The sequence below is a fragment of the Urocitellus parryii genome, chromosome 1 (genome assembly GCF_045843805.1).
Source record: "Urocitellus parryii isolate mUroPar1 chromosome 1, mUroPar1.hap1, whole genome shotgun sequence".
In the NCBI taxonomy this organism is placed as follows: domain Eukaryota; kingdom Metazoa; phylum Chordata; class Mammalia; order Rodentia; family Sciuridae; genus Urocitellus; species Urocitellus parryii.
Window position 1 is genome coordinate 133,195,835 of NC_135531.1, and position 71,774 is coordinate 133,267,608.

The 71,774-nt window shown below is 41.1% G+C and overlaps 1 protein-coding gene and 7 non-coding genes across 14 annotated transcripts; 5 read left to right on the forward strand and 3 right to left on the reverse strand.

Moving 5' to 3' along the window:
- Positions 1–2,509: 2,509 nt before the first annotated feature.
- On the forward strand, positions 2,510–2,582 carry Trnav-aac (transfer RNA valine (anticodon AAC)). Its single transcript has one exon. It is a non-coding gene; the product is annotated as a tRNA-Val (tRNA).
- A 6,814-nt stretch (positions 2,583–9,396) lies between these two features.
- Trnak-cuu (transfer RNA lysine (anticodon CUU)) lies at positions 9,397–9,469 on the reverse strand. Its single transcript has one exon. It is a non-coding gene; the product is annotated as a tRNA-Lys (tRNA).
- A 455-nt stretch (positions 9,470–9,924) lies between these two features.
- On the reverse strand, positions 9,925–9,996 carry Trnaa-ugc (transfer RNA alanine (anticodon UGC)). The gene has a single exon. It is a non-coding gene; the product is annotated as a tRNA-Ala (tRNA).
- A 2,873-nt stretch (positions 9,997–12,869) lies between these two features.
- Trim7 (tripartite motif containing 7) lies at positions 12,870–23,068 on the forward strand. 7 transcript variants are annotated; one of them, XM_026380668.2, is made up of 8 exons: positions 12,870–12,935; positions 13,586–13,711; positions 14,623–14,718; positions 17,533–17,763; positions 18,548–18,570; positions 19,028–19,143; positions 19,631–19,666; positions 20,513–23,067. In XM_026380668.2, exons 4-8 carry the CDS (start codon positions 17,539–17,541, stop codon positions 21,022–21,024), a joined length of 912 nt encoding a protein of 303 aa, XP_026236453.1. In that variant the 5' UTR covers positions 12,870–12,935; positions 13,586–13,711; positions 14,623–14,718; positions 17,533–17,538; the 3' UTR covers positions 21,025–23,067. The 7 variants fall into 7 exon arrangements, with proteins under 7 accessions (XP_026236453.1, XP_077657644.1, XP_026236450.2 ...); XM_026380665.2 differs by lacking the exon at positions 12,870–12,935 and adding an exon at positions 12,944–13,071; XM_077801518.1 differs by lacking the exon at positions 13,586–13,711 and having other exon boundaries at positions 12,875–12,935.
- A 1,672-nt stretch (positions 23,069–24,740) lies between these two features.
- Positions 24,741–24,813, forward strand: Trnat-ugu (transfer RNA threonine (anticodon UGU)). The gene has a single exon. It is a non-coding gene; the product is annotated as a tRNA-Thr (tRNA).
- A 4,403-nt stretch (positions 24,814–29,216) lies between these two features.
- Positions 29,217–29,288, forward strand: Trnap-ugg (transfer RNA proline (anticodon UGG)). Its single transcript has one exon. It is a non-coding gene; the product is annotated as a tRNA-Pro (tRNA).
- A 268-nt stretch (positions 29,289–29,556) lies between these two features.
- Positions 29,557–29,629, forward strand: Trnav-aac (transfer RNA valine (anticodon AAC)). Its single transcript has one exon. It is a non-coding gene; the product is annotated as a tRNA-Val (tRNA).
- Positions 29,630–29,866: 237 nt separating this feature from the next.
- Trnal-aag (transfer RNA leucine (anticodon AAG)) lies at positions 29,867–29,948 on the reverse strand. The gene has a single exon. It is a non-coding gene; the product is annotated as a tRNA-Leu (tRNA).
- Between the last annotated feature and the right edge of the window lie 41,826 nt (positions 29,949–71,774).

Genomic DNA, 71,774 nt, shown 5'->3' on the forward strand with positions numbered 1-71,774 from the left:
GAAGACATGAGTGAATAAATGTGTGCTTCGTCATTCCCCCTTCTTTATTATACGAAAGTTGACACAGTATAGATACTCCATTGTACTTTTTTGTCTTTTTATTTAAAAATACAAAATAAATTGTCTGTTATCAACTGAAACTAGTAATGGTTATAATGATTTTCTTAAACATCAGCCAGTCTTTCCATTATTTTCTTCAACTGACTTCTCTGAAACTATGAATGAAATTATGAATTGAGTTTCCCGTCCAATTCATTGCAATGGTAAAGGACTATTTTAGAGTCAAAACATGCCACTCTATTTCTTCTGCCACAAATGCTTGCAGATTGTGGTTTTCAATGTCATTTCTTACCACCTTTACTGAGACTGGAAAACAGTCATAAAAGATTCTGGCATTTTCATTAAGGGGAAGTCAAAGTAGACCGGTTTCTTTTCCCTGACCCTGAACAAGCCTAGTACATGCAGGTCAGAACTTTTTGCTACAAGTCCTTCTTTCTCTCCTCTTCACCTCTTTCACTGCTGCCTCTGGGGCCAGGTTGGATTTGAGATGAACCACTAGGTAAGTAACCCATGCCACTCTCAGCACAAAGGGGGCAAGCTTTCAACAATTCAGAGGAACTTACAAACACATGAGACCCTGGTGAAACCTTCGGTCTCTATCTTGGTAGTGCTGATGGCTGCTGAGGTAAATAAACCACTCTCTGATTTACATTTTAGTGAAATTCTTTCAGGGATGGTGTAAAGGAGGAGTGGGACTGCTCAGAGAGAGAAACTGTAAGAACACAGCCATGTGTTCAGAAAGGGGGCTGGAACCTAGCAGCAGCCAGAGGTACAAGTGAGTGAAGGGATGATACCATAGATTGTACCAGCTGCAAGATGAGGGGACTCCCAGATGTTTATTTTTAATCTAAGTGGTTTTATAATAGAGATCAGAGAATGAATATGGAGGAGAGGGACAAGGGTAGAGAAAAAATTGATGAGTTCAATATTGAACAGGCTGCTGGGGATGTGGCTCAAGCGGTAGCGCACTCGCCTGGCATGCGTGCGGCCCGGGTTCGATCCTCAGCATCACATACAAAGATGTTGTGTCCGCCAAAAACTGAAAAATAAACATTAAAAAGAGATAACATGTGAGACATCTAAGAATGTGTCCAGGACACCCACGGATCTGAGACTTGGGAACATGATCACTGCTGCAGCCACAGATGAGGAGATATAATTGAGTCATGCTTTCATGTCTTCTGGTAATTTAGAGGAGGAGTTGGGATAGGAGGGAGTCCAAATGTGCCAAAAGGAGGGAGAGATCATCTGAGTCAAATTCAGCACATGGTCTAATAAAAGAAGATTTTACAAGTACATAGATTGGGCCACCTAGGGACCCATGGTGCCCTTGACCAGAGAAGCAAGACTGGGAACTGGATGGGCTCCCACTCTACACCTTGGTGGAGAGGAGATCTGGTTCCCAAGGTATTCCAGAATCAGCTTGGATATAGAAAATCATTTGAACAAAAGATAATGTTCCTAAACTTGAGACCTATACTTAACATACATTAAGCCTCATCCCACTCTGTATATTGAATGCGAGGATTGACGAGTTCTATTTTATTTTTCAGCCATAAAGAGAGATTGAACCTAGGGCCTCGCACATGTTAGGTAAACTCTCGCTCATTATTAATGACTATCTAACAGCACATACATGTATATACGTGTATATTGACTGCTTTTTCATCCTGCAAATAGAGTCTGGAGCCATATCTCCAGCCTTTGGATTTTATTTTTATAAAATACTTAAGAATGTCATTAGGTTTTCGAAATTTAATAAAAATTACAGCTTCATTTAAATAACATTGACTTAAAATTGGATAATCTTTAATTTCAATTTCCCTTTATTTTTAATACTTTTAATTTTTTTTTTTTAGTTGTAGATGAACACAATATTTTTAGGACCTCATGCATGCAAGGCAAGCACAACCCTATGTTGGAGCTACAGCCCAGCCCCCATTTTTAATACTTTTGCATATTAGAAGAAATAAACTTTTTGAAAGCATATATACAAATAATTTATTTTTACTTTATATTCACATTAATTAAACATTTTGACGAATCATTAAAATGTCATAAACTTTGCATTTTTCATTTAAAAAAAAAACCCTATCGATCTTTACTGTCAATAAAGTACAAATTATGTGAATATTTTAACCCATCTGTTCTCTTCCTTGGAACAAAAACTACCAACAGGGAGGATTATCCAGTTTTAGCAACATTCACTTTTTCAGCCACATTTACCTTTCCCGCTGCAAGGTTAGTCAGTTTCATTTTTCTCCTTTTTATTATTTATTTATTTATTTATTTAAAAAATTATTGGATATAGCTAACTTCTCTACCTGCTGACGGGTTGCTCTGTAGTTTGGTAAATACTATTTGACCTGACTAAGTGGGATTTGGGAACCTGGGCGGTAACTCTAAACATACCTTATAAACTTAAGGGAAATGCCCCTCGCAGCCGCCAGTTTCCGTAGTGTAGTGGTTATCACATTCGCCTAACACGCGAAAGGTCCCCGGTTCGAAGCCGGGCGGAAACAAGTGTTCTTCCTTCTTACCTGGCTGACGCAAAATTTAATTTTTTTAATTTATTGTTGTTCTGATTGGTAAACTCTTTTACTCATTCGTCGTTGGAATGTATCCATACTTCACCACAGTTTTATCTATGCTCCTGTCTTTCAATTCATTACGAGTTTAATATAGGTCTAGCTCTGTGAGTGCAAAGAGGGTGGTCTAACGTCATTCCAGTTTACGTTCCGAGTCGTAGAGGATCAAATATAGCCAGCCTCCCAGGAATGCCATGTAACGACAATGAAATATTAAGAAGCGCAAGAAATAAGAGTTTGGAAATGTATGTGGGAAGTTCAAGCTGGTGGAAAGTGTTTACAGGGAGGACAATAGTGGTAGTTACTAGTAACTACGACGTCCTCCACGCATCCCGTTTCCCTCTGTGGAACCTAACAACCTATGAGATGTGTAATATTACTGCTTCCGCTTACACGGGCAACGAAAGGGTTAATCCGTCACGAAAGGTGAGGAGCCTAGAGGACCGAGAAGACGGAACTCAGGGACAGAGAAAGGGAAAAGAAGCAGGGTACAGAGAGAAATTCAAGTGAAACATCCAGAAAGTAGCGCACGTTGGCCACAGACTGCTTAGTGGCTGGGTGGAAAGAGGAAAATTAGCGAGTTCCAAAAAGAGCCCCGTGTGTAAAAACTAGCCGCTGCTACACCGCACAGGTGGCGATCGCGACAACCGCCTTAAAGGAGCCTGAGGTCTGTCTGTCTTTTCTTATCTTGTCTTATTTATTTTTTGAGGTACATGCCCCCACTCCAGGCTCTGGGCAGCCAGTGTGACTTCGGGGCACCCTCTCCAAAGTGACCTCCTTAGCTCATCGCAGAACCCCGCCCGGGAGGCCAGGACCATAATTCGTTCTTTTGTCACTCTTACCCAAGTGGATTTTGATCAATGTCTCAGTCAACACAATGCAGTTCTCATTGGTTTTCCTTCCTAGAGGAAAGTAACACAATTAACACCAACTGACTAGCTAGGCTGAGCAACATGGTGTCCTGGAAGCAGCCTCTTTTGAACCATATTTCATTTGGATACACTTAAATGCTAACTTTTTATTATAGCTTCACAGCTTTCCTAGACTTATCTTGTTTTAATTAACTGACTCAGTTAATTCTTTTTGACTGCTTGTCAGTGCAAGCCATTTTATACTAGCCTCATTGCCTTTTTAGCATTGCCCTGACAGGCTGAAAGCCACACATACTCAGTGCCTTTGTAATTTTTTCTTACCTATAAAGGGGAATGTTTAGGGAGGTTTTTTTTTTTTTTTTCTAAAGTAATGACTAACAGAGCCAGGGCAAGGTTTGTAGCTCAGTGGTAGAGCTCTTACCTAGCATGTATGAGGCACTGGGGTTGATCCTCAGCACCACATAAAATAACACAATAAATAAAATGAAGTATTGTATCTATGTACAACTAAAACTTAAAAACAAACCAACAAAAAACAGTAACAGAGCCAAACCTAGGTGGCAGGGCAGTGCATAGAGATGAAAATTCCTGGCTTCCCCACTTGCAAGTACCTAGGGAAATAGTTAAAACACTTGAATTCACATTTAATTGCAGCTTTGCTGGATCTCTATGGGTTTTAATCAATTTATTTATTTTTGAGGCAGGGGTCTCACTATGTTGCCCAGGCTCATAGTGTTTTTCTTACCTTAGTGTGTGTTTGCTTGCCTTTAAAAACAAAACAAACAAACACAAACTTTCAACATTATTCCCTACAAAATTGTCTATCTAGATTGATAACCTCTCATTCAAAAGTAATCATATTTCCTTTTGCTTTGTTGCTAAAACTTTCTTAGAAAATTTAGAATGGTATAGTGAAACCCCAAGTATGTATCGCCCAGTTTCCTTCTTTCTCTTTTTTTTTTTTTTTGAATATTTATCTTTTAGCTTTAAGTGGACACAATATCTTTATTTTATATTTATGTGATGCTGAGGATCAAACCCAATGCCTCATGCATACTAGGCAAGCTCTCTACCACTGAGCCACAACCCCAGCCCTGCACCCAGTTTCAACAAATTTTACATTTCCACCATTCCTCTTTTATCTCTACCTCCCTTGACCTCTCACCACCCTCTAACCTATCTTGATCTTCTCTTTGTAATCCACATAGATCTTGTGAACTAAACTTTTATTGTCACTTCATTGACCATTGTCCTTTGACTCTGGTTGTTTTGTTACTCTGCAGCCCTTTGAGGTTTAGAAAAGAATATTAATAGCTACCAATTCCATAAATGAACAGTCCTTGTCCCTGTCCTTGGTTCTGGGAATATATTGATAAATTGCAACCTTGCGATAAACCTGTGTTATGCCACTGTTAAAAGGAAATTTCATTTACAATGCAGCGAAAAAGGTCTCTGACCTCCTCAAGTTCACCTTTTGATAGGCTATAAACAACTAAACAGATATAGAAATAATCTCAGAGTGATAGGACTGCAAGAAATTTAATGAATGTGATCTGATAGAGTAGCAAGTAAACAAAGGATAGAGAGAGGATCCAAGAAAGACAAATCAGAAGAGGAGACAATGAGCTAAATCAGGAAAACAAAGAGTCAATCTTCCAAAGATCTTGGAGAAAAAGCCTTCACAAGAGGAAACAAGGGGTTCAAAGGCCCTAAGGAAGAAGCATTTCAGAGGGTTTGAAAGCAGAGGGAAGAACAGGGGGGTCAGGAGGGTAAGAAGCCATACTTCCTTGAATCTATATTCTGATCATTCTACCCATGCCATTTACTGTTTTTGCTTTGCAAATGTATAAAAAAAAATGAGTGAAGGACATTAGATCTGCAGTTTTAGGGGATTCTCAGGACATCAAGGCATACACTAAAAGCCTCAGTATGGAATTTGTAAAGGCAGAGGCTTTACTCAAAAGATTGTATATAAACAATACGCCCAAGATTTCTAAAAGTGCTATGGATTAGTGGCTAGAGCAGAAATCTGACTTTCAGATATGGCTATTTACTTTCAGCTGAGTGATCTACTTTCATCTCAGTGACTCCATCTCCTCATCCAAAAAATGAAGGTTCAGAAATTCAGAAATATCAAGTTTGTAATTGTAGAATATGACCAATTGCTTATATATTCAGGATGACTCCTTTGGTAACATTAATACATTAATTTCATGGAAGAACCATTGAAAGGGATTGTTTCTCTCTCTCTCTCTCTCTCTCTCTCTCTCTCTCTCTCTCTCTCTCTCTCTCGGCTTGTTCTTGTTTCAAAAAGTACTAGGTTTATAGAAAAAGAATAGTAGAAGCTGGTCACCATGTGGCACAGCCCTATAATTCTAGCCTCTAGGCAGAGGGATTGTAAATTCTAGTTCAGCCTGGGCAATTTAGTGAGATTCTGTCTCAAAACCAAAAGTGAAAAGGGCTGGGGTCTAGCTCAGTGGTACAGTAATCCTGGATTCAATCCCTAATATCAAAAGCAAACAAACAAAAACACCCACCAATATTAGTAAGTTGAATTTAAAGCCTTAAGAAAAACTAGGCTTTAAAATTTACAGCTATAATAAATTGAATACTAAACACAAAGACAGTATGTATTCTTTTCAATGTTGACAAACATACTCCCTCCCCCTTAGAGACTAAATATCTCAAATGACAGCCATAAGCTGGGAGGTTTCCCAAAATATCCACTGATTTTAATCCAGTTGGTCCTAATACAGAGTGGAAGAGCAGGTCATTTGGGGTCATCTTTTTGGCTACATTTCCTGTTGCAGGCATTCCTCTAGAGTTATGTTGCTGTGGTTGAATTTCAGTTTCATTCTTGCCCCAAAAATCACATTCCTCAGTACACCAGTATATAAATGACACTTGCCTTTTATCTGGACACTAGTATCCTTAAATCCACGTGTTATATCAACATCAGTGAAATAATGAAGTCAGCATTTGATGATGGTTAATTTATCTCTCCTGATGAGATATAGACACTGGGAGAATGATTTTCTCAAGTTTAGTAAAGGGAAACCCGTGACTATTAAAGAGATACTGGCTGGGTACATGTCTGTAATCCCAGTTACTTGGCAAGCTGAGGCAGGAAAATTGCAAGTTCAAGGCCAGCCTGGGCAATTTAGCCAGCCCAGTTTCAAAATAAAATAATAAATAAGTAATAACAATAAAATAAATAATAATAAGTAAATGTTCATTAGAATGCTTTCATAGCATACCTGAGGTCCTGGTTCATTCCTTAGTACCATGGTGGGGGTAGGATACAATTACAGAATATCCATAGATAGGCTGATTGAAGTAATTTTCTTTTTTTTTAGAGAGAGAGAGAATTTTTAATATTTATTTTTTAGTTCTCGGCAGACACAACATCTTTGTTGGTATGTGGTGCTGAGGATCGAACCCGGGCCGCACGCATGCCAGGCGAGCGCACTACCGCTGAGCCACATCTCCAGCCCCTGAAGTAATTTTCAAATAATTTACCTATAAGTTATATATAAAATTATTGTTGTAGACACTTCACAAAATATATCTGTGATGAAATAATTTATGTATGCTGTATATGACACAAAGGCCAATAGAAAATCATATATTTGATTAATTAATTATAATTAATCTAATTTGATTTCTTATATGTAATTGGACTCTTCCTGCCCAAGGAAGAAAATTTGCAGAGTAAGAAGAAACTGAACAGGCCTTTTCAAGATGTCCTAGCTTTGCAAGTGAAGAAAGCATAATAGCCTCCACAGAAATGGGCCTCAGGAGAGAAAAACAATGGTGGATTAGAAACCACAAATGAAAGCAACACTGTAACTTTCAAAATCTTTTATCTGAGTACACCCCTGTTAGAGGCAAAAAAGGGATTATAGTTCTTGGTGTAGATAGGCCTCCCAGTGGGTATTATCTTGTAGAACAGTAGTGAAGGACACTGATAGTTTTAAGGGAGGGAGTCACATGCTTAGATTTGTTGGTAAAGTGGTGTTTTGCCCCCTGGATAGTTGAGAAACAGGCAATCTTATTTATGGCTAGTGGGAGGAAATATCATTGTTGGGCACTTTATACATTCCTATAAAATTATAATTATATATAAACATTGACCTAGCATATGTCCCTCTGGAAATTAAACCCATAGATATACAGTCCAAAGTGTAAAATAATAATTACTACAAGCTTATTAACTTCAGCATTAATCGTAATAACAAAATTGGAAACAATGTTCATCATTCATTAAATATCAGAGTAAGTGACTTAATAAATATAAAATTATTAAATATTCATTTATATTAGAATATTGTACAGTTGCAAAAAAGATTGAGGAAAATTTTAAAGCCTTGAATATCTCTTCAAGGGCTGGGGATGTGGCTCAAGCGGTAGCGCGCTCGTCTGGCATGCGTGCGGCCCGGGTTCGATCCTCAGCACCACATACAAACAAAGATGTTGTGTCTGCCGAGAACAAAAAAATAAATATTAAAAATTCTCTCTCTCTCCTCTCTCACTCTCTCTTTAAAAAAAAAAAAAAAAAAAGACACTGATTAGGTTGTGAGAATCTCTGCTCTCATGCCTGCTGTATTCTTCCTTTAAAAAAAAAAAAAAGAATAGCTCTTCAAAAACTAACAGAGCCACAATTACCTTTTTGTGTAAAATAGAGGAAAATAAAACTGAATTCGCATAAAAATTCTGGACGAGTATATATATATTCAAAGACCAAAATTTGTTACTTAAAGTGGAAGGAGAAGAGGAGTTAGGCCATATTCACTAAATATCTTTATAGATGTTCAATTTTTAAACTGCATAATGTGTTTTCTATTCAAAAGATTTTTAGAAAAACCCATTTTGTGATGCAGTCTCTGTGAAAAACAGTATGGTGGTTCCTCAAAAAATTTAACAAAAAATATCATATCCAGCAATTCCACTTCTGGATATATACCCCAAAGAAGTGAAACCAGGCATTCAAATGTATCTGCACACCCATGCTCCTAACAACATTCAAAATGGCGGAAAGGTGGAAGTAACCCAATTATCTATATGCAGATGGATGGATAAAGAAAATGAGACATAAACCTCTAATGAAATATCATTCAGCCCTAAAAGGAAATAAATTTGACAGATGCAACCCTATGAATGAACCTTGAAGATGTTATTCTAAGTCAAATAAGACAGTTAAAAAGAATAAATATTGTGTGCTTCCTCTTCTTAGAGTAATGGAATTTAGCGATAGAAAGTGAATGGTGGTTGCTTGGGGGAAGAAGGGAAGAGTTAGTGTTTGATTAGTACAGTTTCTGTTGGGAAGCAGGAAGAGACCTGGAAACGGAAGATGGCAATGGTGGCACAGCAATGTGTTTAAAACAACAGAATTGTACAATTACAAGTGGTTAAATAAGGGCTGCGGGTGTAGGTCAGCCGTAGAGTGCTTACCTAGCAAGCACAAGGCCCCGAGTTTGAGCTAACCCACCCCCCAAACCCTCCCAAAAGGGAAGCCTGGGGTGGTGGCGCTTGCCCGTGATCCCAGCAGTTAGGGAGGCTTGAAGCAGGAGTGTAAAAGTTTAAAGCAAGGCCATAAGCAACTTAGCAAGACCCTGTCTCAAATAAAATAGAAAAAGGCTGGGGCATAGGCACTTCTCGGTACAAAAAAAAAAAAAAAAAAAGATAAACTTTTAGTGTGTAGATTACAATAAAAACGCTCTTTTTGATGCCAGATAACAGGCAGACAATCAACAAACGGGGAAATAACCACAATATTCTTGTGTTAAACAGAGATAAAATCACAGGAATATTGTGTTTTAAAGTTTTCAGAAGAGGTTTTTTAGTGCAGTCAACTTGAGTTTGGGCGCTAAAACTTGCGCCCAACGTGGGGCTCGAACCCACGACCCTGAGATTAAGAGTCTCATGCTCTACCGACTGAGCTAGCCGGGCACTGGGAGAAAGCAGCTTGTTTCTTTATATTTGGGACGAAATTGTGATTCCAGATTTAAAGTTGGATTTACTTGGACTTTGATAGTCTTACTAAATGCCTTAATAGTCTGAAAAATTTATACTCTGCAGTTTGTGCCTAACCCTCTCAAACATTTGCGTCTGTTTTCTGTTTACTATTAAGGACGTGATCTATTTACATCCTCCACAAAGCACAGGACGCTGAGAAGGAAAAAAATAAAAGCATCAAGGTGTCTCTGAGTGCTCAACATGAGGATTTGTATTCAGGAAAGACAGGGAGTGCCTGAAGGTCAAAGTAGCTCTGGGGTCCCTGAGAACTCTTTCTAATCCCCGCGGATTCCAACTATAGGATTTTCTTCAGCGCTCTACAAACAGGCTGGATTTCTAAATTTCTTGAACGTAGGGGGGAAAAAAAAAAAGAGGAAGAAAAACAGAACTGGAGATGCCGGGGATCGAACCCGGGGCCTCATACATGCAAAGCATGCGCTCTACCACTGAGCTACATCCCCACTCACTACAATCCTCTTCTCACTACTTACTTAACTGTCACTTGGTGCAGGACTCAGAAAAGCAGATAGCTCGCTGACGCGAGGTTCCAGCAGCTGCAAAATCCAGATTCACCTAACTACGAGTAGTTCTGATAATTCTCAGCTGACCGTAGACAAACTGATCTTGAAGCGGGCGACCCAGAGGGTGAACCGAGCCTGGATATGAATCTGGGGGAGAATGGTGGTAAAAGAAGAGGGAATCGTCAAAACACCGTGAACTGTGACACGTAAAAGGGAATTTCGTTTTTTTAAAGGGGAGGATAATGTAGTAAAATATAGAATATTTGAATAAAACAATCTAGAGCAGTAAAATTAATTATTAATTACTTGTGTTGGAGGTGGGGAAGGGCACATTGTCCACTAATTTGGACGGATTTTCCATTACTTTATGTCATCGGAATTTTGAACCACGTTAAATCTGTTCAGGTCAACAAAAAGTTTACCAAATTACTCTGGAAACTGGAAGTTCAGCGGTGAACAAACACAGTCCACCCACTCTTAGATCTCCCATTCCCGGAGATATAGAGTGCTAGAGAGAAAATGGAGCCAGTTATAAGGAAGAAAGAGGTGGGAAGAGAGCTTCTAAACAAAGTGTGTGTGGTTGGGTTAAGCTCCAAGGACAACGTGACATTTGAAACAAGCCTTGAAGGTAAGAAATGAGATACACAGGCATTTGGAAGAAAATAGGTGTAAACAAAGGAAACAGCCCTTGCAAAAGCCGTGAAGTAGGAGTATTAATGACATATGGCTGAAATAAACATCAGAGAGTTGTAGAAAATGAGGACAGGGTCTCAGGTGTAGGAGTTGGTAACATAGAAAGGGTGAGGCCTTCAGGTTATTGTAAGGACCTCAACTTTTTTTTCTACATTTTTAATTGGTACATTAAAGTTGTACATAAAGGCAGGGTTTGTTGTTGCGTATTCGTGTATGCACACTATATAACAATATAATTTGGTCAACATTATTCCTCAGTATTTCCCCTTTCCCTCTCCTTCTCCTGGCCCCTTTCATCTATTCTACTGGGCTTCCTTCCATTTTCATGAGACTCCTCTCATCTTACTTTTTTTTTTTTCTTTTTCCTCTCTAGCTTCCACATATTATCGAAAACATATAACTCTCAACCTTCTGAGTTTGGCTTATTTCACTTAACATAATGGTCTCAAGTTTCATCCATTTTCCTGTAAATTATGTAATTTCATTTTTATTTATGGCTGAATAAAACTCTATTGTGTATTTATGCCACTTTTTCTTTATTCATCCATTGATGGACACCTAGACTAGTTCCATAGTTTGGCTATTGTGAATTGTGCTGCTATAAACAAGGGTATGCATGTATTACTATAATATGATGACTTTAATTCTTACGAGAAAATACCAAGGAGTGGTCATATAGTGGTTCCATGCCTAGTAGGTTGAGGAACCTGGATACTGATCTCTATAATTGTTATACTAATTTATAACCCACCAACAATATAAAAGTGTTCCTTTTTCTCTGTTTCCAGCATTTATATTGTTTGTATTCTTGATGACTGCCATTATGACTAGTGTGAGATGAAATCTCAATGTAGTTTTGATTTGCATTTCCCTAATTGATAAGGATGTTTAACATCTTTTTTCATATATTTGTTGTCCATTTGCATTTCTTCTTTTGAAAAGTATCTTTTTAATTCATTTGCCCATTTATTAATTGGTTTATTTGTGTTAAGTTTTTTTTGAGTTCTTCATATATTCTAGGTATTAATCCTATCAGAAGAGTAGCTATCCAAGACTTTCTCCCATTCTGTAGATTTTCTCTCCACATTCTTGTTTCCTTGCTGAGCAAAAGCTTTTTGATTTATGCCACCCCATTTATTAACTCTTGGCATTATTTCCTGAGCTTTAGGTGTTCTATTAAGAAAATCATTGCCTGTGCTTGTATGCTGAAATGTTGACCCTGCCTTTTCTTCTAGAAGTTGAAGTTTCCTAAGGACCTCAACTTTTACCAAGAGAGTTGGTAGCCATTGGAGGATTTTGAGCAGAAGAGGGCTGGGATGTATACTGTGAAGTCATTACCTCCAGAAAGGTCTTTCAAGTCAAACAGGAAGATCTCAATCTTCAAGTCAAGAAGAGATCATAAGGGAATGAGTGTAAACAGAGGCCCAAGACCAGAACATGCGCAGAGAGAGGAGCAGAAAACTACAAGGAGGCTAAAATGAAAGTAGGGAAAACCAAAGAAGGGAAGAAATTTCGGGAAATTTAGTACCCTGAAAGGCAGCGAGAAAAAGGTGTCAGCAAGGAGAGAGCATCCTGAGGTTAGGTCTTGGCCTTTGGGTTAGAATTGCACAGGTCGCTAATGACATCTACAAGACTGATTTCTGAGGAGAGTAGGGGTGAACACTTGATCCTAGTGGTTTCCAGAGGGAATAAGGAAAGAAGGTATGGAAGCAGATAATACTGGCTGCTCTGGAGGGTTCGAGGAGGCCTCCGGAGCAACAAAGAAGATGGGGGCTGGGGGAGGGCGGGAAAGGATAACAGTGAATAAAGTGAGAAAATGATTAAATTAATTACTTGTTCAAAAAAATGAAATAAAGAAATGGGATACCACAGTTATAGGAAATGTAGTTACAGAAACGGATACAAGGTTATGTTTGGCAGAAGGGGACAGGGCCAGGTTCTAGACCCTAAGTTTAGCTCAGCACAGGGTCGGGATGAACTAGCTCTCAGAGAACCTGATACCGTGGCTCCCGGCGCCAGGACTTTGCCCCGACCATGCAGAGTCGGCCTGGGTTGGCAACTGGGATGACGCCTAGCTGGGCAAGTGCGCTCACCTGTCCCGGCCTGTTTCCAGATGCTGATTAGGTCAGATTGGGCAGCCTGGAATCCGAGGGGAAAAGCGACAGAGAGGGAAGCCTCTGGCGAAGGTGGGGATTGCTGGAAACTAGAGCAGTGGGTGTGTGGCGCGGCCGAGCATATGCATTCTGTGGTTTCCTGCCAGCCACCCTCGTACACCCTCCTCTCCCAGCGGCTCCCAGCCGGGTACACGTCTCCGCCTGCTTGGTATGAGCCCCTCCCTTCCTCTCCCAGTGGGCATTCGGAGGCCAGCCTGGGCTGCTGAGCTCTGAGCCTGGTACAGAGGCCTCCGACAGGGTCGCCCGACTCAGGTGCACAAAGGGCGCCCATGGCCGCCGTAGGGCCCCGGACTGGCCCGGGCGCAGGGGCCGAGGCTCTGGCACTGGCTGCAGAGCTGCAGGGCGAGGCAACGTGCTCCATCTGCCTAGAGCTCTTTCGGGAGCCAGTGTCCGTCGAGTGTGGCCACAGTTTCTGCCGCGCTTGCATCGCGCGCTGCTGGGAGCGCCCCAACACTGGCACCGCAGCGGCGACCCGCACGCTGCCGGGTCCTCTGCCCTGCCCTCAGTGCCGAGAGCCCGCACGCCCTAGCCAGTTGCGTCCCAACCGGCAGCTGGCTGCTGTGGCTACGCTGCTTCGGCGCTTCAGCCTGCCAGCGGCTGCCACAGGGAAATGTGGGACCCCGGAAGCTGCGGCCTCAGCGACGCTTGTCCGGTGTACACAGCACGGAGAACCGCTGAAGCTCTACTGCCAAGACGATGGGCGCGCCATTTGTGTGGTGTGTGACCGCGCCCGCGAGCACCGCGCTCACGCTGTGTTGCCACTAGACGAGGCGGTTCAGGAGGCCAAGGTGAGCTCGGGTCCCACCCCTGAGGGTCCTCAGGACCTTCAACTTTGGTCCAGCTCTCCCGCCCAAGCGGTACAGACAGGCAAGATGGAGGCCCAGAAGAGCCCCTGTCTTTTTTCTCCTATCCCACGTTGCTCAGCACTGTTTCTTGGGCTGAGCTTGGTTCTCTCCGTGTTGTTCCTCACCACCCTCGGTGCCACCTCCCTCTCTCCAGTACACCGTGTTTCCTCAGAGCAGATACTGGGTAGCCTACGTAATGCTCCCAGATATTTGGCGATTCTTTTCCCTGTCTGCCCCCAGCCTAGCCAAGTCGGCTTTATGGTAGCTCTTCATTTCGGCCAGAAGGTCTCTGTCACACACATCTCCATTCTCATCCCTTTCCTTGAGCGTGGCTCTACTCAAATTCTTCACTTCATAGGGGATTTAGTGTGACGACCTTCCCAGGAGATCAGAGTGGAGTGTGAGGTTTCTGGGCTAAGTGGAGTGCCTAGAGACGTCTAGGCTGAGCTGTGGGGGTGAATTCTGGGTGCCTCCGCCTTGACTGCTTTCTTTCTGAGGCGGCATTATCAGGGGCGTGTGCGGGGTCCTCCGGGATTCCAGTCTTTGCTACCCTATCCATCTCCAACCTTCCCACGTGGGGTAGGGGACACAAGAGGGGTTGGGTATGTGTTGGGCTGGGGGTCTCGTGTTTTGGCCTAGACTGTGCAGCAGTTTCTCTTGGGGAATTGAAACTCTAATGCATTTGAAGTCACACTGCAGTAGCTCTGAACCCTTAGGTGTACCCTGCACAGGCTATATTCACCCCGACTTCCAGAAATGACTTCTACCCAACCTCCTCCTCCTTGAGCTGAGACTTACCTTTCTCCTGGATGGCTTCAGGAAAGCACATGTGGGGTCTCTGGTTTCACCCGCAGGAGCTCTTGTATTCCAGACTGAGGGCCTTGAAGAAGGAACTGGAGGACTATGAGGTGTTCCGGTCTACAGAAGAGAAGGAGAGCAAAGAGCTCCTGGTGAGCCCCATTGTGGGATAATACAGGGCTGACTACCACCAGGACTCAGGGTGCATGTGTGGTGTTGGAGTGTATGCTTATGAATTTCAGAAAGATAATAGGTTGCATATTACATAGGTTGACTGTATAATTTACTTTACAAACCAGAGCTTTTGAAAGTGAAACGGAGTGCTACAAAATTGTCATAGAAGAGCCAGCCTGAACTGGAACTTCCCCAGTGAATTAGGATGTACAGTCACTCTAATTTACATGATATGCCAATGAGGGCCTGTGGGAGGGTAATTGAACACATTAATATTTCTTCAGAGAAACATATAAAGATTCATATGAAGAATGTTAGTTCAACTGTCACATATTAGTTCAAGTCATGTTTTGCCACAAAAAGAGTGAAACGTTTTTCCATTTTCAGAATTATTATTATTATTATTATGAAATGGAGCCTAAGAGAGAAGGGGCTCTGGGATTATCAGAACTGTTCTGGACACTGACATAAGACAGGAGGTTTGGGGACTTGGGTATTGTATTGTGCAACTCAGGGTGCTCAGCACCTCTCCATCTCCCAATTAGGATGAAATTTTATTTTTCATAGAGTAGAACAGGAAAGTGGAGTGGGGTTCATTTTGGTTAAAGTGAGTCACTGACTATCATTTTCACCTTGAAAATTCAAGCTCAATAAGTAGGTATTGAAATAATTAAAGGATCTACCAGGGCCTGTAAATTATGGTGCTGGAAATTTGGAAGGAGAGGGTCTTTTTATCCTTAAGGTCAGGAGAGATGGAAGAAGACCCTCAAATTCATTTAGCCTAAGGTCCTCTCCTGATCTTTAACTGCATGTGTTATACCTTCTTCTGTTGTGCATACCAGACCTTCACAACTGATCATTCACTTCCCTCTGTAAGGAAGAACTCACCTTTCCAGATCTTCATCCCACACTATTCTGCTGAAAAAAAGAAAAAAAAAAAAAAAAAGGAGTGAGCATGTAGATCTTCAGCACTGTTTTACACCCATGATCCAGAGAGCATCCCCACAGTGTAGGCATTTTTTCAGTCTCACACCCAGCTGCCCATGATATTACTTAGTACACTTTCCACTTCTGTCTTCTCCCAACAATCCAACTACCTTCACTTCTGATTTACACATTCATTATCATTATAAAACATGTGATTAATGGAATAAAGAAATAGTGTACAACTATTGCTGCATGATTAAAAGGATAATGAGAATTTTTTTTTTCCAATTCTGGGGATGAAACAAAGGGCCTTCTACATGCTAGACAAGTATCACTGAACTACACCCCAGCCCTGAGAATGAATACTTTGAGAATTCCCTTATCCCAGGGACATTTGATAATCTGGAATTTTATATATATATATATATACACACACACACATATACATACATATATACATACACACATATACATACATACATACACATACACACACACACATACTTGTCAGTACTTGGAGATGGGTTACAGCAGAATTTAGAGGTAGAGGTCAGAGGTGCCATTAAACATCCTATAATACATAGGACATGGGCTGGGGGTGTAACTCAGTGAGTAGAGTGTCTGCCTAACAGGCCCAAGGCCCTAGGTTCCATTCCCAGCATTGGGGGAAAAATAAAAACAACCACAGAATGTACAGTACAATCCTAACATCAAAAAATAATCCCAAATCTAGCCCCAAATGTTAATATTGCCAAGGTTGGGAAATCCTGATGTGCAGTTCTTAGCCTGTTTTCTGATATTATAACACAATACTATAGACTAGATAATTTATAAAAAATAGAGGGTTATTTAACTCCCAATTCTGGAGGCTGGGAAGTCCAAGAGCATGGTATTAGAATTCACTTTGCATCTAGTAAGAGCCCTCTTGCTGCATGGCAACATGAAAGATGGTACCACATAATGAGACAGAACAAGAGTGCTATCTCATTTCTCTCTTCCTCTTTTTTAAAGTCACTAATGTCATTATAAGGGAGATCCTACCCTTATAAATTAATCTAATCCTAATTACCTCCAAAGGTCCTTCTTCCAAATACCACAGCATATGAATTTGGAGACTGTTTCCAACACAAGAAATTTTGGTAGACACATTCAAAACCAAGAGTATTTTGGTAAACACTTTAACTTGTGTTATTTCCTTGGGAGGCTGGAGAGGCTGAGGAGGCTGAGGCAGGAGGATTAAAGATAGCCTCAGCAACTTAGTGAGACCCTGTCTCTAAATAAAATGTTAAAAAGGTCTGGGAATGTGGCTCATTGATTAAGCACCCTGGCTTCAATCCCAGGAACCAAAAGAAAAAAAAAAAAGGTGTTTTTTTAAAAAGAAGTAAAATGAAGAGTGAATGTTTGAAATGTTTGAGAGTGATAACATAAATGAGGAAGGAAACACAACCTCAACTTAATACTTATGGTGGCCCCAACAAGCATTTTAATCTTCTCAAATGAAAAAGCTGTAGCTTGAGGTCGTTCTGGAGCAGGAGTTTGAAGTTGCCCTACTTTAGGGATAAAGCCCAGGTTCACAAGAGACATCTGGGCAATTCTGTGGCAGGGTAAGGAAAGAGCATATGTTGAGGCTGCAGCTTGCAGAGAGTTGGGATATTTAAACTAGAGGATGTGTACAACCTGTGTTTGTGAGTTTGCTTCTGATCCCCAAAGCAGTGAGGAAGATGGAACCTTGCCCTGTGTAATGACTCAGAGGCTCCTGTCCCAAGCTTATGTCTCAGTGCTCAATGCCCAAGTCTTTCTGACCACTGTGACCTATCCTGTCTCCCGATCCCTGTCCCACTCACCAACTCCTCCTTCTGGGACAGAAGCAGATGGCTGCTGAGAGAGAGAAGGTAGGAGCAGAGTTCCAGGCACTTCGGGCCTTCCTGGTGGAACAAGAGGGCCGGCTCCTGAGCCGCCTAGAAGAACTGTCCAGGGAAGTAACACAGAAGCAGAATGAGAACCTGGCCCAGCTAGGGGGTGAGATTGCTCAACTCTCCAAGCTCAGCAGCCAAATCCAGGAGACAGCTCAAAAGCCTGACCTTGACTTCCTCCAGGTGAGTCTGGAACTGAGGGTAGAGAACAGTTAGATCCTATTAGTTTAGTAGAATCACATATTCTGGAGCCAAAAGGGACTGAAACAAGGTGCCCTGATGCCCTGATTCTTCTGGAGTTAGAAATCTAAAGGGTTGTGATTTAAATACACAAACCAAAAATTCTTTTTCAGTGCTGGGGATCAAACCTAGTGACTCATGCATGTTAGGCAAGTGCATCCCCAGCCCCTTAAAAATTTCTTGACTCTGAGCTACAATAATATAGCTTACATTGTGTTCCAGTATTCACATATTGAAACAAAAGTCTTAGAAAGTTATATTTATCTTTACTGCCTATAATAAACCTTGATGGTTTTATTCTATTTTCTTTCTTTTATTTATTTATTTTTTCTTAGAAAATAGGTGTAATCTATTAGATAAACTTCACAAATTACAAATGGGTCAAGAACAGTCAGGTAAAAGATATTGGTCTGAGTGACCTGCTATTGCATAAAGGGCTGACTCATCTAAGGTGGTTTCAGGGCAGAAGCAAACACTGGGTCTCATGAGATGACTCCATTTGTGATTTTATAACAGAGAAAACCTTTGAAGAGATGTGGTAAGGTCCATCAAGTTGAGGAGACACCCAACAGCCATCCATAACTAGTTGCCACCTGGTATTCAAGGCATGGTATACCTGCTTATTGTTTATTTCCTTGGAGGCAGAGTAAGGGACAAGTTTTATTTTCTTAGAAGTGAGTGGAGGTTACCTGATGCTGATTTGGTTTTCTTCCATTTTTCCTTCCAGGAATTCAAAAACACACTAAGCAAGTGAGTGAATCTAACAGTTTCTTGAGTTTTTCTAAATTCATTTCCACTGAACCCTCTCTTTATCCTCCACCCCCTGCTTCATCTCTCACATCCTGATCCCCAGCCCCCACTTCCTTGCCTTACCTGGGGTCCTTTTTTTTTTTTTTTTTTTGTGTGTGTGTGTGTGTGTGTTGATGGGGATTGAACCCAGGGCCTTGTGCATGTGAAAAAGAGGAGGGAGAGGCAGGGGTCCCAATATCCCCTTCAAAGACATGTCCCCAATAACCTAACTTTCTTCTATTTGTTCCACCTCCTAAAGGTTCCACCACCTTCCAAAAGTGCCACTGGCTGGCAATCAAGCCTTCAATGTGTGGGCCTTTAGGGAACACTTATCCAAACTATATAGCACCATCTTAATTGTCATAGCCCATTAGGAGTGGGATGATGTTCTTGGGCCTTCAAGGTTCCTGTCCTATAGGTGCAGCAATGTGCCTGGCCCCAAGCCAACAACAGTCTCTTCTGAGATGAAGAACAAAGTCTGGAAAGTTTCCCTCAAGACCTTTGTCTTGAAAGGACTGCTGAAGAAGTTCAAAGGTAGGGCTTGGCCATGCAACATGGGTGCAGTAGTGTGTTTCTGATACTTTAGGGCTACTAAGCTCTGCCTTTTCGGAATTTATGTGAAAAAATGGAGCTGGGTTGTGTCAAGACCAGATTAGTGTGGGAAGACAATGGTGGCAAATCTATTTAGGATTTCCCCTAAATAGTGGCATGTGGCTTCTTATGGAACATACAGCCTGGAGGTGTATTGAAGGTGAAAAAAGGGTTGAGGAGAGAGAACTCAACTCAGATCAGTTCTGGGCAAAAGAGGGGAGAGTTGAGAAGAGGTGGAGCTAAAATGCTTAGAAGTCTGAAACCTATCCTGTCCCAGTCTCCCAAGCTTGCTGTGCCTGCATATCAGTTCTTGGCCTCCAGAGTATCTGGGTAATGAGTGAATCAGATGGGAATAAATGTTTGAAAAGAAGGTATCCTTGTCAATTTCCCAGGTTGTTCATACATGCTCTGTTTTGTCTCTTTTTCTCAGAGGATCTTCGGGAAGAACTGGAGAAAGAAGAAAAAGGTATGGATTGCTGTTGTGACAGTACAGATTATTTGGTCATATAAAGAACCCATTTGCTTATCTCTCTGGTCTTTGCACACAGTTGATTCCTTATATCCATGGACCTTAATGGCTTTCCCATTTATCATTTATTTCCTCACTGTTGCAGAAAGAAAGCTCCAGGAGGGCAGGGATGCTCAGATATCCTATAGTCTGTGGTATGCCAAGGACCTAAACAGTGCCTGGAATATAATCATGCTTACAACAAGGGAACATATTTTGACTTTTTATTATGGAAAATTAAAAACATATTCAAAAGTACAGAGAGGAGTGTATCAAATGTTATGGATCCATCATACACTTTCAACAATTATTTTTCATAAACTCTCCACTGCTTCCCCCTGGATAATTTTAAAGCAAATCACAGGTAACAAATCATTTCCATAAACAGTAAAGATAGGCTGAAAAGAGATTGGCTTTTATCCCTAACAAATGCAAAGGTCCTCTTCTGACCCTTAACTGCATCTGTTATACCTTCTTCTGTTGTGCATACCAGACCTTCACAACATCACTACACTTAAAAATTAATGATTCTTTCTAATATCTAATATTCTAATTTCCCCAATTGACTTTTAAGTTAATTGGGATCCAAATCTGTCAAATAAATTGCATTTATTTGATTTCAATAATTACTTATTGAATGAAAAAAAAAAAGTAAAATACCTGGGAGGGAAAAGAGTGAAGGATTGATTGGACATTGGCACTGTATGCTGGAAAGATTGCTCAAGGAAGAGGAGACGGGTTTGTAGAAGGGCTGTACTAAAGGAACCAGTATGCAGGATACTCTTCCTTGTCTCCGCCCTTCAGTGGAGCTCACCTTGGACCCGGACACTGCCAATCCTCGCCTCATCCTCTCTCTGGATCTTAAGAGTGTGCGCCTTGGACCGCGGGCTCAGGACCTGCCCAGCCACCCCAACCGTTTTGATACCAACACCCGTGTTCTGGCATCCTGCGGTTTCTCCTCCGGGAGGCATCACTGGGAGGTGGAAGTAGGCTCCACCGACGGCTGGGCCTTCGGTGTGGCCCGCGAGAGCGTGCGTCGAAAGGGCCTCACGCCCTTCACCCCTGAGGAGGGCGTCTGGGCGTTGCAGCTCAACGGTGGACAGTATTGGGCTGTTACGAGCCCCGAGCGGACGCCCCTCAGCTGTGGACACCTCTCGCGTGTGCGAGTAGCCCTGGACTTGGAGGTGGGGGCTGTGTCCTTCTATGCTGTGGAGGACATGCGCCACCTCTACACTTTCCGCGTCAACTTCCAGGAGCGTGTGTTTCCTCTGTTCTCTGTCTGTTCAACTGGTACCTTCTTGCGAATCTGGCCTTGAGGAGCATTGCCCTGCCTCCTCTCTTGCTCAGTCTGGGGCTTGCCCTCCACCCTCCCGCTCTAGTTAGCCCAAGAGAGGCTGTGGCAGAGCACAACACTGGGGGGCATGAAGAGTGATTGAGAAAAAGGTTCTGTAGTAAACCAGGAAGGGAAGAAATGCCTAGGGACTTGTTCCCTCTTGGTTGATGGGTATATGGTTTGGGCCTGAACTGTGAAATGGGAATGCCAGTGAGGACAAAAGCCTTACTCTTGACAGGGATGCTTCATATCACATGGGGCTTACTGCTCTGATCTAGAAGGGCCTCTGGTTCCGTGGAACGATTCAAACTCTTTAACTTTTTATTATGGAAAATTAAAAACATATTCAAAAGTACAAAGAGGAGTGTATCACCATATACTTTCAGCAATTATTTGTCATAAACAAAGTGGACAGGTTTGGCCCTGGGTCAGCCATGTTCATTATTATAGTAGCAGCTCTGCTTTTAGAGGTCATGAGTCCTATGAATCCCCCTGACCTGACGGGATTGTCTACTCAGCGAGGAGTATTATACTCCCGTACATGAACTGGAACAAGACAATTAACCCATGTATGAAGGAAAAAGCCAGGACAACAGCCTACACGCAATGCTACTCTCCAACTCCCCTTAACCTGATAATGCAGAGTGATATGTGCATCCTTGATCACAGTGGCTGTATTCTCACAGATACCTAACCTCCCATTTTCCAATGTACTCAAGTACTCATGTCCACTGTACTCATGTTCACTGTACTCCATACAGTCTCCTTTGGATAAGGAGAGCAAGGATTCTGGAATTTTGAAACACAAGTTGACACTAAGAATTTTAAGATGCAACTAGCACCAGCATAGAAATACACATGTAGCACCAACATTATCGTGACCACACTTTCTGGAACTTGCCAAATATATGCAACAGCAGATCATTCTGGTACCATAGCCTGCTCAGTCTGTGCCCTGGGAGAGTGTTCAGAAGACCAGCCTTGTTATCCTGTTGGCTGGATGTTCCCAGTTTTTGAATGGCTGGGCTTCTGGAAGGGTGTTTGTTGGGTGTTCCCTGCTTAGTGCTCCTATGGGAAGGGGAATAGGGACACGGAAATATAGATTGTGAGCTCATCTCTAGGGGTGGCTTGACTCTTTCTTGAGTTCCCTGGTCTAATTATGGGAGGACAAGTATGAGCAAGGGTTTCTGTTAGAATGAGTTAGCTTAAGTATAGAGGAGTGTCAGTATATGCATTTGTTGTACCTCAGATTTGAGGTGAAGAACATTTATATTTCGAAGAGGGCATTTATGAGCAGGTACATAGCCTTTAGGTGTTACAGACTTAGATCAATTTGGTCATAACTTATGATTTGTTGTTGGTGGTTGCTGTGGAGGCAGGCAAGACACTGTCCTAGAGGCAGACCCAGTTGACAGAACTAGATAATCAGAATTCTGCATCTTGGGGACAAGACCATTTAAGAGTTTAGCCTATAGCAGAACCCAGAGGGCGAATCCAATATATGGAGAATAGCTCTAGAACATAGTAGCTATTTTATGTATTTGAATGCCTTTGACTTCCACAAGGAAAACCCATTTCTAATGTTCAATTTCTAATTAAGTCACCTGATGTCCTTAAGCCCTAATGTTATCTGGGCTCATATGGCTCTTTCTTTTTTCTCTCCTTTTGCATTACCTTGAATTGAATCCAGAGTGCTCTACCACAGAGCTACATTCCCAGACCTTTTTATTTTTTCTTTTGAGATAGGGTCTTGTTGCCAAGGCTGGTCTCACACTTGTGATCCTCCTGCTTCAGCTTCCTGAGTTGTTGAGATTACAGATGTGTGCCACTACACCCCACTTATGTGGCTTTCTGATTATTACAGTTCCCTTTGTATCTTTTAACAACTGTTCTGAGAATCACAACACATTGCAGGCTACAGAAGGTGGAATATTTGATGGAAGTACCACGTGTACATGTGAGGCCAGGTCTGAGGACTCTGAGAATAGCTGTTTGCATATATATTTTCAGTTTTTGTGTTTGTAACTGTGACTGTTTTGTCTACCAGAATGTGTGTTTGCAGAATAACTACTGATATCTATATATTGGAAGAAATATTTACAGTTACTGTAACAATCACATTTGGAGGGGAAGAAATGTTTTTTCTTGAACACCAGGGCAGCTTGGTAGCTTGGATGATATAATTCTGGTATTTATACCCCCTGTTATCGATGAGGAGTTCTGCTCTCCCACATGTTGAAGTTTGAACATTGGAGAAACATATGGAGGCAAGCTTATAAAGCAGGGTTTATTTAAAAGGGGTAACATAGACTTCTCCTAGGAGGGAGAAGGGGGCCATAACTGGTATCCTGGTATCCCCAGAAGTGAGGTGTTCTGCCCTTTTTTATATGTCATAGGCTTCCTTTGCTCTTCTGTCCTCTTCCCCTTTCTCTCTCCTTCCTGTATCTGTGACTAGACCCAGGAATGCTCTTGGGATAGCCAAAAGGTGGGAAACAGGTGGGCTGAAGGGAGAAGGGCAGTATGGTACAGCCCAGGACACATTAATTGACAACTTTATAGCTCCCTGTAGGGAGGGTCAATTCCTGGGACAGCTTACCTTAGCAACAGGTTGGAGCAGGGGTAGGTTCTTGACGGGTGGAGGAAGGGCTCTGAAGGAATTAATATTTCAATCCCTCAGGGGACAGTCTCCAATTTCCCGGGACTCCCTCAAAATTGTCCTCCTTGATCCAACCTGACTCGATTTACCTATCTATACTGACTGCCTAATTCTGGCTTCAGTATGAGAGTATGTGTGCATTTCCTATTTCTATCCTTTGTGCATCATAAGATCTCTGGGTCTCTGAGACCAAAAATTGACCTAACAAGCATCTTAGCCTATCTGGATAGTTTCAGATCCACCAAGACTCTGCCACCAGATCCTAATAGGGGCAACATTCAGAAGGGTATCCAGGGACCTACTTCTGGTCTGACCACCAGTGACCCAAGTCACCAGGTTTTGCAGGAAGCTAGTGGAGCCTGAGCCACCAGAACGAGCTCTATAACCTATAGTCACTACTTTGTCCTTTCCTAGACTAGACCTCCTGTTCTTCAGAGTCAAAGGATGCCCCAAGAGTTGTCTTTTCCTAATTCTTCTCAAAGTGAGGCAGGGGTTAGGGACTCCAGGCCTTGGCCCTGTCTTTATCTTGGCACCTTGTAACACCAAGACTTTCTGATTCCCTCACTATTCACTCTCAGCCTAATCTTCCTCTGCTCCTCACTATCCAGCCCACTCCAGGTGGGCCACCTTAACAGTTCTGACCTAGATTCTCTGCAGAACCGGCCTATGCACACTTTTCCTACTTGTAACTTTGACTGCTGGACCACTGTCATCTTACAACAAGCCACAGACACCCTCCTTCACTCTTGCTTGCGCTCGCTCTGCCATAGGCCCCAGCTCTTCACAGCTCCGCCCATTGGAGAAACCGCCCCCGCCAGCGCGCATAGTTGGTCCTCTCTTCCCAGGGCTGTCTCAGGAACTGTGGCCGTCTGGCTTTCCAGACACTTACTGACGCCGAAGTAGGAAGGCTGCTACTACTGAGCCAAATATCATTGGTCCTGTTTTATTGTTTCATTTCTTAATACAGTGATCTGCTATTGCGACTGCGCAGCGGCGGTGATGATGGTGTCAATTGCTCGTGCGCAGAAGCTAGCACCGTGGCTGGCTCCATAGCTCAGGGGTTAGAGCACTGGTCTTGTAAACCAGGGGTCGCGAGTTCAAATCTCGCTGGGGCCTTAAAAGACAGTTTTACCTTCCTTATGTGAAACTTATATTTTCGCCTTCGCTGTGAGGCAACAATCACTTCCTCTTTGCCGCTCAGTACCCTCAATCCAGCAGCCCTCCTTATTGTCACCTTTTTCTTGAAAAGTCAGATCCACTGCGGACTCCACTATAGTAGGTTCTTCTGTTCCCGCACTTCTATCCCGCGGACACCCCCTAGCTTGTGTGTGAGAGAGCTCTCGACGAGTTCATTGTAGGTCTTTCCATATCCTTCTGTCGCCCTACTCCGTCCAGGGGCTTGCCCTCGTCTCTCATCCTTTCGTCTTTGCTAGGTCGGACCTCCTCTCGATTTCCGGAGTGGAGACGACTCCCCCTTCCCTATTTGGCTCCTCTTCCCTACCAAGCATTTGTCTTCCTCCACGCGCACTGGACGTTAAATCTGCTGCTCTGCTTGCTCCAGGCGGCGATGTGTCCTCCCTCTCTCAGTCCTTTCTGCTTTCGTGTTGTAGACATTTGCTTCTCTGTGAAATCACTGTATATAAAGAAAAATGCAAACAAACAGTTCACATTCCTGACACCCGAATCCAAAGACAATCACTTTGTCTTATTTGCGTCCAGCTTTTTTTTAAACCAAAAAAATTTTATACATCTGAAGAATGCTGACCTTTTGAATTTTATTGATTTATGTTATTGAAGGAAATGAAGAGTACCAAATGAGCCTAAAATGTGTCTCGGGAAACCCAACTGCGCTGGCGACGTCAGGTCCTGCCACTCCTACTCCCAGATCGCAGGCATCCTCTCTCCAACCAGAAGAGCGAGACGCCACCAGTGGCTGCGGCTCAGGGTTAGAAAACAGAATCCCGGCTCAGAGCTCCAGAGCGCAGAAAACTATTAGCAGACGTCTGGGTAGCGATTGGAGTAGCGGGAAGGGAAAGAGCCAGGTGCGTGGAGAAGGGAGCAGGTTTCGGAGACCTATTGACAGGAAGCACACTCTTTCCTCCTGCAGCCAAGCCAGCTCCTATTCAAAGAGCCAAGATTTGGGGTCAAGACTCATACTAACACGCTCGGGACAGGCCAGGAGCCCGCCCGCGGGCCTTGGACTCTTTTACCCGAAGGACTCGTACCGCAGAAAGGTCGCCTTATTGGAGAAGCTGGATTGCAGGGGCCAATGGAGAGAGCTATTCGGGAGCTTAAATAAAGCCATCCTCTGAAATAAAAGTAAATATCGAGGGAGGCGTGTGTTGGCAGGTTGTTGAACTAACTGGTGAATGAATCTCAGGCCTTCATTTCAGAGGTACTCAAGAGTCTGGTCGTGACCCACTGTCCAACCAAGGGCGACTGAATACACCAAGTCATCTGTTTCAGTCGGACCTAGTCCAGGCGGGGTACACAGGCTCACACCCCTGTCCTTTTGGCATTGAGGACGTATGGGCAGAAACTTGGAAGGAGGAAGGGGTAGCTAGTGTGGAACATCACTTGTAGGTGGGTCAGTTCACTTGGGAAGAGTTGAAGGCCAAGGACAGAACCCAAAGGGAATCCACATGCAGAGAGCCCTGTGTGGGAGAGGTGAGGTACGAGTGGAGCATCCACTATTAACGACAGTGGGAATAGAAAATGAATGGGAACAGAATTAGCATTTTTTACTTAAGAGCAAGGTAAACACCACCAGTCTCCCATACTGTTTTTCTTTTTTTTAAAAAAACGCTGTAGTTGTACATGGACACAATAGCTTTGTTTATCTTTATGTGGTGCTGAGGATAGAATCCAGTGCCTCACCCTTACTAGGTGAATGCTCTCCCACTGAGCCACAAATAGTAATTTTATATATTTATGGGGTACAGTGTGATTATTCAAAATATGTGTACATTATTTAATGATTAAAGCAGGATAATTAGCATATCCATCACCTCCTACATTTATCATTTCTTTGTGGTGAAGTGTTCAAGAACCTCTCTACTAGCTATTTTGGAATGTCTATATGCTATTGTCTATATGCTATTCACCCTACTGTGCTGTTGAACACTGGCACTTAATCTTCTTATCTACTTGTAACTTTGAACCCACGGGCCAACTTCTCTACCTTTCCTTCTCCTGTCTCTGGTAACCACTATTCTACTCTGTTATATCAGAGTAGAACTTTTTATATTCCAAACATGTGTAGATCATAAAGTATTAGTCATTCTCTGTCTTATTTCATTTAACACTGTCCTCTGGGTCCATTCATGTTGTCAAAAATGACAGGATTTCATTCTTTTCTTAATGGCTAAATAGTATCCCACTCTGAATATGCCACTGTTCTCCCTCTCATTGCTTTGGGTTGAATCCAGGGCATCCTACAAGTTCTCTACCACTGAACCATGTTCCCAGCACTCACGTTTTCTTTATTTTTATTTGTTTTCTTTCTTCTTTAGTTTCACAATTTCTTTATACATTCGTTCCTTGGATATTTTGGCATTGAGGGCGTTAATTCCAAATCTTCACTAATAGGATTGGTATTACAATAAATATAGATGTGCAGGTATCTCTTTGATGTGTTGATTTTATTTCCTTTGAATATATGACCAATAGTGTGATTGCTGGATTCTATGATAATTATATTTTATTTTTTTGAGGAATCTCTATTCTTTTTTCCATAATGGCTGTGCTAATTTACATTCCTACCAACATTGTGTGAGTTCCCCTTTCTCCACAACCTCACCTGCATTTAATATTATGTATCTGTTTGATGCTGCCCATTCTAACCAGAGTGAGAGATCTCATTGTGGTTTTGATTTGCATATCCTTGATGATCAGCTATGTTGAGCATTTTATCATATACCTTTGGCCATTTATTTATCTTCTTTGGAGAAGATAATTGAATTATTACTATTATTATTGCTTTTGAGATGTTTGAGTTCTTTATATATATTCAGGATACTAACCCCTTGTCAGATGCATAGTTTGCAAATATTTTCTCCCATTTTGTGTGTTGTGTGTCGGTTTTGATATTGTTTTCTTTGCAGTGCAGTAGACTTTTGGTTTGATGTAATTACACTAATTAAGTTTTGTTTTAGTTCCTTATTCTTCTGAGGTCCTATTTAAAAAAAAATCCTAAAAAAAAAAAAAAATCCTTGTCCAGATTAATGTTACAAAACCATTTCCCCTATGTTTTCTCCTAGTAGTTTCATAGTTTCCGGTCTTAAATTTATGCTTTTAATCTTTTTGAGTTTTAATAACTGGTGAGATAGGAATCAAATTTTGTTTTTCTGCATGTGGATATTTAGTTTTCCCATTATCTATTATTGAAGACACTGTCCTTTCTACAATATGTGCTTCTGTCGAAAATCTGTTGACTGCAAACGCGACCTACATTGTTTTATAACAGCCGTTAGTGTAGGAGATTTCTCTGCAGGTGACACAAAAATAAACCTGTGGCCCAACTCTGGGTGGATTATAGCGAATTTAACGGCAGGGAATCTGATTTACTGTCTTTTACTACTAACTAATCCAGCGCAATTAAGTTATTTGGGGTGAGATCAGGTCCAAAGCAAGGGTAGAGGACAGTGCCCGCACAGGTTGGATCTCCGTGCAGGAGGCAGCTTGCAGCAATCTCAGGGGAGTTGAGAGCTTGTTCAGGGCTGGGAGTCCAGCCGTTGGCCCTGCGTGGTGTGTGTGTGTGTGTGTGTGTGTGTGTGTGTGTGTGTGTGTGCGCGCGCGCTCGCGCGCTCCTTGAAACCGGTTCTCCGGTTCTCCGAGGCTTACTAACTGCAGTTGGCTAGTTACTCCAGTGAAAGTGGGATTCCGGATCGTCGGTTGTTTCTTCCTTACACTTCCCTACATTTTCTGAACATTTTGTAAATACTTACGTATTGTGTCTTATATTTTCAAAAACCAATAAACAGCCGATCCTCCCCTTTACCGGGCACCCCAGCCTAAACTCAGCCACAAGCTAAACTGGAGTAGTAAGTACTCCAGCTTCACTTTGTCTTTCGCGGCTCACCATACAGTTCGTCTGGGATCCCCTCCGAACTCTTCGTCCTTTCCTGGAGCCTTCGGGTTCTCCTTGCCTCTGTGCCCATCCCCTGATCCTCAAGATTTACGCCTTAATTAAGCTCCCTTAGGGGTGGTGGTGGTGGTGGTGCGCCCAGCCTCTAGAACGGATGCCTCTGCTAGCTGCTCGAGGGGTCTGAACAGAGAGGAGCTCATTCAGAATCCATGGCTTGTCACAGGGGCTCAAGAATACAGAGCTTTCACGCTGTGCTGAATTACCTTGTGGCTGAGTTAGCCGCAGATGGAAGTTGAACAAATATTGATTGGGTCGGAGACATTTTCAACAATGAAAATAGTTCCAAACCTCTATAAATAGAAATCACTTTTTTGACGTTGAAACCAGCTCTATAGAATAAGACCTTGTATTGAGAGCGCTTCGGACAGCGGGTGGCTCGTTGGTCTAGGGGTATGATTCTCGCTTTGGGTGCGAGAGGTCCCGGGTTCAAATCCCGGACGAGCCCGTTTCTTTTCACACTTAAATATTGTCTTTAACATTGGTAATTTTAACCCTGGACAGTGCCAGGGAATGTGCCTCCAAATTGAGAATAGTCTTGGAGGGAAGAGTGAATCTATAGTCGCTGTTAAAGGGATTGAGCCAGAGCCGCATGAGGCTGCCTCAGTCTCTGTGGATTGTGAATTTCTCGCTTTAAATAGAATTTGGTAATCTTTGAAACTAGGTGGTTGTTTGTTAACAGTCATTTAATGTTCCAGAGCAAGCTACCCCCACGGGTTTCCGTAGTGTAGTGGTTATCACGTTCGCCTAACACGCGAAAGGTCCCCGGTTCGAAACCGGGCGGAAACAACTTTCTTACATTCACCTTTTAAATAATTGCTCTCTGAAATTTATCATCTTGGGAGAAATTTGAGGAATTTCTTTGAACTTGTCGAAACTGTCTTCGCTACAGTGTTCTCTCCCCTCAACCTTCGGGTTCCTGTTGAGTGTGCCGCTTTGTGTCCTCTATTTTATCCAGCGGTTTTCGCCCGGTAATCGCGTTTGCAGAGTTGATGGTAAATTATAGATCAAAAAAGACACAAGGGATGGCAGCGGTGGGATTCGAACCCACGCCCCCGAAGAGACTGGAGCCTTAATCCAGCGCCTTAGACCGCTCGGCCACGCTACCCACCTCTCTGGTGCATCTTTTTGTGTCATTCTTCAATATAGTTAGAATCCCCAGGGTCTTTAGGCAAACACCGAGCTGTGATGCGTTTATATTCTGTACAACCACATTCGATCTGGCAGGATCTGATGGTGGGTTTTTTTTGTTTGTTTTTCGGGAAAGCACTCAATTCGCTTCTGTGGTTTCCTCTTTGAGGAGTGGACCTGACCACAGAGGAAGTCTACTACTTTCTCACTTTTTAAAAAGACCATGGACATGTGTGGTTTTACAAATTTAAAAGGGAGGAGAAAAACCTACACATTCACTTCCATTTTTTCAAAAATTCATACATTTTTATATATTTTGTCAGCGGCACTGATACAGGATATAGGGAAATGGTATTTCAGGTTTGAATAACTTGACCTTCCACTCATTGGGACCATCTTGGCCTGACATTGAGTGCCACTATGTGGATTAGGAATTGAATCTATAAAATCACACGGAATTGAAGTGACCACAGCCCCTGCCACAATAGGTTTCTTTGCATCTAGCCATTTCCCCAACGGTGAGCATTTACTACTTAAGAGAGAAGTCAGACTTGGAATCTAGGGTCATTAAAACTTAAAAACAAACAAAACGATGGCAACAAACAAAAATCCCTCATGATTTTCTTTTTGGTACTGGGGACTGAACTCAGGGCATTCCCGGCCCTATTTTGTATTTTGAGTCTCACTGAGTAAGGCTGGATATGAACTCGTGATTACACTGGGATTACAGATCTGCGCCACCGCCCCCAACTGACTCATGATTTTCTTTTTTTTCCTTATTTGCTGATGATCCTTTATTTTTGATTTATTCATTTATATGTGGTGTCGAAAATCGACTTAACGCCAGATAAGTGCACTTCCACTGAGCCCCAGCCCCATCTCCTAACTCATTAAATATTTTTTAGCTACACATGGACACAATATCTTTGTTTATTCATTTTTTTATATGGTGCTGAGGATAGAACTCAGCGCCTCATATGTCTGAGGCAAGGGCTCTGCCACTGAGCCACAACTCTAACCTCCATGATTTGATTTTTTTAAATCTTGAAATTATTATAGATTGACAGATCATGGCAAAGGAAGTTTGCCAGGAGGTCCCATGCACCCTTCACCTGTCCTCCCCAATAATAACTCAGATATCTAACTATAGTACAATAACAAAACCAGGAAGTTGATTTTGGAACAATCCACAAAGTTTATTCAGATTTTCTCCCATTGTACATATTGGGAGGTTGTGGAACCTTTAGAAGTAGGGCCTAGTGAGAGATTTTAGATTGTTGAGGAAATGCCCTTGAAAGGTATTGTGGTACCCTGGTCTCCTTCCTTCTCTTTTGCTCCATCATCACAGAGTCAAGCTGTTCCATCATCACAAGCCTCTCTTGGGCCACTTTTTCTTTAAGTACTGATATGTTTATTATGGTATAAAGCAGTATGTTGTACACCAAATCATTTTACAGTAAAAGCATTTTGTTGTTTTTAGATATACATGTATGTATAATATTTTGATATATCATACATATATGGAGTATAACTTATTCTAATTAAGATTCCATTCTTGTGGTTGAACATGATGTGTAGTTACACTGTTCGCATATTCATATATGTGCATAGGAAAGTTATGTCTGATTTGTTCTACTGTCTTTCATATTCCCATCCCCCACCTTCCTTTCATACCCCTTTGTCTAATCCAATGAACTTCTATACTTAACCTCCTTATCTTCCCTTGTTATGCGTTAGCATCCACATATCAGAGATAACATTTGCCTTTGGTTTTTGGCTTATTTCACTTAGCACGCTAGTCTTCAGTTCCATCCATTTACCAGCAAATGCCATAATTTCATTCTTCTTTGTGGCCAAGTAATATTCTATTACATATAAATATTACATTTTCTCTATTCATTCATCTGTTGAAGGGCATTTAGGTTGGTTCCATAGCTTGGCTATTGTGAATTGAACTGCTATAAACATTGATGTGGCTGCATCACTGTAGAATGCTGATTTTAATCCTTTGCATATAAGCCAAGGAAGTAAAAGCATTTTATATATGACTAGTATACAACATTTTATGTATTACCAAAGAAATCACTGCATAAATAGCTCCAACACAAAAGTGGGTTGTAATTTTTAAGTCCATTGAATTATTTGATACATAAATTATAAAATATTTTCTCTGTAGAAAATAGTAAAAATGGTAACCTTTTATAGCCACACACAATCTTTTTAATCTCCTCTGTCCCCTATCTCCTAACCCCTGACAACCACTAATCTGCTCTGACTCTATAATTTTATTACTTCAAGAATTTAATATAAAGGGAATAATATATTATATGGCCGGTGGAGTTTATTTTTTCATTCAGCATAATTTCCTTGGAATGAATATATATATACACATATATACATATATAAATACATATATGTGTATCTATCTATCTATCTATCTGTTTTATTGCCAAGTACTATCCAAAAGTGTAAATGTGACACAGTTTGTTTAGCCAATCACCTGTTGAAAGGTATTTGAGTTGTTTCCAGGCTTTAGCTATTACAATTAAAATTACTATGGATGAATATCTGTGTACAAGTTTTTGCATGAACATGGCTTTGATTTTCTCTGGGATAAGTGCTTGAGTGTAGTTGCTATATCATATGCTAAGTGCATTTTTAGTTTTAGAAGAAACTATCAAACTATTTTCCAGAGTGACTGTATCATTTTACATTTCTATCAGCAGTGTATGAGAAATTAATTCTCTGCATCCTTGCTAGCTTGGTGTTATTACTATTTTTATTTATACTTGTTAGAATTGGTATGTAATGATATTTCCCCTAAATCTCATTGCATTTCCTATATGGCTAGTGATGTTAATTTTTTGTTGTTGTTGTTGTTGCTCAGTACAAAGGATTCATTTTAAGGGTGCTCTAACTCTGAGCTACCTCCCCAGTGTTTTTTATTTTATTTTGAGACAGGGTCTCACTAAATTGACTTGAACTTGTGATTCTTCTGCCTCAACCTCCTAAGTAAGTGGGATTATAGGTATCCACTGCACCCAGTGAGTTTTAATACTTCTTTCTATATTCCAGTTATAAGTCCTTTGTCAAATGTATCATTACAATTATTTTCTTCCAAACTAGCTTTTGACAGAGGTGCAAATGCAATTCAATGAAGAAAGGATATCCTTTTCAACAAATGGTGATAAAGTATTCACAGGCAAAAGGATATACAGCTCTATGCAAAAGAATGAAACTTGGGCTGGAGTTGTAGCTCAGTAGTAGAGCGCTTGCTAGCACATGTGATACACTGGGTTAGATCTTCAGCACCACATAAAAATAAATAAATAAAATAAATGTATTATGTCCATCTACAACTAAAATAAAAAAGAACCTCAATTGTATTAGTGAGCCTTCTGTCACTGTAACTAAATACCTGAGATAATCAATTTAACAAGAGGAAAGTTTTGTGAGTTTTTCGGTCTAAGGTTGGTTGGCACCATTGTTTTTTGGCCTGCAACTAGACAGCACATTTTGATGGGAATACCCAATGGAGGAAGATTTACATGTGGCTTGGAGCAAAAGAGAAAGGAGACCAGGGTACGGCAATCCCTTTCAAGGGCATTTCCCCAATAATCTAAAATCTCTCACTAGGCCCTACCTCTAAAGATTCCACAACTTCCCAATAGTGCCATCCAGGGACGAAGCCTTTATATATGGATCTTTCGGAGGACATTTGAGGTCAAAGTATAGCATCAACTAAAACCTTATAGCTTATACAAAAATTAACTCAAAAGAGATCACAAACTTAATGTAAAATTTAAAATTATAAACCTTTTAGAAAAAAATAGGAGAAAATCTTCAAGACATATGGCTGAATACAGTGAAGGGAGAAGGAGGAGGAGGAGGAGGAGGAGGAGGAGGAGGAGGAGGAGGAGGAAGAGGAGAAGGACTTCACCACAATTAAAAACTGCCCATGTGTTCATGACTCTTGATAAAAGGATACAATGTTACTTCCTGGGGCTGGGATTGTGTCTCAGTGGCAGAGCACTTGTCTCATACATATGAGGCACTGGGTTTGATCCTCAGCACCACATGAAAATAAATAAATAAATAAAATGAAGGTATTGTGCCCATCTACAATTTAAATTTTTTTTAAAAAAAGGTAGTTCTTAATTATGTTTTTTGGTACCACTGATTAAACATAGAGGTGCTTAACCACTGAGCTACTTTCCCCACCCCTTTTTATTTTTCAAAACAGTGCTGTCTAGTTGCAGGCCAAAAAACAATGGTGCCAACCAACCTTAGGGCTTTGCTTAGGGCCTTGCTTAGGGCCTTGATAAATTGCTGAAGCTGGACTTGAACTCTGATTCTCCTGCCTCAGCCTTGCAAGCCATTTCAACAAATGGTGCTAAAGTATTCACAGGCAAAAGTATTCCTGATCACCACCTTGCTGGGCAACAAGTACTTTTTAAAAAGTAAAAACAAAAGGCCTATAAAATTATGGTTTATAAAAACTTTAAATTTTGTAAAAACAATAATTGTCAACCTGATCTTCTTAATACCTGAAGGAATCACCTGTCTTCATTCCCATGCTCCCTGTGGCGATGGAGATTGAACTCAAGGGCCTCACATATGGTAGTCAAGTACTATACCACTGAGCTACAAACCCAGTCCTTCCATCTCTTCATGTTGCAGCTTAAAATCTATGAAAGATACATCTCAAATTGGTTCTTCTGCATTTCCACCCCTCCAGCCTCATGTTTATATACAATGGAAGAAAGGCATTAGGTATGCCAAATCTTAGACTTAATGAAAGTGTATCTTGCCCTGTGACAGAGTGACTCTACAGAAACAAATACACAAAAGACAAGATGTGTGCAGAAATTTGCCTAGCAGCTTTACTCATAATAATTCACATCTGAAATGTCTACCACCATTATACTGGATAAATAAAATCATGTAGAGTTATATTTGGGATAATTGCAACAATGATAATGAGCAATGTGGGAGGATTTCATTACTATTGAGCAAACACAGCCAGACACAAGAGTCTTTATTCTGTACAAATGACACTGAAGCATCAGCAAAACTAATCTATCATGATAGAAGTTAAACATTGTTATTTGGAGGAAGGTGGTACAGGAACTGAGTTGGAAAGGACACAAAGAAACTTTGGAGTGCTGGACATGTTCCCTCTGCCTCCCCCTTGCCCCCATACTGGGGATTGAACCCGAGGGACTCTGCCCCTTAGCTACATCCCTAGGACTTTCTTATGTTCAGACAGGGTCTCAATTGGTTACTCTGGCTGGCCTTAAACTTTCAATCCTCTTGCCTCACTTTTCTAAGGAGCTGGGATTATAGATGTGTGCTACTGCATCTAGTGATTTTCTTTTTTTCTAAAGGCTGAATAATATTCCATGGTGTATATATACAACATTTTCTTTATCCCTTCACTTATTGATGGACAGTTCTCTTGACTATTCTGAGTAATGCGGTAAACACAGGAATGCTGATATCTCTTTGACATCTCTTGACTGGAAATATGATATGGATAGCTTCCTCTTCCTCTTCCATTTCCATTTCAATCTCTCAAGGCTTTCAAGCTCCTGAACTCTACACTTAAATTAATGGCTTCCTCATATCTCAATCCATTCTTTTCAGATGTCTCCTCTCTCAAAAAACAGTGCCAGCAGGTTCTGAGTTTTTCAACCCATATGCTCGATGGGAAACTCTAGAGAACTTCACTGCCACCATCATCTGTCTCCAGAATTGCTGCCACAATCTTGTCAGGACTCCTCACACTGACTTGTGTCAGTACATCAGAAAGGTATTCTTTTATATGTGCTCAAGCCCATTAGTGGAGCTCAAAGAGGTGCTTGGACAGGCCCAGAATTTACAAAAAAAATAAATAAATAAATAAATAAAACAAAATATATATTATTTGGGGAAGAGGTGTAGAGAACTAAGAGAAATCCTGAAGTTAATAAGTGAATGTGGAGACCTCATCTTCTACTGTCCTGAGTCTGGGTATTCCTTTGAGGAACTACACCCAATGCAGGGACCAGTCATTTTGTACCTTCTGCCCTTGTCTGTGTGTGGAATGGATGTGTATACAGACTCAATCCTTCCAAACCTTCTTTTAATAGATGCCTTGTAGATAATGTCCCATTTTAATGCACAATTTTCCACTTAAAATACAATCATTTACATGAAAGCACTCTTAGTTATGTCTTAATATAGTCATGTGCAAATCACACAAGCTCTTCAACCACATCAACAGTCTTAACCTCCTTGCTTATAACTTTTACCAAATTCTGCCAGCTCTACAAAACTCCATTTCAAGTCAGTGTGGTTATACACCTGTAGTCCCATCTACTTGAGAGGATGGGACAGGAGATTCATGTGAGTTCAGGAGTTCCTGCAAACTTGGACAATATAGTGAGACTGTCTCTAAAATTTGCATAAATAAATAACTTCTCTAATTCAGCAGTAAGAAACAACATCTTGTTTTTGGCACCACCTACTGCCAGTAAGTGTTGGCTGCAATGCTGGAGATGCAGACCTTGGAAGGAGGAATGGAGGAATTGGAGGTGGTGGTGGGGGGGATGGGGAGAGGGGCTGGGTGAGGATTCTCTTATCTCTGTGGCTGTGGGCTATGAATAACAGGTATGAGGAAAGATCTAGGTGAACTTGGATGGGGAAAAAGTAATAGAACACATTTTTTTCCTAGTCATTAACTGAAACAGAATCTTCTATTATGAATGAAAGTTACAAAACACATAAAATCAACAGGACCTTCATTACTAATAGAAATCACAAATGTTTTCATATCACATCAAATAGTTTGTTGTAGATACTTTAAAACATTATTATCTGAGTTGGTGATAAACATGCTTGTAATCTCAGTGACTCCAGGGGCTGAGGCAGGAGGATTGCAAGTTGGAAGGACAGCAGCCTGGGCAACATTGCAAGACCCTGTTTCAAAAAGAAAAAAAAAAAAGAAGAAGAAGAAGAAGAAGAAGAGGAAGAAGAAGGAAGAAGGAGGAGGAGGAGGAGGAGGAGGAGGAGGAGGAGGAGGAGGAGGAGGAGAAAGTTTGAGTATGCAGCTCAGTGGTAGAATTCCCCTGCATTAAATCTCTAGTACCACATATACCAAAGGGGAAAAAATCATTTATGACTCTTAGTAGTTAAAAATGATGTTGATTTTTAGATATGCTGCTAGATCTTGTTTATAGCTATATTACATGGTGGCTTAAGCAATATTTTTGGTAAAAATTTCAATATAATTGGGTTATTTTTTTAACCTATGTATTTTATGCACATAAAAACATTATTCTAAGAAGGGGTCCATAACTTTCACCAGATTACCCAAATAGTCCAAGAGGCCTCAGAAGGGTTGGAACTCTTCCAAATACAGCTGGCCCTATGTATCTGCAGGTTCCAAACCCTCAGTTTCAACCAGATTAAGATAAAAAAATTTGGAAAAAAAATTGCATCTGTACAGAACATGTACAGACTTTACAGTGCAACAGCTGTTTACATCACTGTTGGATTTGATTAGATATAACAACTAATCTAGGGATGATTTAAATTACATGGGAGGATGTAAGTAGGTCCTATGCAAATACTACCCCATTTTACTTAAGGACTTTAGCATCCTTGGAATTGGGTATCCATGATTGAGTGGGGGTTCTGAAATCAATCAATCTCCCATGGATACCAAGGAATGACTACAGTGCAAAAGAAGTGTGGGTCAAAGATATAGCCATCGGGCTTCCCTTTGATAAAGGGGCAAGTGATTTTCAGAGGAGTGCACCAGATCCAAGGGTGGTCAGGGAGGTCTGGACTGAGATGAGCCTCACATCTGTGAATTATGAAAGTGCTGGTGTGTTAGGAGCCACAGCAAAAATATTGATACAGGCACCTTTGGATTTTATTGACTGCCAGCCAGCAATTCACATTCATATGGTAATTGGACTCATGCTGTCCAGCTGGGCCCATTTTCAGGACTCAGGTTACTCATGTCACTCTTGTAATGGGAGAGTTCCCATTGGTTGGGAAAGGATGGTAGGAGGGTGTTCCGGGGGAAGGGGAAACCGCCCCGGCTCAGGTGGAACGCACACGTGTGGACCCACTTGTTAGGGGACGCACATGGCCTCTCTCTAAATAAAACTTTGTCTCAGTTTGACTGGCTTGTGTTTTTGTGCCCAACCGGGCTGTAAGATTGCAAGCCAGCGTGCACTGATAGCTCAGCAGGGGATCGCTCAGCAGGGGTGCTGCAGGCAGTGATCGGCGAGCGGCAGGAACGGGGCTCAGCTAGCTCGCTCGACCCGGCCCGGGCAGCCTGCGGCATTTTGGTGGCCCGTACGGGGAACGCCCAAAACTTAAAGGTGAGTAATATCACTCGCCCCTAAGGAAAGGCGACAGAATGGGTATTTCTGTTTTGATTTATTCTGCTCTTATTTCAGGCTCTCTAGCCTTACAATTTTTCCAGACGAGTTGGAATAAATGGCTGACTCAAGGTTTGAAGTTATTCGGCCCTGAGAGAGAGAAAATTGACATAATCATTTTCCTCCTCTCCGTTTCTGTTTCATTCTGTTTTGGCTTTCTTCTATCCTATCTTATTGGGTTACGTTACCTTTATAGTAGATTAGAATCTAGTAAAAAACAAACCGAAAAACTGTTAAGTAAATTGTTAGAGGTCCAAGCCATGGCAGAAAACATATTAGGTCAAGCAAAACAAAAGGTCTCTCAAGCTAGTCAGATAGAAGAAAATTTGAACAAGGCAAGCTCAGGGAAAAAACGGTCATCAGATAGGGAGGCTGCTACTAACTCCGTTCCACCACCAGAGGGCATAGTTCAACCAACAGCTTTACCTGCCTCCATAGATGATGAACGGAATCCTGAGGCGGGACCCCAAAAACTAGCATGCCCTGTAGTTGAGCAGGGAGAAAAAAAAGAACGAGTTTACCGTGCCTTAGATTTCAAAATAATAAAGCAATTAAAGGAAGCTGTAGCAGCCTACGGCCCGGCCGCTCCCTTCACAGTCAGTATGGTCGAATCTATTACCGGCTGGAACTTAACACCAGCAGATTGGGCTAACGTGTGTAATTCTGTGCTAAATAGAGGACAGTATTTATTATGGAAAATTGCCAATGAGGAATTTTGCAAGGAGACAGCTAGGCAAAATGCAGAAGCAGGTTACCCTGAACGAGGCCTGAAAATGTTACTGGGAAAAGAAGAATTTCAAGAACAGATGCAACAGCTCAGATATGATCCTGGCGTATACGCTCAAGTCGCTATAAATGCAATTAAGGCATGGAAAACTTTAAAGGGACAAGGGGATTTTCAAGGTCAACTATCTAAGATAATACAAGGAGTTAATGAGCCCTACGCTGACTTTGTAGCTAGACTTATTGAAGCAGCCTCTGAGACATTTGAAAATACAGAACAGGCAATGCCATTTATAAAACAGCTGGCTTACGATCAAGCAAATCGTTGCTGCAAAGAGGTCATTAGACCATGGAAACAGGAAGATTTAAACACATATATTAAATTATGTAGAGACATTAATGAACAAGGACAAGTCATGGCAGCTGAAGTAAAACAGGCTTTAAATACCAAGCCAAAAACATGCTATAATTGCAATCAAGAAGGGCATTTTAAAAGAAATTGCCCCATAGGAGGAGGGTTTAACAAAGCTAGGTATCAAAAGAGTAGAATCCCGGGTATTTGCCCACGATGCCATAGAGGGAGACATTGGGCTAATGAATGCCATTCTCAAACCACCATAGAGGGTATTCCGTTATCAAAAAATGGACAAAGACCAAGTGTCTACCCACGATATCGTGGAGAAAGGCATCAGGCCCCGTTGTCAAAAAACGAATTGGAGGGCCCAATGCCCCGGGGCCCAAAACCACAAATATACGGGGCAATAGAGGAACCCAGCAGCACCATCAAGGTGGTGCCCAGGACGCATTATCCATCAGATCCCTCATCAGACAGACTAGAGGGAGCGCAGGGTTGGACATCTGTGCCTCTGCCAGAGCAGTATTAACTCCAGAGATGGGAGTTCAAATCATTCCCACAGAAGTAAAAGGACCTCTTCCCCAGGGAACAGTAGGCTTATTATTAGGACGCAGTTCTTCTACACTTAAAGGACTTATGATAAGTCCTGGGGTAATTGATCCCGATTATGAGGGTGAAATAAAAATCATAGCTAGTTCTCCAAGAGGTATATCAGTAATTTCATCAGGAGATAGAATAGCACAGCTATTAATAATACCAAGCCTACATGATAAATTTTCCAGTTGTAATGTAGAAAGAGGTTCCAAGGGATTAGGCTCCACAGGTGTAGATTGGGCTATGCTATCTTTAAATTTAGATTCTCGCCCTATGCTAAAATTAAATATTCAAGGGCATGATTTTAATGGACTGCTGGACACAGGCGCTGACCTCAGCATCATATCTCGCCAGGAATGGCCTAAGCATTGGCCATTACAGCAAGCGACCCAAACGCTTAGAGGCCTAGGAGTGGCAACTAATCCCCATAGAAGTGCAATGATATTAGATTGGAGGGATCCTGAAGGATGTGAAGGAACTATACAGCCCTATGTATTGGACCATCTCCCCATAAATTTATGGGGACGAGACGTCCTAGATCAATTAGGATTGACATTAACAAATAACGTCAATCCTAACGCGCCCACTACTAGGGCAAAACAAGGCTTTAGAAAAGAAAAGAGATTAAGAGATCAAGAACAAGATATAACAGCACCAATTCAAGTAGATCAAGAGATAGATAAACATGGATTGGGTTTTCAAAAAGGGCCACTGAGACAATCAAAATTACTTGGAAATCAGAAAGACCAGTGTGGGTTCCTCAGTGGCCCCTAACTAAAGAAAAGATACAAGTAGCCCATGATCTGGTCAAACAGCAATTAGCGGAAGGACATATACAACCTTCCATATCTCCCCATAATACTCCCATTTTTGTTATTAAAAAGAAATCTGGTAAATGGAGATTATTACAAGATTTAAGAGCCATTAATAATGAGATGGTTATTATGGGACCTGCTCAATCAGGGATTCCCCAACTGTCTGCTTTACCAAAAATGTGGCATGTTCTAGCTATAGATATTAAAGATTGTTTCTTCTCAATTCCAATTCACCCCGAGGATAGTCCACATTTTGCATTTACTATCCCTGCACTGAATCATGAAGGTCCTGATCAGAGATATGAATGGAAAGTACTCCCTCAAGGGATGGCTAACAGCCCAACTTTGTGCCAAATTTATGTTGATAAAGCAATCCAGCCACTTAGAAATCAAAACCCTGAACTACAGATATTTCACTATATGGATGATGTGTTAATGGCACATAAAGATAAAAACACATTGCTAGAATGTTATGCCACGCTTACAAACTTATTAAAAAATTATAATCTAGAGATAGCAATAGATAAAGTACAATTAAATCTTCCAATTAATTATTTAGGAGTTCTATTATCCTCAACCATGGTCCGTCCACCAAAAATTCAAATACGAGTAGATCAACTCAAATCACTTAATGACTTTCAAAAGTTATTGGGAGATATAAATTGGATAAGGCCTTATCTAGGCATACCAACAGGAGAATTAGGACCTTTATTTGATATTTTAAAAGGTCCATCAGATCCAAATTCACCCCGCATGTTAACGCCTGAAGCTAGAAAGACATTAAAAATCATTGAAACATATATGGAAAATATGCATTTGGATAGAATTGATATAAGTTTGCCTTTATTATTTATTGTATTACCGACAAAAAATATTCCTACAGGGGTATTTTGGCAAGAAGGTCCATTATTATGGATACATTTATCTTATTCTCCTAATACTATTCTTACTAGATATCCTGAAGCTGTAGGGCAATTAATACTCAAAGGAATAAAAGCAGCAAAAGGAGTATTTGGGATTTCTCCCAATAAAATTATTACTCCATATACTATGGATCAAATTGATGAGTTAGCTAATGAGTTAAATACTTGGGCAATAATCATGTGTAAATCTAGTGTTGCATTTGATAATCACTTGCCATCTAATCCTTTGTTGTCCTTTTGGTCTAAGCATCCTGTAGTTTTTCCAAAAATGACAAGAAAAACCCCTATCATAAATGCTCCAAATATATTCACTGATGGGTCAAATAATGGTACAGCAGCAGTAGTTACTCCTGATCAAACTTTTACATTTTTAGTACCCAAACAATCAGCTCAAAAGGTAGAGCTCAATGCAGTATTGCAAGCTTTTATGATGTTCAAAGATTCTACATTTAATTTATTTTCTGATAGTCAGTATGTAGTTAATGCTATCGTATCTCTTGAAGATGCTGGTAGGATTTCTCCTTCCTCTACTGTTTTCTCTTTGTTTTCTGCTATACAGAGTTTAATCTGGGATAGAAAGGATCCATTCTTTATAGGACATATCAGAGCACATACAGGATTGCCTGGAGCCCTTAGTTTGGGTAATGAACTAGCAGATAAATCTACACATGACATACATATTTTCTCCACAATAGAAGAAGCTATAAATTTTCATAAAAGGTTCCATGTCAATGCTAATACTTTACAAAAACGTTTTAAAATAACTAAAGAACAAGCCAGACATATAATAAAACAATGTCAAAATTGTGTGACATTTTTGCCACAAGTTAATCTTGGAGTCAATCCTAGAGGACTGATACCTAACCATATTTGGCAGATGGACGTCACACACTTGCCAGAATTTGGAAAATTAAAATATTTACATGTTACAGTTGATACTTCTTCTGGATTTTTGATGGGCTCCCTTCATCCCGGAGAAAAAACTAAAGATGTTATAGCTCATTGCTTACAAAATTTTGCCACTGTGGGTGTTCCTAAACAGTTAAAAACCGATAACGGTCCTGGTTACATCTCCAAGTCTTTTAAACAATTTTGCTCATCATTTGGCATTACTCATATAACAGGAATCCCATACAACCCACAGGGACAAGGCATAGTTGAAAGAGCTCATCAAACTATAAAAATGTACTTATTAAAGCAAAGGGAGGGAATTAGTAAGGGGTATATATCCCCCAAAGATAAACTTAAAATAACCCTTTTTACTCTAAACTTTCTAAATTTGGATGCATCAGGACTTAGTGCTGTGGAAAGACATATGTATCCGAAAAATGTACATAAGCCTAAGGTACTTTGGAAAGATATTCTAACAGGACAATGGAAAGGTCCGGACCCAGTAATAGTCTGGAGTCGGGGCTCTGTCTGTGTTTTTCCACAGGAGGAACAGCAACCAATTTGGATTCCAGAGAGATTAACTAAAACAATTTCTACAGAAAAAAAAGATGATTTGACTCAAATCCATAACAGCTGATATCCAGAGTTCCAGCCTGGCTATTCTTGCATCTGCGACAGTGATTTACCACGGTGCCTTTTTCAATATCTATTTTATTATTTGCATTTTTCCCACATCATAAAGTTCTATTTTATTTTATTTTATTTTACCTTATTTTTTAAGCTCATACAAACCTAGGTTAATGTTTTTCTGATCAGTTTTATTTTTTTGACTGTGTTTTATTTATTTATTTTTTTTAACTGTAAAGTTTTTAAACATTGCAATGGAGATTTCACCTAGCTATAGCTACAAGGCCTTTATTTACTATTGTCTTATATGTTCTATGTTATGTATGCTGTTTTGTGTTGTATGTCTGTATGTGTGTATGTCCATATTTCATTTATAAGGAGCGCTCATGTATATATAGATACAAGTATTCAAAAAAAAAAAAATTTAGTCACGTGACTTATATGGTTTAATTTACTTTAGGTAAACAGCTGTTATTAAATTTTGTTTTTAAAGGTGGTTAACAGATATGTTTGTTTACTTTCACCTTTCCTTTTCATTATATTTCATAATTCTGTTCAGGATAATGTCTCTTTAGCAACATGGCCATAATTCCCATCTCCATCCCAGTGCCGGTGAAGACTAAGACCAAACTACAACTTTTATGATAGCTATCACTATAAACTGTACAAATTGATACATCAATCAAAATAACTCAATAAGACTGCTCAATCAAGGACTTAATTTACTTTGGGAGGAAATGGACATATTGATAGACTCCTCCAATTTGAACTGCTCAATCAAGGACTTAATTTACTTTGGGAGGAAATGGACATATTGATAGACTCCTCCAATTTGAACTGCTCAATCAAGGACTTAATTTACCTTGGGAGGAAATGGACATATTGATAGACTCCTCCACTTTGAACTGCTTACACAACTTGTCTGGACTATGTATCACCTGTATGCATTGTGTTCTATTTGTTGATACAGCGAACTGGTAGTGCTAAATATCTTAGCCGATGTGTCACCAGTGTTTCCAAAGGAGCCGTCAATTGGCTTGGTGTCGTGGCAATTCTGCGTCTTTCTCCCTTCTGCTAGTGATGGTCTGATTTTGGGGGCCAACAGAGGTGAGGCAAGAACCTCACCCCCCCACTGGCACCAAGGTTAAATTTGGGGGCCAACAGAGGTGAGGCAAGAACCTCACCCCCCCACTGGTGCATAGGCCTATTACACAGGTATGGCTATATACTGGACCGGTAGTCAGTGACGGGTATGATTCGGTTACAGTGGTATCAACCTAAGCCAGGAGACTGACGCAATAAGGTCAGTTTTCCCATGACGGGTAAGAACCATATGTGAATTGGACATACCTAACAGGCACGGTCCCTAGCCACATTTGCCTGTTGTTTATTTAAACAGTAGGGGGCAGATGTTAGGAGCCACAGCAAAAATATTGATACAGGCACCTTTGGATTTTATTGACTGCCAGCCAGCAATTCACATTCATATGGTAATTGGACTCATGCTGTCCAGCTGGGCCCATTTTCAGGACTCAGGTTACTCATGTCACTCTTGTAATGGGAGAGTTCCCATTGGTTGGGAAAGGATGGTAGGAGGGTGTTCCGGGGGAAGGGGAAACCCCCCCGGCTCAGGTGGAACGCACACGTGTGGACCCACTTGTTAGGGGACGCACATGGCCTCTCTCTAAATAAAACTTTGTCTCAGTTTGACTGGCTTGTGTTTTTGTGCCCAACCGGGCTGTAAGATTGCAAGCCAGCGTGCACTGATAGCTCAGCAGGGGATCGCTCAGCAGGGGTGCTGCAGGCAGTGATCGGCGAGCGGCAGGAACGGGGCTCAGCTAGCTCGCTCGACCCGGCCCGGGCAGCCTGCGGCACTGGTGCCTCTTTGTTTTTGTGTTTTCTAGTACTGGGGATTGAAGCCAGGGATACCCTACTACTGAGCTATATCCCCAGACCTTTTTATTTTTTATTTTATGACGGGGTTTTGCTAAATTGTCCAGGCTGGTCTGGAACTTGTGATCCTACAGCCTCCTGCTGTTTCTTTTAAAGTTAAAAAACAAAACAAAACAAAACTTTTTAACTGGTGAGCATAAGAGGTATGTGGGGTGGTCTCAGTTTAATGAGCTTGATTCTTTTGATTATGGCGCACAGTGGGTCACAGAGGTCTGGTTCTTCTCAGAATCTTCATGTTGATGTTATCTAGTTAATTGATAGTGCTTAGACTGTATGTATATTATGGGCTTTAACAATATTTTTCTCTGAGCTTCTTTAAAAAAAAAAAAAATATATATATATATATATATATATATATATATATCACACACACAATACCTTTATTTATTTTTATGTGGTGCTGAGGATCAAACCCAGTGCCTCACACATGCTAGACAAGCGCTCTACCACTGAGCCACAACCCCAGCCCCTAGGCTTTTAATTAATCTAAAAATACATTCTGTAAGCTAACAAGGTATATAGATGCTACGTAATTTGCAGTACTCTATGATTTATTGAACCTTTAAAGAATTTAGGCCTGGAAGAAAAGGAGGTCTGGAAAGTGAAGGTGAAGATGTTCATAGAATTTTTAGATTTAAAATTATAGTTTCTCTTTCTTTCACTCCTTGTTTCCTTTCTACCTTTCCTTATTTCTTCTATGCTACCTCAGGATGAGAGCTTGCTTTCTCTTTGTCTCTACCTTGTGAGGCAACTTGGTATAAACCAGGAAGAGGGTCCCTACCAAGAACTGGATCATGCTGCCACCCTGATCTCAGACTTCTAGACTCTAGAATGCTGGCAAATAAATTTTTATTGTTGAAACTATCCAGGATATTGTTACAGCAAATTGAATTTAGACAAAAGTTCTCATCTGAAGAGATGGAAGCTGTAATCTAATTCTCTACTTGAAGAATGGTGAGGACACCCGTGGATCTGGAAGAGGCTGCTTGAGTGCCAGCATCTGGGACCAAGAGCCCCTATTTGCCATCTCTGCTTTTGAGTACCCAGAAAGGATCTGAGAGTGCATGTAGGGTGAGCAGCACTCCCATGGAGTTTGGGGTAGTGCACACAGGGGAATAAATATTGTAAAAGCAGTACCAGGGAGATTTTAGGGTGAGGATCCAGTGGGAGATGACACCCTAAGGGACTTGATTCATGGCATTCAAAGTAGGCAGAGAAAGGAGATAGTCTAGAGAAGCAGCCCCTAAAACAGAAGTATATGAAACAGTCCAGGACAGCAGTAGGTAGCTCTCTTGTCTTCCAGTGGCTGCCCAAGTAGTGAGTGCTCAGGTGTATTGGAGGTAGGGTTTTGGGAGGAAGAGACCATGAGCACAGGAGCAGTGAAGACCTTTGGAGACCACGCTTCGTCTGCTAAAGTGCCTCCCCAAACATCTCCATAAAAGTCCAAATCATGAAATCTATATCTGAAGCAGAGGTCTGTAAGCTTTTCCTGAAAGGGCCACATAGAAAATATTTTCAGTTTCTTGGGTAACTACCCAACTCCAACAGGCAAAGGCAATGCATGAGTGAGTGAATGTGGCTGTTTATGGGTACTATGATATGAATTTCATTTAATTTTCACATGTCACAATATACTATCCTTCTTTTGATATTTTTCTCACCATTAAAAAATGTTAAATAGGGCTGGGATTGTGGCTCAGAGCGCTTGCCTAGCACGGGTGGGACCTGGGTTCGATCCTCAGCACCACATAAAATAAAGGCATTGTGTTGTGTCCATCTACACCTAAACAAATAAATATTAAAAAAATGTTAAATAAAGAAGCCAGGCATGGTGGTGTGTGCCTGTAATCCCAGCAACTCTGGAGGTTGAGACAGGAAGATCGAAAATTCAAGGCCAATTTCATCAACTTAGTGAGACCCTGTCTAAAAAAAAATACAAAGGTTGGGGATGTGGATCAGTGGTTAGGTACTCCTGGGTTCAATCCTTAGTATTGCTGCTCTCCTGGTCCAAAAAATGACAAATAAAATTCATGACTTTCTGGATAGTAGAAAATCAAGTTGCAAAACTACATACCATGTACAGCCACAAGAATGGAATCCTAACTGGAATACGTTATATTCCATGTATGTATAATATGTTGAAATACACTCTACTGTCATGTATATCTAAAAAGAACAAATAAAAAAATATGATTGCTAAGGGAGAGTATGTGGGTCTCAAACATACTCTCCCTTAGCAATCATATTTTGATTGGCAAAATATGATTGGCACTTCCATTGTCAAATGTTTCAAAAAGTTATAGACTATGGGTTGCATACATCTTATTGAAAGATGAACATAGATGTATCAAAAAGACATTAAGGATCAAAAGTTGTGTTGATTAGAGTGACTTGTGTCTGATTTTTATTGTGGTGTTTCTGGCAAGCATCTGGCATATATGCTCCACCACTGAGCTATACCTACAGCCAGAGATATCTTTTACACAGAGAAGGGATAAACAACAACAACAATAAAAACAAAACAAAAAAAACAGAAGCAGAGTAAAAAGAGATTAGCCATTTCAAAGTTACTTTTTTTTTTTTTTGGTACCAGGGATTAAAATCAGGGACACTTGACCACTGAGCCACATCCCCAGCCCTTTTTTGTATTTTTGTTTAGAGATAGGATCTCACTGAGTTGCTTAGCCTCAGGAGCTGATGGGATTACAGGCTTGTGCTACCACTCCCAGCTTCAAAGTTACTTTTCCTGGGCTGGGGATATGGTTTAGCAGTAGAAAGCTTCCCGAGAATAATCCTTAGCACCATAAACACACATACACACACACACAAAAAAAAAAAAAAAAAAAAAAGAAAAGAAAAAAGAAAAAAAAAGAAAAGAAAGAAAGAAAGAAAAAAGAAAACAAAAAGTTGCTTTGTTCTAAACTTGGGACTGGGAGACAGAACAATAGGAAAATAATTGATTAGTGTTAACATCTGGTTACTTTTTGGTTAAAGGATTATTATGTTAATTGACCTTGGCCTGAGGCAAGGGTTATACCTCACTGGTAGGGTCTGTGCTTATCATGCACAAGATTTTGAGTTTGATCCCCAGCACCAAAACAAAACAAAACAAAACCCAAGAAACCCCACCAAAAAAAAAAAAAAAAAAAAAAAAAAAAAAAAAAGAAAAAAGAAAAAAAGAAAGAAAAAGAAAAGAAAAAGAAAGAAACAACAACAACAAAACTCCAACTTCCATTGCTGAGTCCAAAAATAGGTTACTTGTTGCTGACCTATAGAGAATATGACAAATGTTAATTGATGCCCAATACTGACAAATTAGCTCCATGAAGCACTGTACAGGCTACCCTATGATCCCTTGTTAGTAAAATAGCCTGCACTGTAGGCTTGCAAGTATACCAAAAAAGTCTATCCATTTGCACCTCACAAATATAGAAAGAATAAAACATGGGGCTGGGGTTGTAGCTCAGTGGCAGAGCACTTGCCTAGCATGGGTGAGACACTGGGTTTGATCTTTAGCACTACATAAAAATAAACAAATAAAGACATTCTGTCCATCTACAACTATAAGAAATTTTTTTAAAAAAGAATAAAACACCTTGGAACATGTAACTGCCATAAAATGATGCACAATGTTCCTCAGTGATGATACCAGAGAGTAACATCACCTGTATTTGTGAGGGCCAGGTTCCCAACACAGTAGGCTTTGCTTTTAAATTTAGACATTCCTTTGCCCCACAAGGGGTCAGGAAGGCAAATCACGGTATGCTTACTTGTACAGTCCATGGCCAACCAGTGCTCCTTGCTTCTGGTGTGACATCTTGAGAGCCAGCGGCAGTAAGTTGTTACTTGTACTCCACGCTGGTTTAAGAAAATGTTCAGTCTAAGTATTCTTTATCTGTAACCCTAGTTCTGGCTGCCATAGGCATAACAGATATGACTGCAGGCCATTGAGTTCTAGGTGTTTTCATTTAGTGTCCTCAGTGCCTCAGGCAGATGAGCAGTCCATCCCTGCAGTTCCTAAAGGCTTGTTTCAGCAGGCCATTCATTCTTTCAATTAATCTAGCACCTATTGGATTGTGAAAAATCCATAATATTTCCCTGTCTTGAGCCTACTGTTGTATGTTATAGCCTGTGAAATGGGTTTTTGATCACTTTCAGTTATTTGTGCTATTCTACATATTGTGCTCAGCCAGATCAGTCCCTGAATTGTTGCCTTTTGATTGGCTCTTTTGTTGGGGAAAGCTTGCATCACATCTGTAACCATTTCCACACAAGCCAATGCATGTTTGGCCCTTATGGGAGAGGGCCACTATAGTCTGTCTGCCATCACTAAAGAGGGACGTCATCTTGCTTGATTATGTACCTCAGTGGCATCCAGTCATTGTGGATAGCACTAAGAGCAGGAAAGGAAGTTTTGGCATGCAGCAACAATGTCAGACATCTTTATGTGCAGCCCCCAGCATGTCACAGCTGCCCACATGGTCTTTTCTCTTTCATGCTTTAATATATGATGTAGCCAAGTGTCAATTTCCTCTGCTGGGATGTCCTCCAGTCATCTTCACCAACTGTGTAGCCTTGACTGATGCTTCTCTGGTGATGGATTCCATAGCAAGAATGGAAGTGTAAATAGCACACAGTTGTTTTTCCAACAAGCTATGACATTCTTCAGCCCCCTTCCATAACTGTGACCAAAATCCAATGGGGGTCTTATATCTCTTAATCCAATGCCATAAGCCCCATCCAAAGTCATCTGGAGTGACATGGATGGTAAGCTCAGTAGTTTTCTAATGTCCCAAGGGCTTGTGCCTTTTGTACTGTTCATTTGGCTTAACTAAAGCCTCAGTGTGCCAATCAGTCCAATCCCACACTATATCACTCTTACACAAATTATATAGGGGTCATAATAACTAAACCAGATGAAGGATGAAAGCCCTCCAATAACCCAGTATCTCCATTAATTGTTGTTTTTGCTCTACTGTATTGGGAAGTGGAAACACGTGAACTTTATCTGTTATGGACTGAGATATAAACTTTGTCATGACTAAACAACACCCAAGAATTTTTCTGGCAAATCAGGGCCCTGAACTTATTCAGCATTTAAGGTCCAGCTTCTTTCTTGTAAATGAGTCAAAAGCATGGGTGGGGGTACCGTTTTCTGAGCACTGAGAGAGAATCAGATGTGATCATTAAATAAACATTGTTACTAGTGGAGGTCCCTACCTGGATTGTTACCATACCATGACACAAGATGGGGCAATGGAGCTATCCCTGAGGTAACACCCATTGTCAGCCTTCCCATCTGAAGGCAAATGGGTATTTGATTCTCTAGGGCTATAGCTCTGCTAAAGAAGGCAAGGTCTAATACACAATAATATGTTTCCAGCTGGGTGCCGAGCCCTTCTTGAATGGTGGCTGTGTGGGGAACATAGCATGAGGTGGAAGGACCATCTTATTTAATACCCTGTAATCTGCAGCCATGTGCCAAGCTCCATCCCATTTTTTTTTTTAAACCAGGTCACAAAGAGGTATTCAAGGACTCTGGGTGAATCAAATTATATTTACTTGGCCAATTCATATATGGTCTCCATTATCTCTTGATGGCCACTAGGGAATTGATATTGTTTGGTGGCAACAATTTCTTGGGGTCCTGGCAAAACAAAAGGGGGACTGTTTAGCAAGTCCTCTTTTTTAAAAAAATATTTTATATATATTTGTTGATGGATCTTTATTTTATTCATTTATTTATATGTGGTGCTGAGAACCAAACCTAGTGCCTCATACATACTAGACAAGTACTCTACCACTGAGCCACAACCCCAGCCGTAGCATGTCCTCTTAATATTGGCTTTACAGCTGACAGGTGCTTAATATTCTGTCACTGAAAACAAACTCCCCTGTTGTTGTTTGTAGGCATTCACTCCACAAGATTATCAACACTTTTATTATATATTTAGGAAAGGGGGCTATGAACACCAGTTAGGGATAGGGTGGCAGGCATCCAAATCTCAGAGTCAACTTTACTAACCCCCACCCCCACCCCTGCATCTATGCATAGCATTTAACTTGCCTGAGAATTTGTCAGGAATACCATCTATTTGTGTACCTTCAGCACCATGTCCACCAATGCTGTTACTCTCAGAATTTTTTTTGAAGACCAATGTCTGCCGCGCAACCAGCACGCTTCCTAGAGGTTCCAAACATAGAAGTTAACTAGTGAGATCAAAATAAAGACACATGAAACTCAATTTACCGTTGTCTTGCCCAGCTAAGAGACGACTTCTCCGGGCTCTCCAGCCACCTGGCGGTATCGAGGTTTATATAAGAGACCAGCAGGAGAGAGGAAGAAGCACGCCAGAGAGAGGGCTTTTATTGGGGAACAAAAAATTCAGGGAAAAATTCCATCCAATGAAGGTCAAGGGGGACAGCATTCCAAGGTCAGGATCAGTGATTGGTTTCTAGGTCAATGGTCAGTCACACCCCCACACGGACAAGCCCTTGCACCTGGAAAGGGTGGGGAAAGCTCTGACACAGCTGGTCTGAGCGCCTCACACCCAGTCAGGGAGGTGGCCCAATCACGTGTGAGAACGGCTTCCCACACCAATGTATTATCAATTCTATATAGGGCTCAGATCTCTGAACCTTAACCTATTCCCTAGTTGTCCCCTGCCCAAGAGCTCAAAAATTCTTCAGGGGAAGCCTTGGGCTCTGCTTTCATTGTATCTCCTAATAGGGGAGGGTTGTCTTTGTCTTTTTAGAGTGGGAGTCCATACTACTTTTCTGATTATCTTCCCTTTTGTTTTCTTATTGAGAGGTAAGGTCTGAAACTCTTGTCCTTTGGCAATTGCTTCTATAGCTGTATCAGGGTAGCATTAGGTTGTTTATATATTTTCCTTCCATCTTCTTGGGCTGCTATTAAATTCACTCACATCTTTCTATGGGAGACTTGAAGAAGTCCTTCCAATTTGGGCTGTTTTTATGGACTTCTGTTTTTTTGCCACAGTTCTCCTATCTCTCTGAGATCTGCTATCAGTTACACTGCTTGCTGGAGGGGCTGCCCTACTAACAGGGATGATATCATTTCCAAGGCACCATGAATGGATGGAGGGCCATATGTAACACTGCATCCCTCATCCTGGCAGTAGAAGTCATACTGTACGGTGCTGGAATAGGCTGCACATACATGGTCTGTTTCATTCCCACTTTCTGCAAATAGCTCTGAAGTTTTTTCACAGAGGCCCATTTGCTTCTTTGCTTAGAAATAGCTCTTGAATTTGGCCAGGCATCGTGAGTGGCAAGAAGCAGGCGAGCTAGTAATGACCTTATGCTTTCACCAGTGCCACTGGCGTAAAGCAGGATGAGCAGTTACCAAAGTAATTTTAGACAATTCTATATCATTCACCATTATCTCATCGGCCCCAGTGTCCTCCAAGCAGAGAAGCTAAGCAGGTACACTTTTGTTTTCTGCCTGAACTTGAACCTCATTGCACCAGCTCTATGGGGGTACAAGGTCTTCTGGTGGTATGTAAATATGTCTCTGGAGTGGAGAGCAGATCTGGATCTACATCTTCAGGCTGCTCTTGCTGGGTCCTTAACTTTTGAACTATTATAAATCTAGCTTCCATTTGATTTTCATTTTCCACCTAAAAATGACTTCTGAGTCACTGGAACTAGTGGACTCCCTGAGTGGATTCTTTGACTGAGGATCCCAGTTTTATTAGTCATCAATGCCCCAATACAGACTCTGGCCCCGTGATATTTCCTTAGTATGGTTTAATGGTGTGCCATGACCTGCAGACCTGAAGACTCATCTGCAAGTTCTAAGTGCTGCAATATAATAATAATACTCTTGCTGTTAGCCTTCCCTAAAGGAGCATCTCTGTCTAGTGTTAATTCTTCCTGTACTCCATGGAACTGAGCCTGAGCTGCTAGTTCCCAGTCTGTGGCTCACTTTAATGCACACAGCAGGGGCCTTGCCTCCTTTTGCTTTTCCATGATTACTTGGATTTCTTTCATTTTACTGAAACTACTTTGGATGCTGCATCCAACATGTGCAGGACCCCTCTTTCATTCTCAGCATGTCTCCACCCTTCCAATAGAGAAACCATCTTGAATTTTCTTGGTCAGTGCTATGTCTTCCTTCAATATTGTGATGGGGAAGACAGATCTGGTTATAAAATGAAATTATAAGAACATTATGATGAAGAACCAATGCCTGGGGAAAGGGTTAATTTTCCTCCCTCTCTCTCAGCCTTTCTCCAGGAAACCTACCAAGGATCATAAATAGCTGTCTCTAGGAGTCTGACTACTCTCTTTTGAAGTGTAAACACACCTTGCCAGGCGTTCAAGGCCAGAGATTTAACAGATGCCTGTGAAAAGAGTAGTTTCTTATACTTTGTAACTTTTTGAATTCTGTAGGAATGTAGCTAAATCACTTAATTGCTAGCATAAATTGTGGATTACTATGCCAATTAACTGCTGTCTATAACAGGCTTAGTTCTTAGAAATATAGCAATTAGGGAGATAAACTCAAGCCATCTTGAGTTACTGCTGCTTGTGGTGAAGGCCACTTCATGATAACACTCCTAAGTGTTTTACTGCCTTTGTTCTGCACCTGTGAACTACTTATCCTGAAATTTCTGTACATGGTCCCTGCTCACATAGGTTAAGAATTCAAACCCACCAATGTTGTAATGGTTAAGAAATTATGTCAGATTTCCTATAAAAGGCTGCTGTGACCTCAGCTCAGGGCCCAGAACTTCAGAGTGCTAGCTCATCTAGGTCTGCTGGCATAAATAAATTTGAGTTCTCCAATCCTCTGAGTGGTGCTTGTTTTCTTGCTGAATGTGATTTCTATAATAACAGGAAAACAACATTGAGGCTGTGGCCAGTCAGGGACTTTGCCCACAGACTCCATGCCCTTTTCCAACTCCAGAGTCGACTGGACAAGTTTCTCTCTGGGATCCTGCTGATGACACCAATTGTTCAGATCCAGGGCTGCAAATGCCCTGGTGTATTTTTTATCAATCCCAAAGAGAAGAACTTGAAAGGCTCAATGAAGAGGTTTTGGACATGTTATTACTTGATTACTCCTTGGCAGTGTTGGGCTGGGATATAATGGAGGGCTGCATCATGCCTACAAGCTTAGGGAATATATAGAGGATACATTGCATGTCCACTGCATAGGCGGATTTCTTCAGATATTTTGTGAGTACATATCTTTATAGCCAAGGTCACTCTGTTCAGATTCTTTCTTAAGGATTGGGAGTAAGTGAAGTGTCCGGTTCCCCCTCTTTATTTGCTCTTTAGTACATCACATTCTTTTAGAGATCCTCTTATCTAACTGTAATTTTTTGTAGGAACTGATTTTGTTTAATGCAACAACCCCCTCCCTCCATCCTGAAATAATGATAGAACAGACCACATCTGATCAAGATGGTGTGAATACCACCATCTATGCAAACTTCCAACCCTTGCCCTCATTCTCCTTTCTATAAAGCCTCAAAGCTGTTGTCAGGCCCTTTAAAACAGATTTGTGTTCCCTTGTCTTCCTGGTATAGCTACACAGACTAAAGTTCCTTCATGCTTTTCACCATTACCTTTTCTGTCTGTTTTTTTGGGTGAGTGGTTGGACCTGATTTTTTGGATCCTCAGAGTCAGGCCTGCAGCCTAGGACTCTGGTGAAAATTCATTCCTTATCTGATGATGCAGATGAGGGTAAGAGAAGGAATGTGGCACGGCATTTCTGAACATGGTCCCTTGTCACATAGGTTAAGAATTCAAACCCACCAATGAGACAAGGACCCCCATGAAAAGCAGCATCTCTTAAGAGTAAAACTTCTGAGGGGGCAGTAGGACAGTCAGGCCCCTCCTTGAAAGGGCAAATATACTCCAGGGACCTTAACTCATAGCTTTCCTATGCTCACCCAGGAAAGGAAAAATACATTTTGAAAGGTATCTAAAGCCAATTAATAGTCCTAAACTCCAGTAACACTTTCACATGAATAAAATTAGCTCTCTCTCTTTTTTTCCTGAGAGCCAGCTTGACATTCTCTTGGTCAGTGCTGTGTCTTCCTTCAAAGTTTTCTCTCTCTCTCTCTCTCTCTCTCTCTCTCTCTCTCTCTCTCTCTCTTTCTGATACTGGAGATTGAACCAAGGGGTGCTTAACCACTGAGCAACACTCCCAGCCCTTTTTTATATTTTAGAGATGGGGGTCTTGCTAAAATGCTTAGGGCCTTGCGAAATTGCTGAGGCTAGCTTTGAACTCATAATCCTCCTGCCTCAACCTCCTGAGCTGCGGGCCAGGCTTCTACTTTAGTACATATTTCTAAGGGCTCTAAGAGAGGGAAGAGAAATAGTTTTCGAGCAGAATTATTTAAGTGGTAAATTGTTTCCTTCCTTTTTCCTGTTTTGTTTTAATGCTTTGGTAATTGAATTTACCAGAACTGCATCACAACTTCATTTTCTTTCTTTCTTTTTAATTTTTTTTTGAGTTGTAGATGGAAAAAATGCCTTTATTTTATTTGTTTATTTTTATGTGGTGCTGAGAATTGAACCCAGTGCCTCACACGTGCTAGGCAAGCACTCTACCACTTAGCTACAAGCCCAGCCCCATAAATGCATTTTCAGTCTCACTGGAAATGTCTTTCTGTGTGAAGTAAACTAACTTTTGGTTAATTTGAAGTTAAATTAAACTAATTTTTAATTTTAAAGTTTAAAAGGTCCTGAGTGTTAAAACACATACAGATATTTATAACCTAAACTTAATTCTCCCTCCAAAAGCTGGTTCTCAAATATGCCATCTTTTGAGGATTAATTCTAAACTTAAGGACTTAGGTAGATGGTTTCATTTCCTTCTCAGTTAACCATTCCCAGATCAATCTTTTGCTTTTGAAACTTTTTGTGAGAATTGCCTATATGGTAGCACTGCTCACATTTAAATGCCAAAAACACTATATATTCGTATAGCATTGTTAAATGAGGTTTTAAATATTTACATTAAGCTAAATATAGAGCACATTTTCTGGATTTTCATAGGGAAAACATACTGTTATGTGTTTGAAAGCTATTTCACAGACAATGCTGGCCCATTTCTTTAGGTGTTATTAGGTTTCAGTACCATTTCAAAATATTTTGTTGAAAGTTTGAACTATATAAAGTAATGGATTCACACAATTTGACATCTTAAAACATGTTGAAAGAATTGAAAGTAGTACATTTTTTCCTTTTTTTCACATTAGTACTAGGGATTGAACTCAGAGGCACTTAACTACTAAGCCACATCCCCAGCCCTATTTTGTATTTTATTTAGAGATAGGGTCTCACGGAGTTACTTAGTGCTTCCCTAAATTGCTGAGTCTGGCTTTGAACTCTTGATGCTCCTGCCTCAGCTTCCTGAGCTTCTGGGGTTTTCAGGGGTGAGCCACCGCTCCTGGCCATTTTTCCTTTTAAAAACAATATATTTTTTTAAAATCAGCTCTTTTCAACAGGTATGCATTAATGTAACATGTTATCAATGTAATTAGATTTTGACTGGTACACTAAGTGCTTTTATATTTGAAAAGCCAGTAAGTAGTCCTCAAAGGTCAGGGACTCTCAGCAACTAATAGGATAGTGTTCATTTATACAGTCTGTGTTGTATGCTTTTAGAAAAAAAATCATAAGCAAATCACATATATTAAATACATAGTGGCACAAAGGAAACATTCCCATCCCCAAAAGGAGAAATAGGGGCATAAAAAGAAGGACTGGGACCAAAAGCAAGATGAAAACCCAGTTGGGCAAATGGGTCCCATAACTCTGTCCTTGTACTGTTCTTTTAAAAAGTTTATTTTAAATTACATTATGGGCATAGTGTGATATTTTGATACACGTATACATTGTATGAAGAATAGATTAGGATATTTAGCTTATCTGTTATCCAGACTTCTTTTCCTCTTCCTCTTCATCTTCCTCCTCCTTCTTTTTCTTTTTCTTCTTCTTCTTCTTCTTCTTCTTCTTCTTCTTCTTCTTCTTCTTCTTCTTCTTCTTCTTCTTCTTCTTCTTTTTTGTGGTACTGGGGATTCAGTTCAGAGTCTTGTATGTGCAAGGTAAATGATTCTATTGCCTCAGCCTCTCAAGTTGCTGGGTGTGTATGACCACACCTGGATCCAAAAGTACATTCTTCTCAGGGTCTATTCCTTTCTCTTTACTTTGGGATGGCATCGTCTGCTTTTAACCAACATTGGGTGAAACAGAGAAATTTGTGGTCTCTGGGCCTTGAAGTCTGGCCCCTGGTAAGTTCCCCCTGATGGTGCACTCCATATTTTACCCTTCCTTCTCCTTGTCAAATTGGCTCTTTTAAAGTCAATTTGGGTTCTTTTGAGTCATTTTGAGCTTCTGCCATTTTTCTGAAAGGGAAGTTTGGATTCTGTAACTTTGCTGTGCCAATTCAGGGAAGGATATAAGGTACTGAAGAGAAACCCCGTTGGTTTCTGGAGACTTCTGTTGTGATTTGCATAAAAATGGATAGTGTTATTTCTGTGTCAGTACCCCCTATGCAGAATTTTAGCTCTCTGGCCTATTTATAGCTAAAAACTCATCACAAATAATAATAAAAAAGATTTATTATTATAGTGCAGCATGGGCTATGTATCTGAAAATGCACTCTGGTTTAAGGTAATTGTTTTATGTGTTCTTTTGTCTGGCTGTTAGTCTGAGTTAATGATGACTGACTTGATAAAGACAAAACAAAACAAACAAAAACCAAAAACAAAACCAAAAACAAACACAAACAAACAAAAAACACAAAACAAAAATAAGGAGGGCTGGAAACAATAGTCCTTGCTAGAAAATTGTTCTGTTTATAAAAAATAAAATTTAAAAAAAGGGGGGCTGGTGATGTGGCTCCATGGTTGAGTGCCCCTCGGTTCAAGTCATTGTTATCATCATCATCATCATCATCATCATCATCTCAGAAGGCTGAGCTGACTTTCCTATCCTCTCATCCCCTCTCATAGCCTGGGAGTCACCTTTTAACTCCTCATCTTCTGGTATTACTGTTAGCCCCATAGGACTGAGAGCTAGCTTTGCTTTCTTATTGCCTTGGAAAGGTTTTATTCCTTAGTCCAAAGTGGGTCCTGCTGTTTGTGGGGGTCCCTGACTATGCCAGGGCCAGCCATGTGAGGGAGATTTATAATTGTATATCCCCTCAAATCTTTCTTATTCTGACCTCTACAAATTCATTGCCTAATTAAACCTGTTAAAATAGATAAAATGAGTTTTTTGTTTTTTGGTACCAGAGATTGAACCCAGGGGTACTTTACCACTGAGCCACATCCCCAGCCCTTTTTTAATTTTTAATTTTGAGACAGGGTCTCGATGAGTTGCTTGGGGCTTCACTAAGCTGCTGAGGCTGGCTTTCTATTCTTTTTTTTTAATATTTATTTTTTTAGGTATAGATGGACACAACACAATGCCTTTATTTTTATGTGGTGCTGAGGACCGAACCTGGGTCCCGCCGGTGCTAGGCGAGCACTCTACCACTGAGCCACAATCCCAGCCCCCTGAGGCTGGCTTTGAACTTGTGATCTTCCTGTCTCTGCCTCCTGAGCCACTGGGGTAACAGGCATGTACCCATGTGGAGACAAGTGCATGGAGTACTGCATACATGGCATAATGGCATCTGAGTGGCAGGCTACTCCTCGCATGCTAGGTGTGCTAGGCATGCTAGGCCCGTGAGTGGCAGGCCTCTTACCCAGTAGGCATAGCCCTGGGTGTGAGGCCATGTGTTGCAGTCCCTGTGCTTGCTCCATGGCCCATTCCTCAATTGGTCGCTGCAAGGACACTTAGCAGAAATTGTACTGGTGGCTGCTTGTAATCTGTTTGGCTACTGCCTGAGAATATATATATGGTAATTGTGTAATAAAATCAGACCTGCTTCCTGCTTGGTCTCTGGAAGTCTTGATTAGCTACTCTCCTCTATCCTGTTCCATGGACCTCCTCACTGCATATGAGAGAGCCCACATGCACCACCATATTTAGTGGTGATAAAATGATTTTAAACACCTCAAACCAATGATGTACTATATGAAAAATATTATAGAATAGGCATCGTGGTTGTATCCAAAATATTCAGTCTAATATTTTTGTGACAATATGTATCTTCATTTTTTTAGGGGGATGATTTTAAAATTTTTTTATTAAGAAATATTCTGGCTGGGCATGGTGGCCCATGCCTGTAATCCCAGCAGCTTGGGAGGCTGAGGCAGGAGGATTGTGAGTTTAAAGCCAGCCTAGCAAGGCACTTAGTGAAACTAAAGTGGCACCCCCTTTCTCCACAGAAAAGTCCTCTTCACCATGGCTGATTTTAGGACTGTTAGCAAAAGAGTCTCTGTGAAAGAGTCCAATGTAGATAAACTCCCTATTTTCGTGTTGCCCTGTTTACTTGGCCACTGGCCGAGAAGATATCAGCACTCCAGGTGCTGGACACCCCTTACTATTTTTTCACAAATGTATCCAGTATGGTACTTTGAAGAAATATGCAAACCAGGCCTCTGGCCTTGAGCTGGGCTTCACAGAGATGTCTACATTTTTAAGATAAGTTACAAATGGTCTCCATAGTAACAGCTGGCAGGGGGAAGAAAGGGGAGAAGAAGCTCTCCCCTTCTCATGTGTTGTCCTTGAAGAGTTAACTTGCCCAGAACAGTGAAAGAAAAAGCTGCTGTTATGTGAACTTCTGCAGACTGTGAACTTCTGAGCCCCCTCCTCTTATATGCTGGGTATAAAACTCTGAAACTCCCTGAACTCAGGGTTCAGGGGATTGATTTGTTACAGCAAAAGCTGTACCCTCTGAACCTGGCTGCAGCCAAATAAAACTGTTTCCTGCTGTCTTCGGTGCCTTGCCTTGTTTGTCCCTACAACAAAACCTTGTCTCTAGAAGTGGCAGAAACCCATAGAGATAAACCCAAGGCCAAGAGGTAGCCTCATCAGGAACAACTTCCAATTGCCCTCGGTGGTTTTTTCTCAAGACCCAGGGCCCAAATAAAAGACCACCTATATGTCCCCTCAGCCCCTTTGTCCTTCTTTCCTGCCGCTGGCTCACAGGCTGCCACTGCCCAACCCTGTCGACAGAAGTAGCTGTGAAAGTGGTGGATGGGGGTGCTCCCGACCACAGGGTAATCCTGGCAATGCTGGACGTTCCAACGGTCATTTCCCAGGATCCGTAGGTTGTTTAGGTTGGCCCGAGACAGGGGTCTTACCTGGAATATCTGGTGGTGGGTGCGGAGAGGACCTTCGGCAGATTGGAGGGCTTAGTCCCACAGTGGAATTCAGATTGGGGTCCGGGAGGCTCAGTGATCCTTGAAGAGGGGAGCAGGCACACCAGGGAACCCAATCCCGGGTTTTGGCACCAAAATGAAGGGAAAGTGAGGAACAAGAGACAGGTAAGCAAGAAGTGAAAGAAGAGACCAGGTAGACATGAGAGTTTATTTGTCAGAGCTGACAAAATAAAGGCCACCTCCCTGTAGCAGAGGGAGGCAAAACAGGCTTGGGTTCTGGGACTTTTATGGATCAGGCTCAGGAATCAGAGCCAGGAGAGTCCTAATGTGGTGGTTAAGGGTTGGGGTACGAGGGGTGGCGAGCCTTTCCAGAAAGGCCCTTGGGTGGGAAAGCAAAACTTTTTCCTTAAAATGGTAGCTGTCACTTAAGACAGCCAACTGGATGCTAAGCAAGGACCTTATAGTGTCCTTGTTATTGAGTTGGCTTGCAATAAGAGTTCTTCAAAGTATGATTTATTTTAATTTTTTTAGTTGTAGATGGACACAATATCTGTATTTATTTTTATGTGGTATTGAGGATTGAATCCAGTGCCTCACACATGTGAGGCAAGCCTTCTACCATTGAGCTATAGCCCCAGCCCCAAAGTATGATTTTTATAATACTTTACAAAAGAAATATCCATTCAAAAGGGTGACTTCCTCTATTGATTTTTTTTCCCTTAATTTTCTTAGTTGTAGATGAACACAGTACCTTTATTCTACTTATTCATTTTTTATGTGGTGCTAAGGATCAAACCCAGTGCTTCACATGTGTTAGGCAATCACTCAACTACTGAGCTACAGCCCCAGCCCCATATAGACTCTTAAAATAGGAAAAGATATCAACTTAAGTCTGCATTGCAAGCCTCATCTTTAAGACATTTCTTTTCACTGGAACTTTGCCTATGCCCTTCTAAATGATGTTTAGACAAAGTTGTCTTTGAGATGTAAATTTTCTACCTTTGTTTGGTACCTTATGAATTAAGTCATACCTTTGGGAGTGTAGATTTAAGATTAAGGATTGCTTAGGGCTATGGGAATAACATCAACCTATTTTTTAAAGACTTACTAAATTGTTAGGTATGGAAAATGACAAACTCCAAAATAGTGTGGCCTGGGAAGAGGGAGTAAGGGAGAAGGCAACATATTGATAACATTGATACTTTCCCAATGTTAGACCACGATGCAAAGAAAAGACCACTGACTCCAATTGAAATAAAATTAAAGCAAGCTTATAATTTCGACCAGCTGGGCTGCCTCTCTAACAAAAACCACAGGAACAAAAGACAGCCCCAGCTCTCCAGGAGCACAGCTTTATAGCCCAGAAAGTCACACAAACAGGGGGTTTGAGAACTTAGAGATATCAAAATTTTGACAAGCATAACACAAAGGCAGATAGTAGATCTCAGCATGGGATTCATGAGGCACCATTAGAGCTTTAGAGAGGATCCTTATCTGGCCAGGGAAAGCCAGAATCTATGAGGGCCACTAATGTTTCAGAGAGGGTTGTTATCTGGTCAGGGAAAGCTGGGCATAGGTGAATTCAAGGCATGGGCAGGCATTCCAAACAAGTTTAGAAATCGCAGTAATTTATAGTAAGGCCAAAATTAGCTTTTCATGCCTTTGTGGTGAGATGGCTCCCAATCTTTTTTTTCCCCCCAAATGTATTATTTATTTATTTATTTTTATTAGTTGCTCATGACAATACAATGATCTTGACATATCATACATTTGATTCAAATGAGGTATGAATTCTCATTTTTCCACGTGTACAGATTGCAGGATCACATTGGTTATACAGCCACGTATATACATATACTAGTGTCTATTATATTCTGTTACCCTCACTATCCCCCCTCCCCTCCCTTCCCCTCCCCTCCCATCACCTCTCTCTACCCAATTTACTGTGACACATTTCTCTCTCTTTTTTTTCTTCCCCCTCATACCATCATATATGTATTTTATATAACGATGAGGGTCTCCTTTCATCTTCCGTGCAATTCCCCTTCTCCCTCCCATTCTCTCCCACCTCTCTTCCCTATTTAGTGGTAATCTTCTTCTCATGTTCTTCCTCCCTACTCTATTTTGAGTCACCCCTCTTAGAGAAGACATTCGGCATTTGTTTTTTAGGGATTGGCTAACTTCACTTAGCATAATCTGCTCTAATGCCATCCATTTCCCTGCAAATGCCATGATCTTGTTATTTTTTAGTGCTGAGTAATATTCCATTGTGTATAAATGCCCATTTTTTTTTTATCCATTCATCTATTGAAGGGCATCTAGGTTGATTTCACAGTCTAGCTATTGTGAATTGTGCTGTTATGAACATTGATGTAGCTATGTCCCTGTAGTATGCTCTTTTTAGGTCTTTTGGGTATAGTCCGAGAAGGGGAATAGCTGGGTCAAATGGTGGTTCCTTAATAGGACACCTATAGCGCAAAAGTTAAAATCAAGAATCAACAAATGGGATGTATTCAAACTAAAAAGTTTTTTTTTTTTTTCTCAGCAAGAGAAATAATAAGTGAGGTAAATAGGGAGCCTACATCTGGGAACGAAATTTTATCCCTCACACTTCAGATAGAAATATAATCTCCAGAGTATTCAAAGAACTCAAAAAGTCAAACAACAAAAAAACAAATAATTCAATCAACAAATGGGCCAAGGATCTGAACAGACACTTCTCAGAGGAGGATATATAATCAATCAACAAATACATGAAAAAATGCTCACCATCTCTAGCAGTCAGAGAAATGCAAATTAAAACCACTCTAAGATCGATCTCACTCCAGTAAGATTGGCAGCCACTATGAAGTCAAACAATAACAAGTGCTGGCGAGGATGGGGAGAAAAAGGTAGACTTGTACCATCTCGTGTCAGCTCCAAACTCCTTAATAGGTTCCCAATCTTAAGAGGGAATTAGGCTGGGTTTATCACCAATACATTCTTTCCCTGTGAAAGGACAATCCCTAGAAAGGAAGCAAACATCAACCATTAACAAGATAATCCCTGGGAAGGTGATATCCATCTAGCCTAGAATGGCAGTCTCTGGGAGGAAGCCAAGGCATTGATCCTTCCCCAAGTAAATCCTTTCCCAGTGATGTTACAATGGGACCCAGAAGGGGAAGAGATAAGCTCTGAACTTTGACCCCAGACCCTTCATTCTCCTCCAAGTAAAAATATTAGCCAGTAAAAACAAATTTCAAATTCTCACGAACCTGTTTTCTGAGTGCCCAAACCGACATGCTTTGTCAATAATTAAGTAACCTCTCAGGGTAGTATATATAAGCACAGATTTGGTCAGTGGCTCATTTTCCATCAGGAAAGTGGGTCCACGAGATGCATGATTTCATCACTGCGCTGATCTGTGAAGTTTGCCCCTGGCTGGGTCATTTTGTGCTAACATAAATGAAAGCTAAAAAAAAAAAAAAATCTGTTTTCTTATTAGTTTTGTGTATATTTGTGTATATTTTTGTATTGCTATGCTGTGTCTACTTGGTACCAAATTTTGCTCAATTCCTTAAACATTTATTTATTTTTTTATTTTTATATGATGCTGAGGATCAAACCCAGTGCCTCACATGTGCTAGGCAAGTGCTCTACAACTTCAGCTCCAAACATTTTAAAAAGGTTTTAAAGTTACTATATGTATTATTAAAATATAAAGTTATTATATTTTTCTTTTTTTTGGCAGGGTCTGAGATTGAACCCATGACCTTGTGCATATTAGTGAGTTAGGGATTTAAGGTAAAGAGAGACAAATACAGAATCTTAAGCAAAACACCCTCAAGCCATTGGGATGCAGAAAACACAGTTGTAAACTTTGGCCCACACCCTTAACCCATACCCTTATAAAATGAGGGAAATACCCCAGTGCAGAAAAACTGATGTGAAAGTGTGCACCTGCACTCTGGATCCACCTAGAGGCAGGACCACGATCTAGCCCTTCTATAAATATTGGACCCCAACCCAAGGCAGGGCTTCTCACTCTTGAGATAACTGGTATTCTCCCTTGAATGTATATTTACCTTCCTAAATAAACTTCTGTTTCTTTGTCTGGCTCATGCTGAAATTCGTTTCTGTAAAGTATGCCAAGAACCCTGCTGGTTCTGAGTTGAGTTCCCCTTCTCTTCTGGAACTTCTTGGACCCTTCTCCTGAGACATCTATCTCTTCTCCCATGAACCTAGGAAAGTCTTACGAAAATCCCAGCAGGTGGCTTCTTCTTCTTCTTTTGTAGAAATTAATCAGCATATTCTAAAATTGATGTAGAAATAAAAACGACCTAGATCAGTCAAAACAACTTTGAGAAAGAAAGTTAAAGAATTACCTGTTTAAGGGCTGGGGTTTTGGCTCAGCAGTAGAGCGCTTGCCTAGCATGCGCGAGGTGCTACGTTTGATCCTCAGCACCACATAAAATAAATAAATAAAATAAGTAAATAAAATAAATGTTAAAAAAGGGAATTACCTCTTTAAAAAATATTATGTAAGCTACAGGAATCAAGATAGATGGAGAGCTGGGGTTGTAGCTGAGTAGTAGAGCTGCTGCATAGAATGTGGGAGGCTCTCTGGGTTTCAGTTCCCAATGTAGAAACATACCAAGATAAAAACTGTGTTGGTATAAATAGGCATACGTAGGATAGAGAATGCGGGAACAGACTTTACATTTTATGGTCAATTGATTTTTTCTCTTGACATTTTAATTACTATTGCAGTTTAGCATACCATGAACACACCTATTAAATCACCTACGTCAATATGAAATGTTACCAGCAGCCTGGAAACTCTCTTTGTGTTCTCTCCCAGTCAATATCCTACTTTCCTCAAAGTTTATTGGGATTTTTGACTTCTAACATCTAGATTAGTTTTATACCTAGATTAATTTTTATTTATTTTTGTGGTGCAGAGGATTCAAACGCTGGGCCTTACACATCACACACAGTAAACACATTATTGAGCTACGTCCCCAGGCCCTCTTTTCTTCCTTTCCTTCCTCCCTCCCTTCTTCCTCCTTCACCTCCTTCTTTCCTTCTAATGAGTTCTCCCTGTGTTGCCCAGGCTGGCCTCAAGCTCCTAGGCTCAAGTGACCCTCTTTACTAGATCTCCCAGGTAGATGGGACTATAGCAGGCCCATTTTTCTATTAAGGAAGAAAACATAACTAAAGCTTGTGAAGCAGGGCCAAATAATCTCAGAGCTGTTTTAGTTGCTCCCCAGGTAGGTACCCAGGATGAGATGGGTTTAAGCTCACCCTTGGCTCTCATCTGTCACCTGCTCCTTAGTCCTCAGGCTCACCTGCTGAGGGAGCACTGGTGTTCAGCTTCTCCCACCTGGGCTCATTAGTGGAAAAGTTTTTAACAAGCATTTAATGAGTGCTCTTGGGTTGTCCAAAGAAGTGAGGAAGCATCCCTCCAGGAGCCTAACTGGTCCCCTGGTTGTGCTAAGGTACTTCCCAGGCCTGCAAGTCTGCTTGAGGGAGTTGCTACCCTGTATGACTCTGGATGAGCTCATTTGCAGCTCCCAGTGAGAGGACTTGGAGCATTTATGTCTGGCCTAACGCCAGGTGTCCCCTGCACCTTCTCAACAACAGCTCCAGGGAGTCCTGCTAGGTCTCCAGGGCATGGGGCAGCAGTACTGTTCTCACTGTGGGAACTTTCTGCTGGATCTTTCCTCTGCAGGTGGGGGTGGATGCTTTCTTGCTGTGTCCTCATACAGTCTTTCATCTTTTCCTCTATGCAGGTGTATCCATGGTATCTCTCTCTGTCCAAATGTCCTCTTCTTATAAGGATATCAGTCAAGTTAGATTAGGGCTCATCCTAATAGCCTCATTTGTTTTTTAAACAGTGGGAATGTAACCCAGGGCCTCATGCAGGCTAGGCAAGTGTTCGATCACTTTTATACTCAGTCCTTTTCCTCTTTTATTAGTTCCTTATAGTTATACATAATAGTTGGGTTTATTTTGATAAAATCATGCATGCATGGATTTGGTATACTTCATTTCTGTGTTCCTTCCCCTCCTCCCTCTGCCTATTCCCCTTCTTTTACTCTACTGGTTTTCCTTTCACTCATTTATTCATTTTTGATTGGTGCTTTATAGATACACATAAAGGTAGAATTCACTGTGGTATATTTATAAATGCATGTAGCATGATTTTGTTAAATTCTCCACTTTCCCATTCCTCCTCCCTCCCTCTGGATCTCCCTCTTCTACTCCACCCATCTTCCCTTTATCTTTATGATATATCAATCCTCCCCTTCCCTGCCATTTTTTTCTCTGAATTTGTTTAGCTTCCACTTGAGAGAAAATATTAGACCTTTCTGAGTCTGGCTTACTTTACATAGCATGATGTTCTCCAGTTCCATCCACTTACTGGCAAATGTCATAATTTTATTCTTCATGGCTGAGCAAGACTCCATTGTGTATATATACACCACATTTATTTATGCATATTTATAGGCAACTGGCTCAGCCCTTTTTAAAATATTTACTTTTTAGGTATATATGGACACAACACAATGCCTTTGTTTTTATGTGGTGCTGAGAATCGAACGCGGATCCTGCCATGCTAGGTGAACGCTCCACCGCTAAGCCACAATCCCGGCCCCATGGCTCAGCCCTTTTTGAAACAGGGTCTCGCTAAATTGCCCAGGCTGACTTGAACTTGTAATCCTCCTGCTCAGTCTTCCAAGTAGCTGTTTGGTAGCCTAATTTTACTTTTTATCATTACTTTGAAGGCCCTATCTTCAGATATAGTCACATTCTGAGTGATAGGGCTCCAACATATGAATTGGGGGTGGGGGTAGCAGATGAAGGGACATAAATTAGCCTATAACAATGTCTTTCAGTCCTTGGGTCTCTAGGTTAGCAAAAAAGCAAAGTCAAAACTGCAGAAGGCAGCTCTGGAAGTTTCCACAGTGGGACCATACTGTGTCACTGTATATAAGAGGCAGAAGAAATGATTTGGGCTGTTGTTGCTATACACCCAGGAGGGGAGTCCAGTGAACTCCATATTTGCCCATAAGAAAATCCATTTAAATTCTGTTCTGAAGCTGCATGGACCTGGTAGACCACGGGGACCTAAGCCCTGAGCAGGGAGTTCAGGGACTTGCTCTGTGATCATGAGCCAGTCATTTACATCAATAATCTGAGTGGATGAATAAAATAATCTTGAAAATTTCCTATTGCTTTCCTGGCATTTAGATTTGTCCTGTTTCTAAAATCTCTGCAGAATATTCTTCCTTTCATCAGAGTGATTTAAGGCCAAGATAAAAAGTTCATTTTTTAGGCTGCTTTTAAGCATAGTTGGAGAAGGTGGCCCATCTGACATGCAATGAGGCAACCACCTGTAACTGCTTTCCAAGTATTCCTTCCTGGCATTGTTCTCCTGCCTACTTTGTGGACCACCCAGAATCTTTGGCCTGAGCCTGGGATGTAGTCCAGAGTTCAGAGAAGTAGCTTCTGCCATTAGAGCTATTCTAACCATTTAAGAATTCAAGGATCAAAATTGCAGATTGGTATAAATCGTAATGGTGAATTGAAAGGGGCCTACAGATCATTTTGTCAAATGTCTACAGCAAACCCTGTCACAAATGAGGAAACCAGGTCCGATGAAGAGCTTCATCTATCTTCTAGTCTTTAGGAGGTTGAGGGGGTTAGGAGCTTCCTTACCTTCCTGAAGGATCTTTCCTTCCTGATTACCTAGTTCCAGGCCTTATTTTAAAAATGCATTTTGGACTTCAGGCATCAAACTAATTAAATTCCTCTGTTCACGTGTGTTCAAGATTGGTCTATGCAAGGCCCTTCTTCAGTTTTTAAGTAGATGAATTTTGTCAAATTTACTTATTTATTCTTTGCCATGCCTGTGGCTTATTCATTTGCATCTCTCCCACCCCTCAGCATTTCTGACATGTTAGTAGGGGTATGCTTGCCCATGGTACCTGTATCTGTGACATGTGTGAATGGCATATTGCTATCAATCTCATTTATTTCTCCCTTTTCCCTTTCCTTCTGTCTTTCAACTCATCCATGTGACTGCCCACCTTCAGTGACACTATCCCAGTCCTAGGGGGATTTCTTAGGGATGTGTACCAAGGTAAGAGCTTACAGAGTCTTGGCTGCCCTCTTCTCACTGCCTACTATGCAGCCCCAGTGTGCACATTTTTTGGACATCAGCTTCTGGCCCACCTCCCCAGTCGGCTGCATCTTCTGCACATTTGGCATTTCAGTCTTCTGACCACACAACTCTCCCCTCACCACTTAGTCTTCTTTCTGAATGGCCTCACCCTCTCTGTCTAATATGGACTTAGCTGAAGTCTCTAAAACGTTGTGCACTCAGGGACTCTCAGTAACCAAAGCTGTTATTTACTGACAACCCCCTGCACACAACACCTCTTCCTTGCAGTGTTTTGTCTTCATGGGGTTGTGTATCGCCATCTATCCTAGCTTTCGACCTATGCTGGGTTTACAAATCTGATTATTTCAATAACTTAAGAAAATGTGTTTGTACTAGCAAACACAAAGTACCTTTTCAAAATCTGGGACGTCTCTCTGACTTTAGGGGTCCATGGAAAAAGAGAGAGCCACTGGAATTCTTTATTCTTATATAGGGGACACACAAGGGGAAGTTCTATGGAACACATTATCCCAAAAAGAGCAAAGGGGTAGGATTACAGAGGAACAAGTGAGTATAACTCAACCCCACAGGGTAACACCTACTCCTGGAGCCACACCTCATTATCTGAGCGGAGGTAAAGCCCAAGTTACTGCAGGGCGCAATAATTGTTCAGTATCTCTTGCTCAGGACTTAAGGGTGTGTATTTCCAGTGTGGTGAAGAGCTGATGCCAAAGGTATTATATATTTTCTTTTGCTTCCTAATATGGGAAGGGTTGTGTCTAGCCCTTAAATGCCAGCTTAGGTTCACACATAAGAACAAACAAATAATTTGAGAATTTTCTGAATGCTCCAGGAGGTAAGGACTGTTGGGAACAAATTGTTGCTCCATTTTGTATAGCCTTTGACCCACACCCAGGTTTAATCAGGTCTAACAATGCAGGATTGGACATGATTCACCTTGGGTGTGGGTCCCCAGTCCTGTAGACATCTGACAACTACCACAGTGGAGCTTGAGGAAATAGGTAGACATACCACTATCCCAGGAAATTTGGGCATAATGGTGGCTTTGGGCAGAGAGAGGAGAGCCCTAGCCCATATGGAATCCTTTAGTGGGCCTTTGTCAGCTTCTTTATTCCAGCTCCTACTTCTCCATATTACCCTGGCCAGGCTTGTTGGTCTGATTTTGAGGTCCCTATGATGGTGACCCATACTCTCTGCCTAAAGTGTCTTTTCCACTAGCCTTCAAAGTGCTTATTTCACAGAAATCCCAATACAACTGCTATGCTTTTGATAATTATAAGCAGTCACAGGTTTATGATGGTTCCATTTATGGTTTTACAACCTTATGATGGTGCAAGAGCAATATGCAGCCAGGAACAGTGGTACATGCCATTGACTCAGAAGTCTGTACCAGGAGGATCACAACTCTGCGGCCAGCCTCAGCACCTTAGTGAGAAACTCAGAAACTTAGTGAGATGCTCAGCAACTTAAGTGAGATCTGTCCTAAAAAATAAAAAGGATTGGGTTGTAACTTGGTGATAAATTGCTCAATTCCCAGTATGGGGAAGGGGAGGGATATAGTGGTGAGGAGTAGAAGCACTACTTCAAATTTTGAACTTTTATCTTTTTCTCAGGCTTGTGATACAGGTATCATTCTCTCTCTCTCTCTCTCTCTCTCTCTCTCTCTCTCTCTCTCTCTCTCTCTTTTGGTACTAGGGATGCACTACTACTGAGTTATATCTTCAGCCTTTTAATTTTTTTTTTATTTCAGAGCCTCATTAAGTTGCCCAGGCTGGCCTTGAACTTGTGATCCTTCTTCCTCGGTCTCCCAAATCACTGGGACTAAAGATGAGGACCACCATGCCAACCATATGATGCTCTCTTGAGAGGCTGGCATTCACAGTAAGTCACAGCTCCCTGTCAGCTGCATGTTCATGAGGATACACAGTTGCTTGTACTGTTGTTAATATTTTTTGGATACAGGTATTCAATAAATTATGTGGATATTAAACACTTAAATGAGATAGACTTTGCATTAGATGTTTTTGCCCAACTGCAGATAAGATAGCATGTTTGAGGAAGGCTAGGTTAAGCTATAATATTTGAAAGGTAACCGTGTATTGAATAGGGTTTTTACTTAATATATTTTTAATTTATTTATGATGAGTTATCAGGGCATAACCTGCATCATAAGTTGAACATTTGTATTAATGGCAATAAATAGGGCTGGAGGTATAGCTCAGGGGTAGAATGTGCACATCAAAATCAAAATCAAAATCAAATCAAAACAAACAACAAAAACAAAGTTCACACCTAGTCTTTCTATGTGCTAAGTCTTGGGCCTACCTTCATAGACTGCTAATTTTTCTGTCATATCAACCTTTGAAGTAGCTACTACAATTATCCCGATTTTACAGAGGAGGACAGTGACACACAGAGAGACTATAACATTTGTCAAAGGACAGCAGATAGAAAAGATGGACTAGTCTAGATTCCAGTCTCTTTTTTTCTCCACCAGTATTGAATCTATTTTTCAAGGCCCAGTTCAAATCTCTATGAAAACATCCCTGGCTATTTCAGTGATAACACAATGTCACAATTTAACAAAAACAACTAAAAAACAAACCAACTAACTAAAACAAAGTCAACAACTCCATTTCTTTCTTTCTTTCTTTTCTTCTTTTTAAATTTTTAGTTGTAGATGGACACAATACCTTTATTTATTTATTTGTTTGTTTATATGTGGTGCTGAGGATCAAACACAGTGCTTCGCATGCTAGATAAGTGTTCTGTTACTGAGCCACAACCACAGCCCCAACAATTCCATTTCTTATGTCTAATCTTTTAAAATAAAAACTAAGAAATAGAAATAAAATTAAAACAAACCCAAACCAGCTCCACCCCTTCTTGTCTGGCCTGACTCTTGGCTCTCTGCTGCCCTCCTGTGGCTATTTGTTTTCTTGGCTGGGAAGGGTAATAATTTCAGATTGCCTGAAGTCTTCTTCACAAAGGTAGATAGTCTTCCTGGGCTTTTGGAGGTCAGACTGTGGGATACAATGTGAACATGATCAATGAAATCCCTGATTT

Excerpts from the sequence above, each read along its gene's own strand:
- Trim7 (XM_026380664.2), top strand. The coding sequence starts at position 13,193 with ATGGCCGCCGTAGGGCCCCGGACTGGCCCGGGCGCAGGGGCCGAGGCT. Across the intron at positions 13,712-14,622 it reads AGGCGGTTCAGGAGGCCAAG|GAGCTCTTGTATTCCAGACT; the intron begins GTGAGCTCGGGT and ends TTTCACCCGCAG. Across the intron at positions 18,571-19,027 it reads TTCAAAAACACACTAAGCAA|GTGCAGCAATGTGCCTGGCC; the intron begins GTGAGTGAATCT and ends CCTGTCCTATAG.